Source organism: Lactuca sativa, chromosome 3 (genome assembly GCF_002870075.4).
Source record: "Lactuca sativa cultivar Salinas chromosome 3, Lsat_Salinas_v11, whole genome shotgun sequence".
Taxonomy (NCBI): Eukaryota; Viridiplantae; Streptophyta; class Magnoliopsida; order Asterales; family Asteraceae; genus Lactuca; species Lactuca sativa.
In genome coordinates this window covers 193,549,934-193,622,022 of record NC_056625.2, presented here as the reverse complement: position 1 = coordinate 193,622,022, position 72,089 = coordinate 193,549,934, and the positions used below count along the sequence as shown (strand labels likewise).

Here is a 72,089-nt window from a genome sequence, read left to right as displayed (position 1 = left end):
TCGTGTTTTGAGAAAATGCTAATTCGAAACGTACTCGGCGAGTAGGGTCGATTACTCGGCGAGTTGTATCGAACTTTCACGATTCTGGACGCGCTGACTTGCCGTACACGGGTTTTAAGTGATGTACTCGGCGAGTAGGTCACTGGACTCGCCGAGTAGCCTCTGTTTTGTGAAAATCTATATAAAGGGACTTTCAGATCGATACCCTAGCATGGAGAGAAGCCCTAGGAGGCTGAGAAACGATTGGAAGTGCTGCTAGGTCGTGAGGAACTAAAGAATCAACCCTACATTCAATTGTGAAGAGAATCAAGACAATTTTGGTTTATTCTTAGTAACTTTTTGATTTGAATCATGTTTACATACTTTGATTTTGTTTTTGAGTTTATGTTTACTGCAATCATGAGCTAAAAACTTATTCTTCTGTTAGGGTAGACAATTTTGTGAACATGGATTGATTATTTGAGTAGGATTATTTTTAATTGGTAATTATGTTTTGTTAAGCTTCTTAAAGAACCTTATGTGTTGACAATAACTATTCTTCTGTTAATAAATTAGTATTTAAGTTGTATGAACATCACTTAGTTATTAATTTCATATGATTTATTGTGACCACATAGTTGTATGTCTAGGAATAACGAATGTGAAACTAGAATTAACTAGAAGATAGGTAAGTTAATGTGTGAGATTATTTGATGAACATCAGCAATAGTTTAATTGAAGGGTCAATTTAATTAACCATTACAAGTCTTACTTAACCCGAATCAATAATCTAGGAAACCCGTTAATTTAGACAACTGGCCATTGCTTGAGTTAATTTGTTTTCTAAGACTTAGGAATAGCAAACGTGAACCTAATTATCTTAATCGGTAGCCAATGAAGAATTAATCTGATACATTAAAATCATCCATGGGAACAAATGAGTCGTACCTAAACAGAAGTCCTCTTTACTATTGAATTTAGTTGATAATTAATTGTTTTAGTTGCTAGTTAGTTAATTTGTGTGTTGGTTATTCTAATTACGTTCCTAGTCTTGTAAAACTAGAGAAAACCCCCTTTTTGTTATTTGTTTTATTTAGATAATATTAGCATTTATTTTAATTGTTTACCGTTCCCTGTGTTCGATACCCTACTTGCTTGAACTATATTACTAATCGATAGGTACACTGCCTTTCGTGTGTTTATTTTGTGTCTGAGTTAGTAGGATTAAAACTAGTTGGTTTTACACACATCAAGTTTTTGGCGCCGTTGCCGGGGAACGGTTCAAATAGTTAATTTTATTTGCTAATTGTTATCGGTTTTATTTTATTGATTATTTTTTTATTTAGTTTAATTTTTATCTTTATTTTTTATTATGTATTTTCCAAATCTCGATGCTTTTGATGCTTTTCTTAAGGAAGTAGTGCAGGAAGATGAGGATTATGACTCGGATGAAGATTTGAAGAAATTTGATAGATGGTTAGATATCATCTTGTCTAACGATCAAGAACAATCTGAGTCACAGGAGCTAGATTTACAAGATGATGAATTTAATCCAAAAAGAGACTTGGAGGAGCTGCAAAGGTTGCTAGCAGAGAGGTCAGACGAAGAACAAGAACAAGCTGAATTGCAGGAACCAAGTTGTGGTTTGACCATTACCACGACATGGTCCCATGTTCTTCCGGTTTGTGTTTCGAAGCATGGGGTGAGGACTCCAACTTTGGAGAAAGTTCTGAGGCATGATCCGTTTTTTATTAGTATCCAACCGGTTCCAACCCTTGTCAAGATTGTTGGGTTTCATGAATTCGAGCTTGTTTGGCCAATTTTAGAAGAAACGAGCCAAATTTTACACATTGGTCAAAAGAAAATATTTAATGCAATGGATGGAATGACATTGATTTTATTGGAAGTCTATTAAGTTGGGAGTCCAGCTAAAGACTCGCACAAAAAGAAGCGCTTGCGGGAGGCAACCCGTCATTAGAGTTTTCTTTTCTTTTTCTTTCTAAACTTCTAGTGTTTAAGGATAATTTAGGATTTTTTTTTAATGTTTTTTTTTATTACTTGGTTTTTGTTTTTGATCTTTTCAGTTTGAGTGTAAGGATGCATGTGAGGGTCTAGAGTCAAGGCTGACGAAGCAAGAAATCGAGTATAGGCGAGAGAGGAAACGAAGTTTTGAGTCAAGATATGAGTCCAACTGATAGAAGGGTTAAAGAGTGTTTATTCCCTGAAGAAAAATGAGGGAAATTATTAGTTTATATAACCCCCATACATCAGAAACGGACTTGGGCAGAATAAAATTTTTGTCACATAGCGGTCTACTCGCCGAGTGCATCTTATGGACTCGCCGAGTCCATGTGAAAATTCATGATTCTTCTGCCATTTACACTTCAACTCGGCGAGTCTACATACTTACTCGATGAGTCGCTCATTCTTCTTACTTTTGAGCTGAAGATTTGATGACATTTGATATGGGCATTGGTTCTATTCTTTGAAGATCATTTTCCGAGCATTACCAAGAGTTTTTCCCTTATATTTGGAGCTTTTATAAAGGCTATACCACACGAGACTTTGACACCCAAGACATGGATGAGCTGTTCCCATGTCTAAAGTCAATTGAAGATGGAGCTGAAGAGAAGAAATATCAACCCCGCCACTACTATCCCAGGGGAGTTTGTTCCAATTCTCTTCTTATTTTTATTGTTCTTTATCATGCATAATATGCAATGAGGACATTGCAAAAATTAAGTGTGGGGTAGGGGGTTGGTTAAATTAGTTAAAATTTTAGTTAATATTTGATAAATTTTAAAATTTTGCATAAAATTTGCTAGGATTAATTTAGAAAATTTTGGTAAAGCAATTAGGGATCATGCTAGTATTATATTTGATGATTGCATGAAAACTCAAATGTTTAGTTGAGCCTATATACGTTCTAGTGCATTTGTGGCTTCCTTATTCTAGTGAAATCATGGGACAAAAACACGACCTCGCTCAGCCTGAGGGATGCAATATGTTTAGCAGCCTAAACCTGAAATGTATCCAGGAAAATTTTTATCATTAGCCAATAAAGGTTGAGATTGAGCGCCCTTGCTTAAGCATGTAGGGTTTTGAGTGAAAAAAGAGTGAGGTATACATGTAAAAAAGAGAGAGAGAATTACAAGAAAAGTTATAAGAATTTTGGAGCAAATAAAGTGAAGATCAAAAGATCAAAATTCCAAGAAATCTAAAAAAGTTGAAGATGCCAAAATTCAATACAAGTTGGTGAATTCAAAGATATCAAAGATCAAATTATCAAAGAAGTGTAGAATTCCAAAAGAGCTCCATAGTGGTATCATAAATTGTAATTGTCTAGATTATGTATGCTTGGGTTGCTCAACCAAAAATACCTTGAGGTTAAGAGGTTTTCTGAGGATGGATTCGGAGGGATGCATAAAATGAGCATTGTTCGGAAAAAAGTGGGCGAATGTTTATGAGGATTGTGAGTATTTGGAGTATGGGGGGGTTATTAGGAAAATTATAGACACAAATGCATGCGTTGCGGTCTTGGCATAATGGCTGGGTTCGATTGGGATTGTCTTATGTAATATTAGTGTACTAAAATTCAGTTTTGCTTGGGGGCAAGCAAAAGTCAAGTGTGGGGTATTTTGATATGGGCATATTTAGTTATAAAATTCATGCATTATCTTAATACTTTATGTTGATTTTATCTCATTTAATGAACAAAAGGTACTTAATTAGTTTATAATTTCATTTTTCAGCAACAATTACATGCTCGGATGGAAAAGGAAGCGGAATTGGCGATTGGACGCTTGGATCTTGGATTTTGAAGAAAGAAGGATGTTGCTGGACAGCTTGACCCCTCGTCAGTGTTTTCGCCATATCTCATGAACCGTAACTCCGATTGACGAGATTCAAAATGTTCTGAAAAGTAGACACAATTTCGGACGACTTTCGTGTTTTGAGAAAATGCTGATTCGAAACGTACTCGGCGAGTAGGGTCGATTACTCGGCGAGTTGTATCGAACTTTCACGATTCTGGACGCGCTGACTTGCCGTACACGGGTTTTAAGTGATGTACTCGGCGAGTAGGTCACTGGACTCGCCGAGTAGCCTCTGTTTTGTGAAAATCTATATAAAGGGACTTTCAGATCGATACCCTAGCATGGAGAGAAGCCCTAGGAGGCTGAGAAACGATTGGAAGTGCTGCTAGGTCGTGAGGAACTAAAGAATCAACCCTACATTCAATTGTGAAGAGAATCAAGACAATTTTGGTTTATTCTTAGTAACTTTTTGATTTGAATCATGTTTACATACTTTGATTTTGTTTTTGAGTTTATGTTTACTGCAATCATGAGCTAAAAACTTATTCTTCTGTTAGGGTAGACAATTTTGTGAACATGGATTGATTATTTGAGTAGGATTATTTTTAATTGGTAATTATGTTTTGTTAAGCTTCTTAAAGAACCTTATGTGTTGACAATAACTATTCTTCTGTTAATAAATTAGTATTTAAGTTGTATGAACATCACTTAGTTATTAATTTCATATGATTTATTGTGACCACATAGTTGTATGTCTAGGAATAACGAATGTGAAACTAGAATTAACTAGAAGATAGGTAAGTTAATGTGTGAGATTATTTGATGAACATCAGCAATAGTTTAATTGAAGGGTCAATTTAATTAACCATTACAAGTCTTACTTAACCCGAATCAATAATCTAGGAAACCCGTTAATTTAGACAACTGGCCATTGCTTGAGTTAATTTGTTTTCTAAGAATTAGGAATAGCGAACGTGAACCTAATTATCTTAATCGGTAGCCAATGAAGAATTAATCTGATACATTAAAATCATCCATGGGAACAAATGAGTCGTACCTAAACAGAAGTCCTCTTTACTATTGAATTTAGTTGATAATTAATTGTTTTAGTTGCTAGTTAGTTAATTTGTGTGTTGGTTATTCTAATTACGTTCCTAGTCTTGTAAAACTAGAGAAGACCCCCCTTTTTGTTATTTGTTTTATTTAGATAATATTAGCATTTATTTTAATTGTTTACCGTTCCCTGTGTTCGATACCCTACTTGCTTGAACTATATTACTAATCGATAGGTACACTGCCTTTCGTGTGTTTATTTTGTGTCTGAGTTAGTAGGATTAAAACTAGTTGGTTTTACACACATCAGTATGTCATAAAAGCTGTAAAATGCGTGTAATAAAACTTCGTCATAAATTCACACTATTAATGTCATTTTCATTATTCAGTAATGGGAATCAAAGTTTGCTTAATCCATTAAGGCTCTAGTGAGACACTGTCTTCATCTTACCAATCTAGTGTACATTCTATGTCCTTCATTATAACTAGAGTCTCCTAGAAGGAGAGCGATATGGTTGTGTATAGATCTATATAGGGATTGACATCCCCACACCTGAGCTGTTTTCTATAGCTAGACGAGCCAGTCTAGGGTGACAAACGTCTTACCTATTCCGACGCCTGAAGAACGTCGTACATACATAGCAGTCACATCAAGCATGGTTATAATAACTCACTTAGGGATTAACAATACGATCTTGATTTACAGGAAGCTTATACTTCACCGATTTTATAAAATATAGAACTGCATTATTACTCTCGGTACATGATTGCTTCCACTACTGGACTAGGGTTTAAGACCATTGTTTTCATACAATAGAAAATATTGGATTTTCTAGGAACATACTCTTTACAATTACAAACAAAGTAATACAAAGGACATTGATTACACATATTCACAGTTTTGGAACGAGACTTACAAACCATTTTTATAGAAAATATCAGATTTTCTGGAGTCATACAAACTAATACAAACAAGGATGTTACAAATCTTTTCATGCAAATATGCATATGAACTCACCAACATTTAATGTTGACGGTTTTCAAAATGACTTGTATTCTCAGGGAAATAGTAAGAAGGTACCAATGAAACGAATTTGTTGCATTTTGGAATTTCATACTTTACGTCACTTTTGTGTAATTGATGAATAAATACAATATGTAAATAATGTATGTAGTTTGGTTGACGTCATCCCCCCCAGACCTTTCCATCGTCCTGGTTCGGGGGTGTGACAGATTGGTATCAGAGCATTGTTTATAGTGAATTGGTATATCTAACCACACAAGATATACAACTATAAATACAATGGGACTAAAACACTCAGACTAAAAGAATAATTTAAAATACAAGTATTTTAAAAATGTGTACACACATACATGCATTTTAGAAAATAATAAGAAGAGTTGGACATCGCGACTAAAGATAGGTAGTTATGTCAACATATCTAAGGTAAATATAGTCTGATCAACTATATTTATTCGATATATGACCAACATGTGTTTAAGGGTGGTCAAGATGGGCAACAAATCTAAAACTCATCAACTGTAAAAGCAAAAGGGTTTAAGAACAAAACATGAAGACATAAAATACTATAGGAGTATTTAACATTTTATGAATCTTTCATATGCTCTCTCGTGCTCATATATTCTCGTACAGCCACCATGGAATGCTTCCATCACCCAGAAGACCCTTACTTCCCCAACCAGGGGAATGCGGGGTGGATAGTAGATGGTCCTGAGGAGATTCCGTAGGACGAATAAGAGGAGGAAGTAGACGAGGAGGAGGAGGATGATGATTTGGATGCAGAGTCTGAAGTCATCGACCCTCCCTACATGGCGATGGCACTAGCGCATCTATGGGGCTACAATAGCCCTACGCCCCCTGGGCTTACAATCTGGAGAGGTAGATTTGGCACCAAGGACAACGTCCACCATTCGGGATGGAGCGAGGGTTTTATGACCTTCGCCATGGAGGGCCAGCGTCCCGATCACTTCCAGTTATGGTTTGGAGGGTTTCAGACAACAGAGATTAGGCTCAGACGATATCTCACTGAGTCATGGAGATGAGGGTTGCTATAGTGGTCACGACTACACGCAATCGCGACCTCGAGAAGGACTATTACCCCATGGATTAGCTCGTCGAGGACCATGCTATCGTGCAAGCAGAAGTGAGGGAATATCAGGAGAGGCATGCTGCCTTGGAGGAAAGGGTGCGGGTGGCTGAGCGTCGTTTGCCCGAGTTGCAGGGTGCCTATACATCATCCCAGACACTACAGGGGACGACTCGAAATGAGTAGGATCTATACTACTCACCAGCATTGATAGACTAGATGTTTGGGTATGCGTTAGTGTTGCCGCTTTTATTTTGTTTTGTAGGACCGACCCTACGTCTAAGTGATTACACTATTCAGAGGGTCGTTATGCTGTCAAATTATATTTTGATGTATTGTAGACCTTATGTAGGTCAATCTTCCAAAAAGTTATGTACCAAAACTTAATTATTAATGAAACAAACATGTTTTTTTATTTATGATGTTGTTATCTGCTATGTCTTATCTATTCATTTTATTTGGTAAAAACAATATTTCAGTTATATGTACAAAATCATGCTCGATAATCACTAGACTTGACATATCTGAATACGATGTTCCATTATCTACCACATAGCCTATCAAAAACTTATCAAATTCCACTTGCGGCAGTAGAATGCCGCCCAGGAGATATATCTGACAAAGGAACAACGAGAGAACACTACCACCGTTGCTGCCTCCACCACCAATGGATTCGGCCGCATTCCAGGTGGTAGTTTTAGCTACAATCACTACGGCTCTGACACATATCAACAACAATGATGCCAATGGAGGTAGAAGCGGGAATGATACAGGTAGCTCCAACCAGGGAGATAAACGAGGTCAACCAAAACAATGCACGTACAAAGATTTTGCTAACTGCAAGCCTAAGACTTTCAACATTAGCGGGGGTGTTATCATCCTAACGAGATGGTTTGGGAAAATTGAATAGGTGTTCGAAATATGCGCTTTCCCCGAAGAGAGCAAGGTGAAATTTGTAGCTTGCACCTTTGCGGATAGGTCCCTTACCTTCCCAGTAGCCAATTCAATGAGTTGGGAGGACCTCAAGTTTCTGATGCTCGCCGAGTACTGCCCCAGGGGTGAAGTCCAGAAGTTAGAGAATGAACTTTGGAATCTTACTCTGAAAGGTTCGGACATCGAAGCATACATAGCCAAATTTAGCGACCTAGCGATCTTGTGCCCCAAAATGATCACATCGGAAGGCAAAAACATAGAACGATTAATTTGGGGCCTATCTCCCCTAATTCAAGGGAATGTGATTGCTGCAAACCCCACGACGTTCGACAACGCCAAGCGCCACGCCCAAAAACTTATAGATCATGGGGTACAAAAGAGCACGATGACTCCTGCAACGGAACCGAACAAGGGAAACGAGAAGAAGAGGAAGTTTGGGAAAAAGAAGAGAGGACAACCAACTCATGAATCCTCCAAAAAGCAACAAATAGTGGCGGTTCACGCCGCTACTACTACTGCCACATCAGCTCCCACAAAGAAATACGCTGGTAATCAGCTAAAGTGCGAAAAATGCCCCTTATACCAGTACAAAGCCGATAGGGATATGCAATGCACGACCTGCAAGAAGAAATGGCACACTGCCCGATACTACAAGTCACCGGCGCAACAGAACAACCAACCCAACAACACTGAGGCAAGTCAAGCGTGTTATTGGTGCGGAGAGACTGGCCACTTCAAAAGAAACTTCCCCAAGGCTAACAATCGGAATTCAGGGGGGACATGCAGAGTCCTGGCGATAGGACATGAGGAGGTTGTAAAGGATCCGACGGTAGTTATTGGTAATTTCCCCCTCAACAGCACCTATGCATGCATCTTTTTTGATAGTGGGGCAGAAATACGTTTTGTTAGTCATAAGTTTAACCATTTACTCAAGCAAAATCCTCAAAAGTTAAATGAAACCTTCATGGTGGAAATAGCTAACAGGAAAACAGAAACAACCTATTACATATTCATAGGGTGCACGTTAAATGATCACTCATTTCAAATCAACATACTGTCGGTTACTATTAGGAGTTTTAAAGTGATCATTGGCATAGACTGGTTAAGCCCCCACCATGTCAATATTATGTGTTATGAGAAGGTCGTTCTCCTTCACATACCTAACGATGAAACTCTGATTATCTACGGTGATAAACCTGGTGCAAACCTTCGCCTCATCTCATGCATCAAGGCACAAAAGTTCTTGCACAAAAAGAACCATGCCTTCTTAGCTCATGTGGTTGATAAGAAGAAAGAAGAAAATAACATTTAAGACATCCTGGAGGTACATGATTTTCCCGATGTGTTTCCTGAAGCATTTCCGAGAATACCTTTCGATCAACAAGTCAAATTTCGGATCGACTTGATTCCTGGAGCCACACCAATTGCTAAGTCACCATATAGATTAGCTCTTTTGAAGATGCAAGAAGTTTTCAGTCAATTGAGTGAATTACTGGACAAGGGGTTTATAAGGCCAAGTTTCTCTCCTTGGGGAGCTCAAATCTTGCTTGTCAAAAAGAAGGATGGGTCGTTTTGCATGTGTATCGATTACCGTGAGCTCAACAAGCTCACCGTCAAGAACCGATACCCTCTTCCCCTAATTGAAGATCTATTTGACCAGCTACAAGGAGCAAGTTACTTTTCCAAGATAGATTTGAGGTCCAGATATCACCAGTTATGGGTCCGAGAAGAAGATATTCCCAAGAACGCCTTCCAAATTCGTTACGGGCATTATGAATTTGTGGTAATGCCCTTTGGTCTGACAAATACACTCGCATCTTTTATGGACTTGATGAACCTAGTTTGCCAACCTTTCCTTGAAAACTTCGTGATTGTATTTATCGATGATATACTTGTCTATTCTCGAAGTAAAGAAGAACATAGTCAACAACTGCAGCAAATTCTGGAGACATTGAGGGAAGAAAAGTTGTATGCGTAGTTCTCCAAATGCAAGTTTTGGATTCAAAGGGCGGATTTTCTAGGCCATGTGGTTAGTGAAGAGAGAATTCATCTAGACCCATCTAAGATCAAAGCAATTGAAGGTTAGGAAACACCAAGAACCCCAACGGAGATAAAAAAATTCTTAGGCCTCGTAGGTTACTTTAAGAGGTTCATACATAATTTCTCCAAGATTACTAAGCCACTCACAACCTTAACCCAGAAGGGTGTACCCTTCACCTGGGAGAAGAAAGAAGAGGATGTTTTGCAAATTTTGAAACAAGATTTATGCAACGCCCCTGTCTTGTCTCTTCTAGAAGGGAAAGAAGACATTGTGGTGTATTGTGACGCATCCAATCAAGGATTAGGCTGTGTACATATGCAGTGTGGAAAAGTTGTAGTCTATGCGTCAAGGCAACTAAAGACCCTTGAGGTGACTTATACCTCACATGAATTGGATTTTGGAGCAATCGTGTTTGCGCTGCAGATTTGGAGGCACTACCTCTACAGTACAAAGTGCACCATCTTCACGGATCAAAAAAAAGCCTCCAACATATTCTAAACCAGAAGGAACTAAACATGAGGCAGCGACGATGGGTTGAGCTATTGAATGATAATGAATATGAGATCCGTTACCATCTAGTCAAGCCAACGTGGTGGCTGAGGCCCTAAGCAGGAAAGAATATTCGGTTCGCCGAGCCAGAACACTAACAATGACCATCCATTCCCACTTTTCTTTGCAAATCAAAGAGGCTCAGTTGGAAGCCTTGAAGCCGGAAAACATCACAAATGATGCCTTGCATGGGATGGACAAGAATCTTACAATCAAAGAGGACGAAGCTTACTACCTCACGGACCGGATCTGGACCCCAAAATTTGGTGGGTTCAGAGACGTGTCATGAATGAAGCGCACACGACAAGGTACTCCGTCCATCCGGGTTCTGACAAAATGTATTTGGATCTCAATCAACATCATTGGTGGCCAAATATGAAAGTTGAAATTGTTACCTATATGAGCAAGTGTCTGACTTGCGCCAACGTTCAGGTAGAGTATCAGAAGCCCTCAGGTCTACTATAACAACCAGAGATACCCGAGTAGAAATGAGAGCGAATAACAATGGATTTTATAACTAAATTGCCCAAGATGGCAGATACGCTGGATGCCATCTGGGTGATTGTCGATCGGTTGACCAAATCCGCCCATTTCCTGCCAATAAAGGAAGCGTACAAGATGGAGAAGTTGACCCGCATCTACATAAAGGAGGTCGTGAGACTGCATGGTGTGCTAAAATCTATTATCTCTGATAGAGATAGCAGACTTACATTGTTATTTTGGCAATTACTTCAGAGATCAGCGGGAAACCAGGTCGATATGAGCACTGCCTACCATCCCCAAACAGATGGTCAGAGTAAGAGGACCCTCCAAAAATTGGAAGATATGCTGAGGGCCTATGTGATAGACTTCGGCAAGGCATGGGACGCCCACTTGCCGCTGGTGGATTTCTCATACAACAATAGCTATCACACGATCATTAAGGTCGCCCCTTCTAGGCCCTATATAGATGAGAATGCATATCACCTCTCTGTTGGAAGAAGGTAGGAGACACACAATTGGCAAAGGGAATAGTACCCAACAACACTCTAACCGGTCCTGAAATCATCAGAGAAACAACTGAGAATATTGTCCAGATTAGGGAACGATTAAAAGCATCCAGGGACAAACAAAAGAGATATGCGGATAAAAGACGAAAGCCTTTGGAATTTCAAGTGGGTGATCACATACTGTTAAATGTTTCTCCTTGGAAATGGATGAGACGCCTTGGGAAGCGTGAGAAACTAAACCCAAGATACATCAGACCATTTGAAATCCTTACTAGGATTGGTCCAGTGGATTACAAGCTACAGTTACCACCAGAAATCAACAATGTACACCCAGTCTTTCAAGTGTTAAACCTGAAGAAATGCTTATCTGACGAGACACTCGTTGTCTCGCTCGATGAAATTGAGGTGAATGAAAATCTCCATTTCATTGAGGAACCAGTTGAAGTTATGGATAGAGAAGTGAAACGAACAAATCAAACCCGCATTCCCATTGTAAAGGTCCGATGGAGTGCCAAGCAAGGACCTGAGTTCACCTGGGAACATGAAGACCAAATGATGCAGAAGTACCCCATGTTTTCCCTAGTTCTTGAAGGCTACTTTAGAACGAATTTCAGGACGAAATTCCCTCTAACGGAGGGATGATGTCACAACTAGCAAATTTAGGGTTGAGTTGGTGATTCATGTACAAAAATTTCCTCTATGTAACCTTGCAACATCAAATTAGTGAAATTCAAACTACAGTGCTATTTGCACACTTATAAGCGTACATTGTGAATCAAGTTTAAATAGCCTCGTGCAAGCCCAAACTTAACTCAGTAGCTAAACCCCATCAATTGTGGGCCTTGATCCAAGAACTCTCGGTCCAATATACCCTAAGCCGAAAACCCTTTTCTTTGGGCCTTAAATGGACCGAAAACCCTTTTGTTAGGCTAAATCAAGCTCAAAGGCCCATACACACATCAAAATCGCAAAGCCTTTATGGATTTAGGGTGTTTTCGGCCACCCTAAAACCAAAAACCCCTTGAGGAGCTTTTATGGCCGAAAACCCTATGGTTTTCGGTTCGGATGAGTAAAACAAAAAACAATGCAAAAAAAGCTAGCCACCTTATTTTTCTCCCACAAACACCAAAGCTATTGACCATCAAATTTCTAGGGAAACTTCCCATCAAGAATCACAAAGTCAACCCATTCCCCCCACTTCTTATGTTTGCGGCCGAAGACACACACACACACATACACACACCTCATAAATTCATTTCACTCACTTTGCTCTCAAGAAATTCCTCTCATCCCTTCTCTCAAAATTTCGAGTATCATCACCACAAAATCGGTCCTAGGCATTTTGGTAAGTTCCTTGTGAAACTCAAAGTGTTTTATTACATGCTTGTGTTGAGATCATTCCATTTACACACCCATTTTCATGTGTATGATTCTTAGAACAACACCCATTTTTCGAGAATCGCTTCAAGCTACACATGGCTAATCTTAACAACTTCTTTCTTCTTCTTCCAATCACACGAAAAATACCAAGGTGAGCTTCATACCCCCATCTTTTCATGTTTTTTTTTATAATTTTAGGGGGGAGAATACAAGTCAAGTCTCGGTTACCCTTTGGATAATTGCATGCATAATAGTTATGGCTTTAAAACGGAACAAGTTCTTGAATTAAAAGGCTCTTAACATGTGTTCAAATCACGAAGTAAATGTTGATAACATCTTTGTGATATAATAAATTTTGTAGTCATGATTGTACACTCAAAATGGCGAAAATATGAGTGTTATGCTCAAACATTTTTAACTCTTGGACAAATGCAATTTCAACTCTTATACTTTACACAAATATTTGAAGATATAGATGTCAAAGTTATTATATGTGTTTTGTAAAAATCGTGACTTATTAGATTAAAAAAATACGATATTTTGTGTTACAAAAATTTCAAACCGGTTATGGCTTGTTAAGTAAACTACTAAGCTTGATATTTTGCTAAAATGATTTTATTAGTAAAATAGTCGTAACTATGTTGTCACTATTTTGATGGCTTAAAACTGGAGCTATTATGCTATTTTCACGACCTATGTTACGAATAGACGTGTTCACTAAAGATTATTTATAAAAAGTGTTAAAAATAATTTAACCAAAATGGTATACAAAACAGAATTTGTGAAAGAAAAATTTGCGTAACATAATCTGTCTATCATAACGCTTTTAAAGAATGGGTATAAATTGTATGTCATAAAAGCTGTAAAACACGTGTCATAAAACTTCAGTCATAAATTCAGACTAGAATGTCATTTTCATTATTCAATAATGGGAGTCAAAGTTTGAGTAAATCCGTTAAGGATCTAGTGAGAAACGGTCTTCATCGTACCTATCTAGTGTACATTCTAAGTCCTGCATGATAACCAAAGTCTCCTGGAGGGAGAGCGAGATAGTTGTGTATAGATCTATACGAGGATTGACACCCCCCGCACCTGAGTTGTTCGCTACAGCTAGACGGGCCATTCTAGGGCGATAAACATCTTACCTACTTCGATGACTAAACAACGTCTTACAGGCATAACCGTCAAATCAAGCATAGTTATAATAACTCACTTAGGATTAAGAATATTATCTTGATTTACGGGAAGCTTATACTTCATTGGTTTTATAAAATATAGAACTATATTTTACTCTCAGTATAAGATTTTTTACACTATTGGTCTAGGGTTTAAGACCACAGTTTTCATACAATAGAAAATATTGTTTTTTCTGGGAACATACTCTTTACAATTACAAACAAAGGAATACAAAGGATATGCATTGAACATATTCACAATATTGGAACTAGACATACAAACCATTTTTATAGAAAATATCAGATTTTATGGAGTTATACAAACTATTAAAAACGAGGATGTTAGAATTCTTTTCATACAAATATGCTTATGAACTCACCAAAATTCAATGTTGACGATTTTCAAAATGAATTGTATTCTCAGTGAACCAGTAAGCAGGTACCTAAGAATCGTATTTGCTGCATTTTGGAAATTTCATACTTTATGTCACCTTTTTGTAATTGATGAGCAAATACAATATGTAAACAATGTATGTTGGAATCTCTTAATGTATATTGTTTGGTTGCTATGTTTCATTAATATTCAATTGTTTGGTTGCTATACAATGACGTCATCTGCTCCCGGACATTTCCGGCGTCCTGGTTCGGGGGTGTGACCTTGTTGATAGGTTACAACAACAAGAATTTGATTGAGCTTGTTTAGAAGATGGAAAAATTCTCTTCTTGAGACTGCATCCTTTTTCTTCTTCTTCTATTTTGGTTTGGAGGTTGAGTGCTGAGATCCACTAGATTATTCATCTTCAAAAAACATATCAAAGTCTTCAAATTCAACTTGTTTCTGAACTTCCTCTTCATCCGTGAACGTAAAATTGAATCCTAGTACCTGGCAGATTTGAACTTTGGTTTTGCCATCGTTGGAGTCGCCGATATCGATTGGAGAAGGAATGGGTTTTGATCCTCCGGCTAAGTTTCTTATGTCTTGCTGACCCTTTTGCAAAGATTCTTCCAATCCATCCATTTTTGAGCAGTTTGAAGATCATAGATGGTCTTCAAATTAATGATCCAATCGGACTAGTATGTCGCAACGTATCTGAGCTTTTCTTCCTTCTTCTGCTGAAGCATGGTTTGTCTTTCCTTTCTAGCTCCTAATGCCTTCTTGAAAGCTAAAAATATTTTCTTTATAGATTTTGAATAGGGTTGGTAGTTTTCCTAGCTATCATCAACATGAAAAAATGGTTAAGTCACCACCGGGGTGTCTCCTGGTTTCATGGATCCTTGCACATTTGTGCTCACCATGCCAATGTCGCATGGTAGTAATGTCGAGAATGAAGGATTTCCAAGGCTTCCTCGGTGTCCTTAGTCTATAACCAAGTTTTGCTTCAACCTTGTTCTGGCTAAGGTCTCTGAAGAAAGACCCTGTGGTGCATGATGTGTTTACATTGTATGTGTTAATGAAAGAAATATGGAGTGCAACTCATCGAGTGTAAAAACATGCAAGTGCGTTCTACTGGAGACCATAGGAGTTTTGTCGACATTAGGATTGAGTTGGATTCCTGATTGGGCTATGTCTCCATGATTATGATCTAAATCCATTACACTTTTTGTAGCGGAGTGGATAGATGGGGTTCTAACGGGTGATTCGACGTTAAATCAAATATCTACTAGAGACTTTTGAGAGTCTCCAGTATTTAATGTGGGATGCTTTTGGCTAGGAAGGATATGGAGTTTTAGCTTCTTTTTGCAGATCAAGTCCTCATACACTTCAGCTTCTTCTTTAATGAGCTTCACTGGCTCTTTGGTTTGAATTGGGTCTTCAGTCACTTTGGGTTTTTCAGTGAATATTTTCCTTTTCTTGGAGACACCGACTCCTTTGGATGTAGACTATGTTATAGCTTTTCTTCTGGAAACAATATTGACTCTTTTAAATTTGAGTTCAGGGAGTGGACCTCAGGTCTGCGGTATGGGGCTAGGCGGGGTAGAACAATATGGTGCTATATCATTTGTAGCCTTGATATAATCATTGAACACAAAGTTAAAAAGACCAAGTGAGGTCAATATATGCATTCACAACTGTCTAATAGGATCGAAGATAGATTGGTCTTTAGGAAAAGAATACCTCTTGAGATCTCATCATGAAAAGCTGTTGAGTTCGTCTCCTAGGATAATGTCGGCGTCCTTGAAAAGATTCACTAGGCCAAGTGACCAGAACCTTGCAGAAGTGAGCTTCGTGTATCTATCTTTTGGTGATCCGTTTCTAACATATTGAATGAAATCAACCCAATGGATGGTTCCATAGTCAACAACCTCTCTGGTGAAGATGCTCTGAATGATATCTCATAGTTGCTTCGGCATGTTGTGTGTTCAACTAGTTCTTCTAGATAAGCATCAAATTACGTAATGACAGACATGTTGTCATACAGCTGGAAGTTTTCCTTATTTGTAATTCAGCAATTCCTTTGAGTTTAGCGTGATAACCCATCTTGTAAAGTGATTTAAAGATGTCAGAATTGCTAGGGTTCTTGAAAGTGGTTGAAGGAGGGAATCTGTGATTAATTTCTTAAAAAAAATAGGTTTTGTTAGGACCGCCATGGATTCATTTTCAAGCTTGATATGAACTTAATCAAGTTTCTCTAAGGGTCTGAAAGCAGAAAAAGCAAAAGTGAACAACACGGATTGAGGAAGAACTTCTGTGAATGCATCAAAAGGTCCAAACAATGGGTGTTTGGGCAAGAATCGAATCATCAACTTAATTGCATCATCATAGAGCTCATGATCATTAAAGATTGCTCTATAGTTGTGTCACACCCCCGAACCAGACGGCGGAAACGTCCGAGGGCTATTGTGACTCAATTGAATACCATCACAATGAATATACATAAAACATAACATCATTCATCACCATGCATTGAAATATTACAACCGGTATTGTTTACATTTAGTACATTGTTTCAAAACATTACATTTCCAAAATGTAAATTGTTCGATACTAATTAAACAAACAACATGACATCACTGGGTACATTTTTCCTTCGAATTTACCTGTTACCTGAGAATACAAGTATTTTGGAAAAATGTCAACATATGAAATGTTGGTTAGTTCATAAGTAAGGTTTGAAAAGAAATGATTTGTATAATTTTGAAAACCACAGAAAATCCGATATTTTCTAAAAAGAAATGTTGTATATAGGAAAAAGTGTGAACATCCGTAAGTATGCTTGTTGATTATTATGAATGTGAATAACTGTTAAACTTTGTATATATCACGTAGTTAAGAGCGTTGAATTTCCCAGGAAAACCCGATGTTTTCCCAATACATTAAATTACGTAGCTGAGTTAGTATTATTTCGATACGACGTTGTATTCGATAATTCTAGGTGACATTGGATTAATTACGGGTTGTGAGTCGTTATAATCATGCATTAATGAAAATGACTAGTTTACAACTATACAAACGATCCCTTAGGCGTCGTCCGTACTACTCACTAAATCCAACCACCCTGACTTCTCATAGCCCCACAACCGAGGAGAAAAGAGTGTACGAAGCCCCCGTTATTTCCATGAGTCGTTCAAGGCAATCGTGAATGAGAAAGGCCCTTGGCCCGACTCGCATTTGACTTCTTGACTTTTCTAGCACTACCAAAGGACCCTTGGGGCCCAACAGCACAATAAAGCTATTAAAAGTCCTTTTACACGAAACTAGGTCCTATAAGGCCCAATAACATGTAAGCGCGTTCCCTTCGGGCATAAAGATCATGTCACTGGACTAGCTAGGCCCAACAAGCACGATTTGAAACTTTTGAGCCCAAAGATGGTGTATTGACTTTTCGCAAATTCCCGCGTGTGTATTGAAGTATCATTGTTTATTGATTTTTGATTCGTTATTGATTCGAGACCGAATCAATTCGTTTAGTAACGATATTGGTGTTGAAAGTGTATTTATTATTACGTTTCGCCGGTAGACGTAGTATTAGTATTTTTATCTTAAGGGATTTGTTGTTTTAAGAATTAGAGTTTATCTTTTTAAGCCCTTTCTTGGATAAAATTTACACTTTTAACCCTTTGTGTATAAAAGAATTTCCATTTTAGTCCTTAAACTATTTTTCTTGACACTTTAGTATCAAAACTTGTTGGAAAGACATTTTTAGCACAAATTTACTTGATAAACAGCTTAAGTCCTTCAAAAATGAAATTTTCTCGGTTGAAACCTCCATTTTTGCAACTTTTACAATTTTGGCCCAAAAAGGAAAATTTTTGCATCTTTGGTCCCTTTTTAATTTGAAAAGCATTTTTGACCCTTGAAATGGACTTGGTACACTAGAAATCCCCTGTTTTACAGAAATGTGCAGTTTCAGCCCCTCCAAATCAAAAATTTCGCAATTTGGGGCTTTATTGGGACGAAAAGCCCATTTTGGCCCGTTATGTTTAAAATTCATATTTTTAACCCCTCAAAAGTGTTGATATTCAGAAAATACACATTAGAAACTGTTTAGACTCTTCTCAACCTTCATAATTCATATATTGTCGTTTTGGGCCCTTTAGTTTTGTATTTTTAGCATTTTGAGCCCAAAAATGGGTTTTAAGTCCAAAAATGTTCATATTAACCAAGTTGGTTATTTTTCTAGACTTGATTAGTGTGAAATGGTATAAGTTATACTTATTTCATTCATCATATTGTAGATCTCGATTTTTAGGTTCTTTTTGGCTAGTATAAACATCACAATCACATAAGATCATACATATAAGCATAAAAATCATACAAGGCATACATATACTCATAGATCTACACCTTTGCTTGTATTCTCCCCCACAAAACTTATAAAAACCGAAAAAGAGGGGGTATGAAGCTCACCTTTGGGTGTGGTTTCGGTTTTTGGAAGAAAATGAGAAGAAAATTCGGCCTTAGCAATCTTCCTTTGAGATCTCAAACTTCGAGGGTTTCTAAGAGAGTGATAATGATTTTTACATGGATTAGAAGGAGATTTTTGATAAAACAAAGAACCTAGATAATAGATCCAAACTTGATCTTACCTTAGATGAAGAATTTATGGAGATATCTTCTTGAAAGCTCCTTAGATCTCAAAAATATGGAGGAGATATGAGGGAGTTTTCTTGAGAGAAAAATGAGTAAAATGTGTGTATGTGTGTGTGTGTGCTTGAAATCGGCCGAGAGCAAGAGAGAGAGAGAGAAGGAGAAAAGAGTGGCTAAGCTTGGAAGTATGTCAGTGCATGGATGTTTGAGTTCTCATGCATGGATGTCCCATGAATAATGGTGAGGTGTCACTCACAAAGTCAACTCCTCTTTCTCTTGGGCTTGGGCCGAGAATGGGGAGGGTGAGAGGAGGTTTTTGGGCTTTTTGCCCTTAAGCCCATGTTATCGTTAGGTTGAATGATTTTTGGCCCTATAAAAATAGAAATGTGATTTTTATGCTTTATTAGGTTAGATTAGGTTAATTATGGTCCAATGAGGTCCATTAAGGTGTTTTATTTCATTTTAGGCCCAATATGGCCCAAAATGTTAAAATGAATGAAAGTGGGTCCAATTAGAGCCCATTTAAGAGTTCTAAGCCTAAGGTAGTCGAATTGGAAGCTTACTGGTCCATTGGGCCCAATAAGGAAGTCCTAGTCCATAATGGACTTAAACAAGAACTTCTAGGGTTTCCAATTGCTTAATGACTACATTGAAATGCTTGTATGAGGTGTTTGATTGAAATTCTGTTGTTATAGAGTATGCATCATACATGCTCTCATGTCTTTGATTCATAATCTGGCTTAAGTGTTGTAGTTACAAGGCACAAAATTTTATAGTTGTGACATCATCCCCCTGTTAGAGGGAATTTCGTCCCGAAATTCTGTTTGAAAGCTAGATTGGAGAATGCTAGAATAGATGAGGGTACTTTTGCTTCATTTGGTCTTCGCGTTCCCACGTGAATTCTGGCCCACGCTTCGCGTTCGACCGTACTTTCACGATCGGGATGCGACTTTGCTTAGTACGCTTCACCTCCCTGTCCATGATTTCGACTGGTTCTTCAACGAACAGAAGATTCTCGTTGATTTCAATCTCGTCAAGGGGAATGACGAGTGTTTCATCTGATAGGCACTTCTTTAGATTGGAGACATGGAACACGGGGTGTACACTGTTTAGCTCCGCGGGTAGCTGCAGTTTGTACGCCACTGAACCTATTCGGGCAACGATCTCAAAAGGTCCAATGTATCGTGGGTTCAGTTTTCCCCGTTTTCTGAAACGAATGACTCCTTTCCAAGGTGAGACTTTTAACAACACTTGATCCCCGACCTGAAACTCTAAGGGCTTTCGTCGTTTATCGGCGTAGCTCTTCTGTCGGTCGCGTGATGCTTGTAATCGAGCTCTAATTTGAACTATCTTTTCCGTGGTTTCACGAATGATCTCCGGTCCCGTTAGTGCCTTGTACGATGCTAGTGCCTTTGCTAGCTGGGTGTCGCCCACCTCAGCCCAACACAACGGTGATCTACACTTACGTCCATATAGTGCTTCGAAAGGAGCGACATTGATGCTCGAATGGTAACTGTTGTTATAAGAGAATTCAACTAAGGGTAAGTGGATGTCCCAAGACTTCCCAAAGTCTATCACACATGCGCGAAGCATGTCTTCGAGCGTCTGAATGGTTCGTTCACTTTGACCGTCCGTTTGTGGGTGTAAGCGGTGCTCATGTCGAGATGGGTTCCAAGTGCTTTCTGAAGTGATTGCCAAAAACGTGAAGTGAATCTACTGTCTCTATCTGAGATGATAGACACAGGTATTCCATGAAGTCTCACGATTTCTCGAATGTATAAACGCGTCAGTCTCTCAATCTTGTAGGATTCCTTTATTGGTAGGAAATGAGCGGATTTCGTCAGTCGGTCGACTATTACCCATATGGTGTCTAGTCCATTTGACGTCTTAGGTAGTTTGGTCACAAAATCCATAGAAATCCCTTCCCATTTCCACTCGGGAATTACCGGTTGCTGTAGTAACCCCGAGGGCTTCTGGTACTCCACCTTTACTTTGGCACAAGTAAGGCATTTACTGACATAGGTGGCAATTTCTGCCTTCATGTTAGGCCACCAATAGTGTTGTTTAATATCCAAATACATCTTGTCCGAACCAGGATGGATAGAGTATCGCGTCTTGTGAGCTTCATCCATGACTACCTCCCTAAATCCTCTGAGTTTAGGGACCCAAATACGGTTCATGAAATAGTATACTCCGTTCTCCTTTACCTCTAGATTCTTCTCCATCCCGCGTAATGCTTCGCTTGCTCTTTTTCCCTTTTCATGGCCTCTGACTGTACTACCCCGATCTGAGTGTTTAGGTGAGATTGGATGGTTATTGAGAGGGTTTTTGCACGACGATTAGAGTACTCCTTCCGACTCAATGCATCATCTACCACGTTGGCCTTGCCCGGGTGGTACTTGATTTCACACTCGTAATCGTTTAATAATTCAACCCATCTTCGTTGCCTCATATTCAGCTCTTTCTGATTCAAGATATGCTGGAGACTTTTCTGGTCCGTGAAGATGGTGCACTTCGTACCATAAAGGTAATGCCTCCAAATTTTCACAGCAAAGACCACCGCTCCTAATTCCAGATCATGGGTTCTATAATTCACATTGTGTGTCTTTAGTTGGCGGGATGCGTAAGCTATCACCCTTCCACGCTGCATGAGAACGCAACCTAAAACCTGATTTGACGCGTCACAGTAGACCACGAAATCTTCCGTTCCCTCTGGTAGAGATAGTACCGGGGCGCTGCAGAGCATCTGCTTCAGGGTTCGGAATGCAACTTCTTGTTTGTCCATCCATTTGAATGGACGCCCTTTTGTGTAAGTGAGGTAAGTGGCTTGGCGATCTTAGAGAAGTTTTGAATGAACCTCCTATAGTAGCCCGCCAGGCCTAAGAATTGACGAATTTTTGTGGGTGTTGTCGAAACGGCCCATCCTTCAACGGCTTTGACCTTAGAGGGATCCACATGAATTCCATCTTGGCTAACAACATGACCTAGGAAGTTCACGCTACGGAGCCAGAACTCACACTTGGAGAGTTTTGCGTATAGCTTTTCCGTTCGCAGGGTTTCTAGGATTTGTCAGAGATCTTGGCCATGCTCTTCCTCGCTTCGGGAATAAACGAGAATGTCGTCTATGAAGACGATGACAAAGTTGTTGAGGAATGGTCGACAGATTTGGTTCATCAGATCCATAAATGCGGCAGGGGCATTTGTTAGACCGAAGGACATTACGACAAATTCATAATGTCTGTAACGAGTTCGGAAAGCGGTTTAAGGAATATCCTCTTCCCAGACATTGAGTTGATGGTATCCAGACCATAGATCTATCTTAGAGAAGTAACTAGCTCCTTGGAGCTGGTCAAATAGATCGTCGATTCGTGGGAGTGGATAGCGATTTTTGACAGTGAGTTTATTTAACTCTCTGTAATCGATGCACATTCTAAAAGATCTGTCCTTCTTTTTGACAAAGAGGACCGGAGCTCCCCATGGCGAGTAGCTGGGTCTGATGAATCCCTTGCCCAGGAGTTTGCTGAGTTGATTGGACAATTCCTGCATTTCAGCAGGGGCTAGCCGGTAGGGTGATTTAGCGAGAGGGGTTGCTCCTGGAACGAGGTCGATTCGGAACTCAACTTGTCACTCTGGGGGTACTCCAGGAAGATCTTCAGGAAATATGTCTGGGAATTCACGTGCTACGAGAATGTCTTGAATGTTAACCTCTTCCTTGGTTTTATCCACTATGTGAGCCAGAAACGTCAAATTGTTCTTTCGTAGATGCTTCTGTGCCTGGATGCACGAGATGAGGCGAAGGTTCGTGCTAGGTTTGTCTACGTAAATAACTAGTGTTTTGTGATTGGAGAAGTGAAGGCGAACGGCCTTCTCGTGACACATAATTTCAGCATGGTGGGGGCTTAACCAGTCCATGCCAATAATCACATCGAAACTCCTAATGGAAACAGGCATTAAGTCTATTCGAAAGACGTGTTGATTTAAGGTTAGGGTACATCCGGTGTAGATTTCCCCAGTGGATTCGGTTTTCCCATTGGCCATTTCCACCGTAAAAGTTTATTTGAGCTTTTGGGGTTGTTGTTTTAATAAATGTTTAAACTTATTGCTCACAAAACTTCGCTCGGCTCTGGTGTCAAATAGGATGCATGAATAAGTGTGGTTTAGGGGAAACGTACCGTTAACAACAGCGGGATCCTGAATCGCCTCCCCCTGACCCATAGTCAGCACCCTTCCTGCTCCTCCATTTCCGGGATTGTTGTTGTTAGGGCAATCTCGGCGGAAATGCCCAGTCCTACCACACCCATAGCAGGTGTGGCTAGGCTCTGCATTGTTGTCGCCGGTGTTGATGTTGTTGCTGTTGCGGTTGTTGTTGTTGTTGCTGTTTCCCTGTTGTTGATTCTGACGAGGGTAAGTCCTGCAATACCTTGCGTGTGCCCCTTCCGATTGCAACTTGTGCACTGCAGCTCCTTGCACTCTCCATTATGATGGAAACCGCACTTGTTGCACTTGGGAAGATTACCGGAATAAGGTCTAGGAGCATTCGAAGCAGCTGAGGCTAGAGCATGTGGTGTGGCCGGAATTTGTGCGGTGGTAGCATTAACTGCCACTGTCTGCTGCTTCTTAGATGTCTCGGGGCCTTGACGCCCCTTCCTCTTGATTCCCTTCTGGTTCATCTTCAAGCATTCCATGAGCCACTCGGACTTGATGAAACTGGATACCCTGCTGCTCTCCCTCCATGAAGACTGGGGGAAGGTATAAACTATCGTTACTCCTACAACTCTACAACTATGGTATAGACTAAACAAACCTTCTCTTTTTGGTGATAAAGGGGTATGTTTTTAGGTTCTCTAGCTATCACGATCTCCTCAGGACGTGTGGTAGTGATACCTTGGTAAGAATGTAGTTGATCATGCTACATCTGTTCCTTGATACAATTAAGAACAGTCCTGGATTAACCGAGATACTAGTATTATCTTGTTTGATTCGGTGTTAGGTTCTCATTCCTAATACAAGCAAGGGTGTTTTATTGTTATGTTTCACTTGTTTTGTTCAGAGTTGTGTTAGTCCCTCTTTTGGTTTATAGTTGCATATCAATGTGTGGCTAGATATGCTAGTTCACTATAAACAGAGCTCTGATACCAACCTGTCACACCCCTGAACCAGACGGCGGAAACATCCGAGGGAATTGTGACTCAATTGAATACCATCACAATGAATATACATGAAACATAACATCATTCATCACCATGCATTGAAATATTACAACCGGTATTGTTTACATTTACTACATTGTTTCAAAACATTACATTTCCAAAACGTAAATTGTTCGATACTAATTAAACAAACAACATGACATCACTGGGTACATTTTTCCTTCGAATTTACCTGTTACCTGAGAATACAAGTATTTTGGAAAAATGTCAACATATGAAATGTTGGTGAGTTCATAAGTAAGGTTTGAAAAGAAATGATTTGTATAATTTTGAAAACCACAGAAAATCCGATATTTTCTAAAAAGAAATGTTGTATATAGGAAAAAGTGTGAAGATCCGTAAGTATGCTTGTTGATTATTATGAATGTGAATAACTGTTAAACTTTGTATATATCACGTAGTTAAGAGCGTGGAATTTCCCAAGAAAACCCGATGTTTTCCCAATACATTAAATTACGTAGCTGAGTTAGTATTATTCCGATACGACGTTGTATTCGATAATTCCAGGTGACATTGGATTAATTATGGGTTGTGAGTCGTTATAATCATGCATTAATGAAAATGACTAGTTTACAACTATAAACGATCCCTTAGGCGTCGTCCGTACTACTCACTAAATCCAACCACCCTGACTTCTCATAGCCCCACAACCGACGAGAAAAGAAGGTACGAAGCCCCCGTTATTTCCATGAGTCGTTCAAGGCTATCGTGAATGCGAAAGGCCCTTGGCCCGACTCGCATCTGACTTCTTGACTTTGCTAGCAGTACCAAAGGACCCTTGGGGGCCAACAGCACAATAAAGCTATTGAAAGTCCTTTTACACGAAACTAGGTCATATAAGGCCCAATAACATGTAAGCGCGTTCCCTTCGGGCCTAAAGATCATGTCACTGGGCTAGCTAGGCCCAACAAGCACGATTTGAAACTTTTGAGCCCAAAAATGGTGTATTGACTTCTCGCAAATTCCCGTGTGTGTATTGAAGTATCATTGTTTATTGATTTTTTATTCATTATTGATTCGAGACCGAATCAATTCGTTTAGTAACGATATTGGTGTTGAAAGTGTATTTATTATTACGTTTCGCCAGTAGACGTAGTACTAGTATTTTTTTATCTTAAGGGATTTGTTGTTTTAAGAATTAGAGTTTATCTTTTTAAGCCCTTTCTTGGATAAAATTTACACTTTTAACCCTTTGTGTATAAAAGAATTTCCATTTTAGTCCTTAAACAATTTTTCTTGACACTTTAGTATCAAAACTTGTTGGAAAGACATTTTTAGCAAAAATTTACTTGATAAACAGCTTAAGTCCTTCAAAAATGATATTTTCTCGGTTGAAACCTCTATATTCGCAACTTTTACAATTTTGGCCCAAAAAGGAAATTTTTTGCATCTGTGGTCCCTTTTTAATTTGAAAAGCATTTTTGACCCTTGAAATGGACTTGGTACACTAGAAATCCCCTGTTTTATAGAAATGTGCAGTTTCAGCCCCTCCAAATCAAAAATTTCGCAATTTGGGGCTTTATTGGGCCGAAAAGCCCATTTTGGCCCATTATGTTTAAAATTCATATTTTTAACACCTCAAAAGTGTTGATGTTCAGAAAATACACATTAGAAACTGTTTAGACTCATCTCAACCTTCAGAATTCATATAATGTCGTTTTGGGCCCTTTAGTTTTGTATTTTTAGCATTTTGAGCCCAAAAATGGGTTTTAAGTCCAAAAATGTTCATATTAACCAACTTGGTTATTTTTCTCGACTTGATTAGTGTGAAATGGTATAAGTTATACTTATTTCATTCATTATATTGTAGATCTCTATTTTTAGGTTCTTTTTGGCTAGTATAAACATCACAATCACATAAGATCATACATATAAGCATAAAAATCATACAAGGCATACATATACTCATAGATCTACACCTTTGCTTGTATTCTCCCCCACAAAACTTATAAAAAACGAAAAAGAGGGGGTATGAAGCTCACCTTTGGGTGTGGTTTCGGTTTTTGGAAGAAAATGAGAAGAAAATTCGGCCTTAGCAACCTTCCTTGGAGATCTCGAACTTAGAGGGTTTCTAAGAGAGTGATAATGATTTTTACATGGATTAGAAGGAGATTTTTGATAAAAAAAAAAAAAAGAACCCAGATCATAGATCCAAACTTGATCTTACCTTAGATGAAGAATTTGTGGAGATATCTTCTTGAAAGCTCCTTAGATCTCAAAAATATGGAGGAGATATGAGGGAGTTTTCTTGAGAGAAAATGAGTGAAATGTGTGTGTGTGTTTGCTTGAAATCAGCCGAGAGCAAGAGAGAGAGAGAGAAGGAGAAAAGAGTGGCTAAGCTTGGAAGTATGTGAGTGCATGGATGTTTGAGTTCCCATGCATGGATGTCCCATGAATAATGGTGAGGTGTCACTCACAAAGTCAACTCCTCTTTCTCTTGGGCTTGGGCCGAGAATGGGGAGGGTGAGAGGAGGTTTTTGGGCTTTTTGCCCTTAAGCCCAAGTTATCGTTAGGTTGAATGATTTTTGGGCCTATAAAAATAGAAATGTGATTTTTATGCTTTATTAGGTTAGAGTAGGTTAATTATGGTCCAATGAGGTCCATTAAGGTGTTTTATTTCATTCTAGGCCCAATATGGCCAAAAATGTTAAAATGAATGAAAGTGGGTCCAATTAGAGCCGATTTAAGAGTTCTAAGCCCAGGGTAGTCGAATTGGAAGCTTACTGGTCCATTGGGCCAAATAAGGAAGTCCTAGTCCATAATGGACTTAAACAAGAACTTCTAGGGTTTCCAATTGCTTAATGACTACATTGAAATGCTTGTATGAGGTGTTTGACTGAAATTCTGTTGTTATAGAGTATGCATCATACATGCTCTCATGTCTTTGATTCATAATTTGGCTTAAGTGTTGTAGTTACAAGGCATAAAAATTTCTAGTTGAGACAAGTTGATTGTTGCGATTGAAGGACTTGTGTTTTTACCGGTTGAGGTTGAACCAGTTGGGTTGGATTGTATCTTTGAGACACTGGATTTCACAATGTTTGATTTGTATAAAGGTTTTGAAGAAATTGTAAAAATAGTTTTAACAAGATGAGGAAGAAGAAGATCGTCTAGGGTTCAGAAAGCGTAAAGTTTTCTTGGGGATAAATGAGGGGGGGGGGGGGTTGATAACTCCGGATGTGAAATGGAATCCAAACGAGAAAAATTTTAACAGTTGCAAAAACTAAAGGTTTCTACCGTTTGGTTTATTTTAATCGAAGAGACTTTTTCGAAATTAATGAGCATTAAATGTAGTTAAGGGGAACATTAAAGAAAACGTTGATTACGTGGGTAAACGTGGGGGTGATGATTGAAATAACTGTCAGAAATCATCGGTTAAGTGATCACTTTTCGTCTATTGGTTGATTTTTTTGATCAGTCACCTCTCAATAATTTTTAATAAGAATTTTTATTGGAATACAAATCTTCACTTTATTATTAATAAGAGTAAATTACATGAATAGTCCCTATGGTTTAGGGTAATTTACATGATTGGTCTGTGTCTTACCTAAAAATACTACTTTGCCCTTGATTTGTTAATTTCTTTAAATAAACACAACCTCAACCCCACCTCCCTCACCTTACCTTACCTACCCCACCGTTTTTCTCTATTTAAATAATAGTCTTTTTAAGTAAGGCAGGGACCAAGCGCGTAAGAAAAACAAACAATAGGGACCAAATGCGTAACAAAAACGAATAGTAAAAGCTATCCGAGTTAAAAAAAATTAAGTTAGGTACTAAACGTGCAAATTACCTCAAACTATAGGGACTGTTTGTGTAATTTACTCTATTAATAAAAAAAGGTACATCTTTTGAAAAGATACTCTTTAAAGTTGCAAACAAATTTAATGAAAGGAATAGAAACATTCGAAAGGTTTTCCAATTCATTAAATGGCACACCTTTGAAACACTTTATTTATTTCCAAATAAGAAAACCAGAATTCATGTTCTTCAAGAAAGAACTGCAGTATGACGAATGATTGAGACTGTGGAATCTTGAGGACTACAAAGTGACTTGATCACGAGGTTAGACATAAAAACAATAAATTGACATTGAGTGTACATAAATCATAAATAATCTTCAGTAACAAGAGGATAACAAGGAGACGTTTATGAAATCTATGCTCACCAAGTAAACATAAAAAGAAATAAATTTTACACCATCCATAAATATATGTTCTTCAAAGATCATATGACAAGATGAGTGAAGAATATCTATTTGTTAGATGTGAAGACTTGAAGTCTTCACAATTTATCCTTTCAATAAAAACTCAAGATCAGGATTCATCATTCCTAACATTTCTAAGAATCAATTAAGTTTGGTTGAATCAAGTGCTTTTGTGAAAACATCTGCTATTTCTTCATCGGATGGAATAAAAATAAGTTTGATGTTACCTTTCACGATGTGATCTTTGAGAAAGTTATATTGTAGTTCAATGTGCTTCATTTTTTAGTGCTGAATTGGATTGTGATAAATGGAAATTACACTCTCCGAGTCATAGTAAATAGGTATTTGTAACATTCTATAGCCATAATCCATGAGTTGAGTTTTCATCCAGAGGACTTGAGAACAACAGCTTGTTGCGGCAACGTATTTTGCCTCTATGGTGGAGAGTGAGACACTATATTTTTTCTTGAAGACCAACTCACCAATCTTCCACCAAGGAATTGCCATCCTTTGGAAGTGCTCTTGCAGTTTGATTGATAACATGTATGGTTTGACTATGTAAAGGCTTGCAGACTAAAGTCGTTTCCTTCTGGGTACCAAAGACCTAAAGCTTTAGTACCTTTGATTGGAGGTGGCAATGGGTCGACCTGAGTTGCGTTCGGGTTCAACCCATTTAGTAATTGGGTTGATATTTCAACCCAACCCAACCTTTTAGATAAATTGGTTGTCACTAGGTTGACATGTTTATATAGTTCCCGACCTAACCTATTAAATAAATGGGTTAAACTTGGGTTGAGCCATTTAAAATTAATTAAATACATTATATAATTAAATATTGTACCACTTAAATTATAAAACGTTAAAAAAACTTCATAATTATGACAAAAGCACAATCCTAATTCATAAATACAAATAAATTGTTCAAATAACATTAAAAATGTTTAGTTTCACAGTGATTTTGGAGGTGACCATTATTATCGGCGCTAAAAAAACGATGGAAATTAGGATTGAATTTTATTAAACATAGATAATAATAATGCAAATTTGTAATTTACAAATTAATTGTTTGATTAATACATGATAAATTTCAAATAATTATTAAATTATATATATATATATATATATATATATATATATATATATATATATTAAAGTTAAATGGGTGGACGAGTTAAAAACTAGTTGATAATTTTTACTCAACCCAACCTATTTAATTAAATAAGTTAGACAGATTGACTAATTTAAGTTAAATGGGTAAAAAATCTCAACCCAACGCGCTAATTTTGGGTTGTGTTAGAGGGTTGGGTAAATTTTTACCAGCTCTACCTTTGATGTATTTGAAAATATGTTTGAGTGCATTCAGATGTGTAACCTTGGGATCAGCTTCATATCTAGGACACAAACCCGTTGTGAAGATGATATTCGGTTTAAGTACAATGAAATATAGTAGAGAACCAATCATTCCATGGTACACCTTTTGATCAAGTAACTCTCTAGTAGGATTTGTGGTGATTTTATATCCAATGGCCATTGGAACCTTTGCCGAGGAGCACTTATCCATGGAGTATTTCTTTAACTATTTTGTCGTATACTTTTCTTGATGAAAGAAGATTCCTTGTGGGACTTGCTTGATTTGAAGACCAAGAAAGAAGTTAATTTCTTTGTTTATGCTCATTTGAAACTTACTGGTCATGAGCTTGGCGAATTCGTTTACCATAGTTGATCAACTGAACCAAAAATTATGTCATAAACATAGATTTGTACAAGCATTAGATGCTTTTCATTTGAACGAAGTAATAGGGTATGATAAATGGCCCCATACTTGTATTCAGACTCGATAAGAAACAACGAGAGAGTATACCAAGCTCTTGGTGCCTACTTCAAGCCATACACAAGTTTCTCTAATTTGTAACAGTGATGAGGAAGATAAAGATTCTCAAAACTTTGAGGTTATTGTAAGTATACCACTTCTTTCAATTTTCCATTGAGGAAGTCACTTTTTACATCCATTTGATTTACTTTGACATTCTTGTGCACCGCATACCCTAGGAAGATGTGCATGGCCTCTAACCTTGCAACTGGAACGTATATTTCATTATAGTCAATTCTTTCCAATTGGCTGTAACCTTTAGCTACAACTCGGACTTTGTTTTTGATTGCCACACTAGAGTCATCCAATTTGTTGTGAAATATCCAATGTGTTCCAACTACGGTATGTCCCTTTGGTTTGGGGACTAATTTCTACACTTTGTTTCTTTCAAAGTCGACAACCTCTTCTTACATTGCAATGATACAATCATGATCCAGAAGTTCATCTTTAATAGTTCTAGGCTTCGTAGATGACATGAAAGCTGCATAATGATAATGTTTAGATAAAGCATCAGAAGATCAAGTGTGTATACCTACATAAGGAATTCCTGTAATTTGACCGGCTAGATGATCTCTTGTCCAGATGTGTAGGAGTGATAAATGATGCTCAACAGCTACATTGGATGGAATATTTTGAATTTTGGGAGAAGATACTCTTTCAACATCTTGAACTTGTTCTGCCTCAATCTGAGAACATCTTGTGGATTGATCTTAATTAGATTGCTCTGCTGAAGGTGAAGGTTCCACATGCAAAGTTGATGGTTCCCCTTAGACTAAAGCAATAGGATTTATGGGAACTTCGGGAACTTCATCGGTTTCTACATCTTCAACATCATCATCTGATTCATTAGATACTTCATAGTTCCTTGATTGATTATTGATAATTGGAATTACTTTGTCTTTGACAGGAACCTCTATGGTTATAATTAATTCTCACTACAAGAAAAAAGTGTTTTTGCTACGGAAAGAATCCGTTGCGAAAAGCTAAAATTCCATTGCAAAAGACGAATAGCGATGAAATTTGCAACGACTATTTCCATCCCTAAAAACGTCGTGGCGACGGTTTGCAACATAAAATATAATTTCGTCACAAATGTGACAAGGGAATGAAATCTGTGGTAGGTAGTATTCCGTCGTGTATTTCGTAGTAGGATTCCATCGCACAATCTGTGGTAGTTATTCTATCACAAATTATGTGGTGGTGATTCCCTAGCAAATTTCGTGGTGGTGATTCCGTAGCAAATTCCGTGGTTGTGATTCCATAGAAAATTTTGTGGTGATGAATCCTTAGCAAATTCCGTGGTGGTGATTCCCTAGTAAATTTTGTGGTGGTCATTCCCTAGTAAATTTCATGGTGGTCATTCCCTAGTAAATTTTGTGGTGGTGATTTCGTAACAAATTCTGTCATGCTGAATCCCTAGCAAATTCCGTTTGATGATTTCCTAGCAAATTCTGTGGTCATGATTCCCTAGTAAATTCCGTTTGAAGACTTCCTAGCAAATTCCGTGGTCATGAATCCCTAGCAATTTTAGTGGTGTATATTATATACCAGATTCCATATGGACCGATGGATAATTGATTTATAAATTATATCCAAATTATTTTGTAGTAATAAATGAAAAACAAAAAAAACATAAAAAAAAATTCAAAACCATTATATCATAAAATAATACAATAATTATTTATTACATGGAAAAAAGAAAGTTGCTACTCTAAAATACATAATCTGCAATAAACATATATCAACCTACTACTATTGTTGTTTTGTAAAGACATTAATAAGATCCAATGAAGTTTGAAGTTGTTTTTCAAGATGCCTGACCCTTGCTTTGTTTTCCTCTTGTTGGACGTTCATCATTTCTTTAAGCTCTTCGTTTTGTTGTTTTTGTTTATCAACAAGCTCCCTTATTTCTTCTATTTCATCATTTTTTCCGGAATGTAAGATACATCCGTTTTACGGTATTGGGAACCGCCTTTGCAAAAGAGACTAATCCATAAAGTCTTCTTTTTTTATCATGACCACCAACAACAACATAAAATTGCTTATCCTCCTAAAATTCAACACCTTTAGCTTCCAACTCTTCCTGTTTTTCTGTATAGGCCGCCTACAAAATAAAACTATATAAGTTAAAATATATCAAATTTACGAATGATATTATGGAGTAGGTACAATATAAAAGTTTAACACTGAAGTGAATATTAAATGAATCTGTCTATCTTTTTCATTTGTAAAAGTGACTCCATCGTGATTCTTCGTGTGTGTATACAGGAACAATTCACTATGGGGTGGATCATGTCCTAATTTCCTCTTCTACATAAATACCATATAAAATGCCAAATATACAAATAAATATATATAAACATTGATACGATGTACCATTAAAAAAATTACCAAATCAGAAGATATCTTCAAATGACTTGCGGATCCAGCGTTATGTGTTGGTTTTGCTACTCCATCAGCCACACCATTACACCTATTTTTCTTGTTCTGCTCATATTTTATCTTGTATTATTCTATATTCCATTTTAAATTCCAGGAGTTCCAAACTTCCGGGTGGAATATGAGTAGGTTTAAAGCCATGTTTGCTTCTTTTTGGGCTCCGCATGTTTAAGAGATATTGACCATAACTTTGTGCCATTTTTCTTGCCCAAGCTTGCCTCACCAGCGAGTCGATTGTTTCATCCCAACAACATTTTTTCTACACATTAACAATATGAACATAAGTTTAAGTGTAAATGTTAACCAAACAACAATTTATGACATATAGTTAATTACCTGAAGCTCCTCCCAATATAATTCGCGCATGTCTTTGCTTATTTCCACTAAGTGTACCCTTATGGATCTACTCTTTGAAAAATTGACCGACTAATAAAGTGTGCACAAGGGCCTGGTGGCATTAGCCTGCAAGTAATTAATCATGTGATGTGTTAAGTTATGAATTGATATGCACTTGTAAACCAATAGAAAAAGTTGTCATTAAGATTTGATTGGTAACTCACGTTTTTTTTCCAAACATGAACATTTAAACGTCCATCTAGTCCACAATCTTTCGAGGAATTTTTTTTCACATTCTACACTTTCCACTACAGATCCATTCATGGTTGGTTATGTTGGTAATGTGGTAGATTTTGGGATAGGTGTTGTTGATGGGGTATATTATGGGGTAGGTGTTAGGATAGATGTATATGTTGAGGTTGTGGTAGTTCCTTTACTTAAGGAGGGTGTGGTAGTTACTGTAGTTGTGGAGGATGGTAGTGTAGATGCAGGTTTTGAGGTTGTGGTAGTGGGTGTCGGTGTTGATGGTGGTTTAGATGATGTAGGTGCTGAAGTTTTGGTTATTGATGTAAGTGTTGAGGATTGTATTGTTCGAGTTTCTGAAGTTTTAGATGTATTTTCTAAGGACGGTGTGGATGTTGTAAGTGATGCCGAGGAAGTGGTAGTCATCGATGATGTTAATGATATAGGTTTAGGGGTTATATTGGTAGATGTTATAGGTGCTTTGGATGTGGTTGTTGGTATTGGGATGTCGATTTCTTCATCTTGTAATTGTTTGTTTATGAATTTTGCATTGATATCCTGTTGCGTTTTCATAGCCTACGGTGCAATGAATTTAGTTGGCTTTACACCGGATGCACCTTTTGCTTTCGAGTTCGACATCTTTCTTGCTTAAAAAGTAACAAAAAATTGTAGTCAATACCAATGTATTAAATATGATAAACTATTGACGAGAAAAGAGAAACAAACAATAAAAAGAAATTATATATGAAGGCATTAATACACATGCAAAGTATTGAATACAATCAAAACCAATTTACTTGTAATTTAAGATGATAATATACATGAAGATGATCAACGAAAAATAAACGATCATCACGATAACTGTAAATTAAATAAAAATTAATTTTAGATGAGTGACAACCTATATCGCCAAAGTCAGTGCACAAACATATAATGAACAAATATTTTGATCGATGAGCTGCCGGAGATGATGATTATAGAAAACGTAAACCCTATTTCTAAACAATAAAATTACCCTAATGCAGCCTAAACATGTGTAGGTTGGAGGGAAAGGAATTGCAAAATATTTTGAACCTCCGCTAATAAAAAATTCTAACTGTTCTAATTACCGCTAAATATTTAGTAATTCAAATTTATTAAAGTAGTTCCAGATTGATAGATAGGGTATATACATCTACCTAACATCAAGAAAGAACATACACTAACGAGGTGTTCATAGTATAATTTTAATTTAAAATTATAAACGATGATTAAACATTAATAAACTATTAATCTTTATGCTTTTATGTTTAAACAAAAAATTTATATACAAAAGATGTACGGATCATGTCAATATATATGGTAGTTACCTATGGTGTCATGGTGTCACCCATGGATGACATATGGGTCATTGGTCAACATGGTAGTTGCTTATGGTGTATATGGATGACATATGGGCCATTGGTCAACATGGTAGTGACTTATGGTGTCCATGGATGACATATGGGTCATTGGTCAACATGGTATTGGCTTATGGTGTATATGGATGACATATGGGCCATTGGTCAACATGGTAGTGGCTTATAGTGTCCATGGATGACATATGGATGGCATATGGGTCATTGGTTAACATGGTAGTGGATTATGGTGTATATGGATCACTTATGGGTCACTGGACACTATGGTAGTGGCTTATGGTATCCATGGATGACATATGGGTCATTGGTCAACATGGTAGTGGCTTATGGTGTCCATGGATGACATATGGGCTACAATATTAATGAACATAATATTATGGTTTTTCAATTAGAAGAAATGGAAGTTAATTTAGTTTAGCTCGCAAACGTGTCTTACTTCCTACCCGAAGTCACAAGTTCGAATCCTACTTATTTCAATAATTTTATTTAAGTTTGTCTCTGTAAATTTAATAAATAATTTTATTTAACTTCGTCTTTTTAAGTTTAAAATATCACTTTAGTTACAAAAATACCCGTAGGTATTGAAAAAATACCGTAACCATTTACATAGTAACCTTTATGCGTTAAAGGGCAATTATGTCAATTCATAGTCTAAACACATAGGCGCCATAATTTGTAGTCAGACTTATCCTGTCGTTTTAGTTTATCGGCGAGTGATCATCTACATTCCATTCCCAACAATCAAAATTCTGGCACGTTGATCAATAAAACCTAAATTTGTTGTTGTTATATAATTTGAATTACACTCGACGCAGTTCAACATAATGGCAGTGAGTTGTTCATCAGAAATAATACAAACAAGACAACAAGGAACAAGAATTACCGCTTTTCCGTCGCACTTGATCGAAAAAAATAGTAACTACGGTTGGAGGAAATTCACCAATCGACGCTTTTAAGTGCCAGTTAGTGTAAGTATGATGTGCAATACTTATATTATACTTATATACATATTTAATTTAGTGTTTAATGGATTAATTTTGTTGATTTGTGAATTATAGTTGCAAACTCTTTATGGATTCTATAACATCAGACGCAATATATTAAATCGTAGACACGAATCGATTAAGGTTTCGTCCATTAAGTATTCAATAGTATGAAGTCATAAGCAAATGTAGAACGTTGAACAACCCACACGTACTCTTCAACGATGGAATGGTACTCTTTTTTTAAGCAATTAGATAATTGTGAATTCAATTAGTTCTCTATATTTGTATTTTTAAAATTGTATGATTACTTATTGTATGTCATGTGAAGTATTTTACAATAGGTGAAGAAATAGCAGGGAAACAGTTGCTTCATGATGCAGCCGATCAGGGGCAGCTGGATGCGATCTTCGTTTTGGGAATGATATTGATGGCCGAAGGAATTGAAAGGAAGCATGAAGCTCTGATCATGGTAAATAATGCCTACGTTAATACTAGAAGAAGTTGGAATCTAAGACATACATGTAACAAGGTTCAAAACCACTTGGTAAGGAGATCAAAGCAGATAAAATTCCATGGCTTAGATAGAAGTTGTGCAAAGCATCATTCTGTGAGCAGTTATGCAACAACTTTTATGTACAAATACAGTTCGTTGTTCAATTGTGAAATTTGTTTGTGGGATGCATGTTTTGTTAAGTTTGCTTGGATGTTTGACATAAGTTTGGATATATATATATATATATATATATATATATATATATATATACATATATATATACATATATATATATATGTTAGTTTTGATATGTATGTTATTTTTATCTTTTTCATTTTACTAACCAAAAGTTCATTGTGACCTAGTTTGATAGATTTCAAGGGCACTTTGGTCTATTTGCAATCTCTAAAGTGAAGGCGCCATTTTTGCTATGGAAATAAAAAAAGTGTTTAATCAAGTCATTATTAAGGAAAATACTATATATATATATAGAATTTATATTTTAAGTAGATCTAAGTCTATATTTATTATGAATGTTATTTAAATTTATAATTACTCATATAATACATGTGTTTTAACCTGGTATTGAATAATATCGACCCAATAATATGACCTAGTATCCATCCGACACATTAAAATCAAGGGTTGTCGAAGCTTCCTTAATCGATACACACTTTATTTGAATATGTGTTTTGCATGTGTCGATCTCAATTAAAGGATTCTACTAATATTATAAGCCTTTATCCAATTATAAAAGCTAACCATTCAAATTAGAAAACTTATAGATTTGTTCAGCATTCAGTCATTAGCTTTGTGAAACGAGTCGTTGTTAAGGTACCTTTCCGATGTTTGTATGGTGGGTTGTATTTTAAGTTAAACTTCATGGTTGGACTGATGAAAATCATCCTCAGAAAGATGTTGTTTTCTAAGAAGATGAAGTTGAATAAAATGAAATCATTATACCAAGTGCAGCCGATACAGACAATTATGATGATTACGAAATGTCAAGCAACGGTTCAGATAATGAAAATAATATTGATGAAGAAGGTGAAATTTATGAGGATGATGATGATGGTATTCCTGACAACGAGGGTACTTGTGAGTATATAGTATATCGAGCAATGAAGAGAGAAGAGGATGAAGAAGAATAGGAGGAAGAAGATAATGACTAGTTGTTTTTGTGTTTAATCTTTTTTTGATGAAGTTAATTTGTAATTTGGTTTAATATCAATACATAAATGTAAACTAGGAAAAAAGCTCGGGCTTCGCCCCGGGATGTTTTTTTGTGTTTTTTATGTCAAAATGTAAAACTATTGACTGTAAAGCCCAAGAGTATCAAAGTGGCTAAAGAATTGTGGAAAAAACCTAAATGTTTTTCGAGTATATTGTGCCAAATGTATAATTTTTTACAATAAGGACTAAAAGTGTAAATGTGGCTAAAAAATTGTGGCAAAAATCTACAATTTTTTTTTGTGTTTTTTTTACCAAAATGTAAAAGTATTGTTTCCAAGAGCCAAAAGTGTCATAGTTACCAACCAATATGGCAAAAATCTTAATGCCTAAAAAGTTTGTATTGCTAACTCTTTTGTGCTTATATATATATATATATATATATATATATATATATATATATATATATATATATATATATATATATATATATATATATATATGTTATTTTTTCTTTTCCATTTCCAGAATCAAAATTCCACTATTACCTATAATAGGTTATAATATTTGAATAATGTGTTTTGACACAAATATCCTTAGTATTCACATATTTGGAATGATTTCAATGGCACTTTGGTCTTTTTGCACTCTAAAGCGTTAAGGCGCCATCATACCTCTGACGTCACACTGGCGTTATCAGTTCTTCAGCCATTCAGAACGTCTCAACTTTTCCGGACGATAAATCTCCATACACACACACTATGTCACACCCCGAAACCGATGGCGGAAACATTCCGGGGCGGAGGACGTCATGTAGTATCACAACCAATGTACATAGTAAGCATAGTAAACATAACCATTACATTACATAGAAGTATTTACATTTGTTTGAAAGCAAGTTATACATGATTATAGATATATACATCCAAAATGACAAAAGTAAAGACATGACTTCGACACGCTCCGTCTTTTCCAAAAGATCGCGGGGTACCTGTTGATTGTGGACCTGAGAATACAAGCAGTTTGAAAATCAGCATAAAGCTGGTGAGTTCATAAGCGGTTTGTTTTCTGGAAATGAACGAGTTTTGCTTTAGTTTTCTGAAAACAGTTGTTATCCAAGAAAATCCAATATTTTCTTATAAGAAAAGTCTAGTTATCCAATGTTACACAATTTGGTTAAGAACAATTAAGTTATCCCAGGAAAAACCCTTATTTTGCTAAAAGTTGGTTATCGATCCGGAATGCAGTGTACAAGTATCTAGCATACTTAAAGTGTTTGTGAAAAGTTTCCTGAAAACCTGGTTATCCTTGAAAAGTACATTAGTTTTACCACGTATATAAAACTAATAAGTAAGTAGAAAAGTTTTCGTAATCTAAGTTGCGAGTTCCATAACCATACAATAGACTAGATAAGGCTCAGAACGGGGCCAATATCATTTTATGACTTTTTTCACCCTTGGACCTTTCGGTCCAACTGTAGCTAGCAGCCAGGTGTGGGGTTGTCAATCCCATATAGATCTATACACTCAAGTCACGCTCTCCCTCCAGGAGATTCTCGTTACAGGGGTAGTCCTACACTCTCATATCTAGGGGGAGTGTTACCAAGGACGTGTCTCCAATCTTAAGATTAATGAATTTTTTTATTGGTCCTTCACTCTCGTATCTAGGGGTAGTGTTACCAAGGACGTTAGAAAATCCTGTTTATTAGTCCTTCACTCTCGTATCAAGGGGAGTGTTACCAAGGACGCTAGAAAATCCTGTTTATTAGTCCTTCACTCTCGTATCAAGGGGAGTGTTACCAAGGACGTTAGAAAATCCTGTTTATTAGTCCTTCACTCTCGTATCAAGGGGAGTGTTACCGAGGATGTATCAGAAGTTCTGAGGTTAATGCTTTTAACAGTAATAATGTGGAAATCATTTGTGAAATATAAAATATAGCATTTTATAATGAGTTTCACAATTAGCGTGAAAACTAACTCTGCAAGTTAAACGGTTGGTTAATACGGTTTCTTGTGTTAAAAGCATACAAAATAAGAAACATTTCATACGAAATAATAAGTTTGAGTACAAGATAGTCCTGTACTTTTGCTTGTATCTCCCTGAAAACATTGAAAACACGGAAAAAGGGTAGGGATATGAACTCACCGGACGAGAAATGTGTCGGTTGGATGCTAAGTGTCAGTTCGGGGCTTGAGTACATGCGAGGTTCCTATGTAATATGAAGAGATACATAATTGTATCTAATTAGACTTTGAAATACCAAATAAGTAAGAAAATACACTCCGAGACGCGAAAACACTCTATTTCAAGTGTTAAGAGTGACCCGGGTAGCATCTAAGGATATGTAGGGCCTAGATAAGGAGTTTACTCTTCAAGAGTAAGCCCTTAGGGGTGTTTACGGTCTAAATACCATATCCCCATGAGTTTACGGCTGTAAACTCATGGGTGGTGTGCTTTTGGATGTTTAAAGGTCTTACAATGCACAAAGGAAGGTACTAGGGTTGATTCCATGGCTTAGGAAGTGATCGGGACTTGAATTGACCTTGGAAAAGGAGTTTACGGTTCTTGAAGGACACTTGGGGATTTTACTACCATAAACACATGAGTTTATGGCCGTAAACTCATGCTTGTCCATGAATCATGTGATTTGGTGGTTGTAGGTTAAGCATACAAGGTTCTAGACCCAAATCTAAGTCATACAAGGTGTAAGGGTACTCAAACACCCCATTTAACATGTTTACGATTTTGGGAGACCTTCCCAAACCGTAAACTCAAGTGTGACACATTTGTATATGTTTTGGTGCATCTCATGAAGGAATATAAGGTTCTAGGCACTCATGGAAGCTTTTGGAGGTGTTTAAGGGGCAACTTAACACCTTAAAAGGTGTTTATGGTCTTTGAAGATATGTTTACGGTCCAAAAATGTTCTTGGGCCGTAAACTCATGTTTACTACCCAAATGATGTGATTTTGGTGCTCAAATCCCGTACATGCAAGTCCTTAAGCCATATCTAAACACTAGAAGGGACTTGGATGGGTTTTGGGGCTTCAAAACCCCTTTAAGGGAGTTTACGGTTTTGGGAGGTGTTCCCAAACCGTAAACACAAGTTCTTGATGGTTTTGGGTGATTTAAACATAGATTTGCATGATAAACAAGCTTAGAAACATGCTAGGATAGATTACTTACCACTTTGAAGCTTGAAAGGGGTGTTTTTGGCTCAAATTCGAGTTTTAGAGAGAGAGTAGAGAGAGAAAATTTATGAGGTGGGTAAAAAGTCTTTAAAAGATGACCACTCAACCTTTATATAAGGGTTGGGTTTTAGACCTGGTGGAAATCTACTCGATACTGACGTTAAACGGAGTTTAAAATTTTACCCGATTAATTTGCCGTAATTATGACTTAGTCATAATAAAAAGTCGCAATTTAATTAATTTAAACTAAAGTTAACGGAATAATTCGAATACGAATGGTTTTATTAACGGGAACAGTTTAAAGTGACAGAATAAATTACGGGTTGTCACACACTAAAACCCCTAAATCGTCAAAGGGTAATCGTTCTTAAAATCAATTTTCTCCAATAATAGACACTCCTATACTCCTCGCGACTAGATCATCATAAAGTAAGTTTTTTTTCCATACCCTGTTACACTGTTTTTCATAGTTACGCTTATTTATTAAAAAAGAATTGAAAACAACTACTCCAATGTCGATTTTGTAAGTAGAATGTCGAATACTATAAGTCGCCGTTCGTTAGATGGTCTCCCATTAGATATTTTGAGTCGGATATTTGTAGTTTTAGGGTCAGAATCTACGAAAGACATCGTCTCTGCAAGACATTGGTAATTCTCAAAAACATCAACTAATGAATGTGTATATGATGAAATACAACTTTATTTATTTGTTCTGTCACACCCCCAAACCAGACCGGTGGAATCGTTCGAGGGCGGATCACTACATGTAGTATCATAACAGTTGAATAGATAGTAAAGAAAGCAAACGCAACCATCATAAATATAATATAAAAAGTTACATTGTTGATTGTATTAAATATTTCAAAAGAAATTACATTATGATGATATAATATGTTTGAAATTGACGCATTAGCGTCCCTTCCCAAAAGCAGTTGTTACCTGTATTACTGAATCCTTGAGAAACACAAGTAGTTCTGAAAAAAAATGTCAACAATTAAGTTGGTGAGTTCATAAGCATATTTGTATAAGAAATGTATGCCTTTTTGTATAAAGTGACTGTGTTTGTATCTAGAAAATCCAATATTTTCCATAAATGAATAGTAGTTTTTAAATGATTTGAAAACGAAATGCATAAGTATTTTCCATGCCTAAAATAGTGTAAGTAGCTTTATATATGTAGATATAATCACTAAGGCGTTTGATAGCCTCATAAATCAAATGTTTTAATACTTCATGTGAGTTTTATAACCGTACTATTGACCAGACTGCCTGTTACAACGTTCTTCAGGCATTGGAATGATATGACATTTGTCACCCCAGACCTGTCGGTCCAACGGTAGCTAACAATTTATGTGCGGGATTGTCAATCCCATATAGATCTATACACAACTATCACGTTCTCCCTACAAGAGATTATAGTATATAATACAAGACTTGAAATGCGTAAGTTAAAGTACATGAAGTAAAATGTCTCACAAAGTTTGTATCAAATAAAGTTACGTATGAAAAGTCTATTGTTCTTGTATATGTAAGTATTTCCTTTCTATAGTGTTTATAGAGTGTAAAATATCATGAACATCTCATAAACTATAGCTATTATAGTTTTCCAAAAAAATGTATTTCAATTGCATGATAAACCTTAATGTGTGACTAACTTTGTTTGTAAAGTATAACATTTGTAAAAATGTTATACTATGTATTTAACATTGATACACCAAATATGGATAAAGTATTTGAAACTATATGTAACGATTTGCATTCTAACATAAGATTTTCTTGCATTTCACTTGTATTTCTCCCACTAAAAATATAGTAAAAGCGTGAAAATATGGGGGCATGAACTCAGCTGGAAGGATTGATGATTTAAAGAAAACGAGACTTTTCGCGGGCAGCACTTCGACCGGAAGAAAGTGAGTTTCTCGGGTATTTCGGAGCTTTGAACCTTCATCGGGACTTAGATTCGTAACAGGGGCGTCGGGGTAGTATGAAGGGGCTCGGAAGTGAAAAAGTGGGAGAGAAAGGAGGTAAAATAGCAAAAATGGTCGGCACCCGCACATCCCTTTTATAGGGGTGTGAAAGGCTTCGTATGTTGGGTGTACTCCGGAGTTACGCAGGGAGTAACGCCTCCGCAGCCCGTACGTTGGGCGTACCCTCGTACGCGAGGCGTACGTCATGCTTGACGCCTTCCTCGTCTGTCGGACTTTCGATGGGACAGGCGTAGAGGGGCGTAGGGGAGACGTGGCTGATCCGAGGCCCTGTATGGCTTTGTTGGGCGTACTCCGAAGTTACGCGGGGCGTAACCCTCCTCGGTTTGTGTGCCACAAACTTCTAAAATGCGTAACTTTCGCATACGAGCTCCGTTTTTGATGTTCTTTACATCCACGCGTAGTTGAAAATATACTCTACAACTCTTGTTTAGACTTCGTCGGCTAATTTTGACTTTATTTTTAATTATATATTTTTAATAGTCAGGACACGAAAAGTCCGTTACAAATCAACAACTTCTTCATCCGATGTCCGTTTTCGTCTGTCTGTTGTATTACTATTGTCAAGATCTTCAACTCTCGTTTAGGTTGTGTCGGCTAACTATCGCTCGTTCTCTATTTCGAGCTTTTAGCTGTCTACCGCTACTCCAAAAGTTAGAAAAATCCTAGCTTCCTCATACGAAGTAAGATTTGGACGTTCTTTTTATGTATGTTTCACGGTTTAATGATGACCACGACATTCGTTTAGTAGTGTTTTACGCTTAATAGTGTTTTACCGGTTTTGCTGCGGATTTTCGATTGATCATAACTTCTTTGTTAAAATTTGGATTTTTGTGTTCTTTTTATTTCTGAAAACCTAGTTACAATATCTATTAATTTATGTATCCTAATTGAGACTTTTGAACATTTCATTTCTGATTCTATTTTTATTTATTTATTAATTCAAAATAGATTACAGTACTTGACTTATGTCATTACATTGACTTGAAATATCGGATTGTCACATCATCCCCCTATTAAGGAGAATTTCATCCCGGAATTTATTTTAAGACAAGTATTTATGGACTAGGGAAAAGATATGGGTATTTTTGTTTCATCTGACCTTCTCGCTCTCAGGTGTATTCAGGTCCTCGCTTTGCATTCCAGCGGACCTTCACAATGGGTATGCGACTTTGTTTTGTTCTTTTAACTTCCCTATCCATGATTTCTACTGGTTCTTCTAGAAAGTGGAGACTCTCATTGATTTCGATTTCGTCCATAGGGAAGACGAGGGTCTCATCGAACAAGAATTTCTTTAAGTTTGACACATGAAATGTAGGGTGTATGTTATTGAGTTCTTGTGGTAATCGAAGCCTATATACTACTGGGGTGATCCTGGAAAGGATCTCAAATGGTTAGATATACCTTGGATTTAGTTTCCCACATTTTCCAAAATGTATTAACTCCTTCCATGGTGAGACCTTCAATAGAACCCGGTCTCCAACCTGAAATTCCAAGGGCTTCCGTCTTTTGTCCGCATAACTCTTTTTTCTGTCTCTTGAAGCTTTTAGCCGTTCCCGGATTTGGAGAATCCTCTCGGTCGTCTCTCTGATGATTTTTGGGCCGGTGAGAGTGCTTTCAGGTACTTGTCCTTTAGCTAGTTGCGTGTCACCTACTTCGGCCTAGCACAAAGGTCATATGTACTTGCGATCGTAGAGAGCTTCGAATGGAGCAAGCTTGATGCTAGTGTGATAGCTATTTTTATATGAGAACTCGACTAGTCGTAAATGGGTATCCTAGACCTTACCAATATCGATCACACAAGCTCTTAACATATCTTCCAAAATCTAAATGGTCCTCTCACTCTGACCGTCGGTTTGGGGATGGTAAGAGGTACTTATGTCTAGTATCGTCCCTATAAATTTTTGTAGTGACTGCCAGAATTGTGAGGTGAATCTACTATCTCTGTCGGAGATAATGGATATTGGTACACCATGCAGTCGTACAATCTATCTGTCGGAGATAATGGATATTGGTAGGAAGTGCGCGGATTTGGTTAATCTGTCGACGATCACCCAGATGATGTCAAGTCCACCCGCTGTTTTGCTCTATCAACTCTTGCCATTTTTCTTCTAATAAAAGAGATTTATGATTCAACGTATGACACCACATGCGGATGAGATCTCTAAATACTATGTCAGTGAATTATAGTTTAAGCCCACACTATCATGAGACATTACAATCTTACTAGACTACAAGTTGATGTGCTATTCTGCTCGAAGTTAGCTACTGATGTCAAAAAGAGAATCAAGATTACATTATTATTTATAGGGGGAGCTCAATCCAAAAGCCTTCAACATTCAGCTTATAAATGAGAAGACATTTAGTTTTGACATTATCAGATAGGGAGATTGTAATGTCACGCCTTATGATTTGATGAGTCAAACACATGACACGTAGATCAATTAGTGTCAGTGTCTACAAGTCAATAACACCAGTGTCTCAAGTTCAACAACGTCAGTACTTAGTATAGTTATTCGATTTTAATCTCTTGTATATTAGGCAGTTATTAAATACAAATAGAGAATAGATATCGTATTAGTAATCTTTGTGACAAGGATCTGATCTTTATTATAGATTAGACGCAATCCCTCTAATCAAGGAATATACATGTGTAGATTAGTATATAAATACTACATTAGGGAAAACTCTAATGTGGTGACTATGATTGTGGCTTTGTGTCAATTGTCTATGTGACAAACACATATTCTTTTTAAAGACAAAACCTCTTTTCTAGGTGAAAGGAAAAAACTGGAAAACTCTTGTGTTGTTTACTTTCTATTGATAATTTTGCTTAGATTAGTTTTACGTTTCTTATTCACACTTGAAGTGTTCGATCAAATACAAAACTTCAATGTTTATGATAAATAATTTTAAGTTTGTTGATGAGTTTAATTATGTTTTCATAATCTTTTACTCTTGATTAACATGAATCTTATCATCTTGTGAATTGCAAAATTGTAGGACTAATATTTTAACCAAAACCTAGGGTTAAATAGAAAAGTGGGTAAGTAAATTTAGGAGCTAATATATGAGGACCAATCATATACTGAATGGATTTAATTAACCAAATATGTCAATCCATTATAAGTCTAATGTAACTCAAATCGAACACTGGAAAATTTGTTAGTTTATTCGCTTGATCACTATAGGAAAGAACTTATTTGCTAAAGGATTAGGTTAGTTAACATTAATCTGGTCATCTTACGAATCGGTAACCTATGAAGAATTAATCCATTTCACTTCCATTAAATCAACCATAATAGCAAGTATATCGAATCTAAACGAAAGTCTCTCATTTATCATGATTAAAATCGTCTTTTGTGTTTCTTGCTTTTGGTTTTGCATTTTGTTTAATTAGTTGATAAATAGTTTCTTTCTAAGTTTTAGTTTGATTAATTAGGTTTCTAGTCTTGCAAAACTAGACAAAAACCCATTTTCTATTATTAAATAGTAATTTGGGTAACTTAGTAGATAAAATTAGCTAATAATTATGTTCCCTATGTTCGATACCCGACTATTTGTGCTATTCTAGTTTTGACTAGGTACACTACCTTAGGAGTAACCATGTCGTGTCGTTAATCACCACGTCGTGGTTATCAAGCAGTTAAGTTTTTTATTTTTTGTTTTGTTCTTTTGACATATTTCATTTTTTTTGTTTCATTGATTTATGACCCGAGGATCAAAAACACCAATTATACCACCGTTTGACGATACTGAGTCAGCATAAGAAGAAAACAACCAAACTTGGAGAATCAAGCAAAAGGAATCTAGAAAGCGAATTCGAAAGTTTTGAGAAGACTCCTAACAAAAAGGAATCAGGTTACAAGCTACAAAGCAAACCCGAATCACACAAAGTAAGCAAACCCAAAAGCGAGCGCAAAAACAACATGGCAGACATTGTTGACATGACAATGGAAGCATACAAGAGATGGATTCATGAACACAGCAGACCAGGACTTGTGCAACCCAGGATTCCCAACACAACTAGCTTTGAATTAAAAGGACACATACTTGCTTAATTGAAAAACATACGATTCCATTAGAAAGACCACGACGATGCTTACAAGCACATTGATGTGGTCAATGATATCGCCGACTACTTCAACATACCATGCGAGACGGTTTTACTAAGAATATTCCCCATTATTCTTAAGGGTGCAACAAAGCACTGGCTAAAGGCACTCCCACCTGGCACAACAACAACAAGGGCACAAATACGTGAAGAGTTTATACAACAATTTTTCCCGCTTTCAAAGGTTTCTAAATTGAAAAAGGCCATTGAAAATTTCGAGCAAAACATGGGAGAGTCTTTGTATGAGGCATGGGACCGTTATAAGGGATTTCTTAAAAACTGTTCTAAAACGATCTAAATATCCAACAAGAAGTAACCATCTTTTGTGATAGGGTAGACGTAACAACTAGGCAAACACTTGATTCTTAAGGGTCAGTCACAAAGAAAATATCGGGCGTATTCAAGCAGCTATCTGAGGAATTCTCTGAACATTCAAGAGAATATTATAACCCTCGACAAGATGTAACTATAGGAATCGTGAATTCCAATTTAGATGACATGGCTACAGTCTTGGCAATATTGCATAATATGGATAAAAGGATGACAAAACTGGATCAAACAGTCCATGCAATACAAGTGGGGTGTGAAAACTTTAACAGGCCACATTTAACCAAAGATTGTGATCTCGATGAAAATGGAAACCGAAATGCCCAAGCTTGTTATTTGAGTGCTGACCGTTATGACAAAGACCCAAGAAAGCCCAAAAAGAAGTGGTTACCTTATGATGAGTATAAGAAAGCCAAAGGCTTCTACCAAAAAGAAGAACCAGCCCCTGAGAAGAAACTCGATTTTCAGGCAATGACTGCTCGTTTTGTTGTCGCATCAGAAAAGAGACATGATGATACTGAAGTAGTACTTAGAAATTATTAATTTTCAATCATGAACATTGAGCAAGAAATCGGGCAATTATCGAAGCAATTCAAGGAAAGATTACTAGGCACACTTCCATGCAGCACCGAAAAAACCCAAGAGGGGCTCACATCAAGGCCATTAAAATGAGAAATGGAAAATTTGTTACCCATTTGACTCCTATTACTAATAATAACATCGATGTTGTGCAGGAAGGGCGAGAAGCAGGTCAAGAAAAAAGCACTGAGCAGTCACCACGATGTGGTGAGGACACAATGGCGTGGAGAAGATCTGAAAATAAAAATACTAAACTAGTTAAGCCATAACGTCTACCGCTGCCTTTTCCCAGTAGAGGAAAGCAAGATAAAAATGCTAAAGACTACCAGAAGTTCCTAGAGCACATCAATATCTCGTTCATTGAAGCCTTAGCTCAAATGCCAAAATACGCAAATTTCCTTAAGGCTCTTCTAAAAGAAGATGGAGGAGGTATCTAAAGTGGTACTAAACGAAACCTGATCAGCGGATATGTTGAACATGCTACCAAAGAAGATGGGAAATCCATGTAGTTTAACACTTCCAATCCAATTCAGAAATCTAGCCACAAGTTATGCTCTAGTAGATTCAAGAAGCTTGACCTCCCAGAACCAAGACCAATTCACATGGACATCCACTTAGCAAACAAAATGGTGACCTTGACAAGGGGTATTTGTGAAGATTTATTAGTTAAAATTGACAAGTTTGTTTAGTTTCCTGCAGATTTCATTGTTGTAGATATAGAGGAAGACGATCAAGTGCCAATTGTTCTTGGAAGGCCCTTTTTGAGCACCGCCCACACCTTGGTAGATAAAATAGATTCCAAACTCACTCTTCGAGTTGGGGAAGAAGTTGTAACTTTAAGGGTTAATATGGAAATAAAACATTCAAGAATAAGTGATGACATGGCTTTTTCGGTAGGATGTGTTCGATGAAATTTTTGAAAAAGAGCTTGGAGGATGGAAGGAAATGGAAACTGAGGGTTAAATGGTTCTACAAGAAGGTGACTTTGTTGGCGAACATGATTCTTAAGAACTAGAGAAGCTACTAGAAGAAAGTGATTATAGTGAACTGAAAAAGGCAATTGAAGACCCACCACGACGTTGTAATAAGACCACGTCGTGACATTCTGATTTTACTCGATTTGACGAGAAAAGTAACGACACCACGACGTGGAAAGATGCTCGTGTTGTGGTCTCTAAACAAAAACTAAAAATCGAGTTAACATATTTTCCCAAACAACTCGATTATGCATTCTTGGAAGAAAATGAGCAAAAGCCAGTCAGCATGGCAGCTGATCTCACACAAAAAGAGAAGGAAAGCCTAGTTGGAGTACTCAAGAAATGAAAGAATGCAATCGCATGGAAGATCACCGATATCAGGGTCATTAGCCCCTCATATTAATTACATAAAATTATTTTGGAAGAGGGAGCTAAACCAGTGGTACAATTCCAAAGAAGATTAAACCCGAACATGAAAGTAGTAGTCAAGTAAGAGGTTGTGAAACTTTTAGATGCCAAAATTATTTACTCAATATCGGATAGCCAATGGGTAAGGCTGGTTCACGTGGTACCTAAAAAAGGAGGTATGACGGTGGTGACAAGTGAAGAGAACAAGCTTATTCCTACGAGAACGGTAACCGGATGGCGAGTGTGCATCGATTATCACAAATTAAATGATCCCACTTGCAAAGACCATTTTTCTTTACCCTTTATTGATCAAACACTCGAAAGATTATCCGGTCACCTTTATTACTTTTTTCTAGATGTTTTTCTGTATATTTTCAAATCGCTATTGATCCTCAAGACCAAGAAAAGACCACGTTCACTTGCCCAAGTGGGACCTTTGCTTATCGTCGGATGCGATTCGGGTTATGCAACGCAGCAGCCACGTTCCAAAGATACATGATGGCTATTTAACACAATATGGTTGAAAATTTTATGGAACTTTTCATGGACGATTTTTCTGTTTTTGGGTCTTCTTTTGATGATTTCTTGTCCAACCTCGACTTCATGCTTGCTAGATGTGAAAATACCAACTTGGTATTAAATTGTGAGAAGTGTCATTTCATGGTTGAAGAAGAGATTGTCTTGGGACATAAAGTATCCAAATCGGGGATAAAGGTGGACCATGAAAAGGTTGTCACTATAGCTAAATTTCAACCTCCAACAAATGTGAAAGAGGTAAGAGGTTTTCTAGGCTGTGTGGGATTTTACCGCCAGTTTATAAAAGATTTTTCAAAAATTACTAGGCCATTAACCCAACTTCTTTTAAAAGGTGCCACATTCAAATTTTCAAATGAATGTCTTGAATCCATTCAATTATTAAAAGAAAAGTTAACAAATACCTCGATAATGATCGGGCAACATTTCTTCCTGAAGCGAGATGCCCCAAAATAGCATCCAAGTTTGTGAAGTATTTGACACTTGGGGTATCAGTTTTATGGAACCATTTTCGGCTTCTTAAGGGAATAAATGCCCACTAGTAGCAGTTGATTATGTCTCAAAATGGGCAGAAGCACAAGTCTTACCAATAAACGATACTCGTATGGTAGTAAAGCTCTTAAAAAGATTGTTTTCTCGTTTCGGTGTACCAAAGGCACTAATAAGTGATCGGGGAACTCACTTTGCAAATAAAAATCTAGCTAAAGTGTTACAAATATATGGTGTACACCATATATTTGCAACATCCTACCATCCACAAATAATTGGGCAAACCAAAGTCACAAATCGGGCATTAAAAAGGATTCTTTAATGATCAGCCGGTAGCCACAAGAAGGAGTGGTCGGAAATACTAGATGATGCGTTGTGGGCATTTCAAACCGCCTTTAAAATACCAATTGGCAATACATCTTATAGGTTAGTCTATGGAAAGAATTTTCATTGTCGGTTGAAATTGAACTCAATGTGTATTGGGCTTTGAAGACATGCAATTTTGAGATAGTCGAATTACAAACCAATCATCTAATGTAAATGAATGCCCTAGAGGAGTTAAGAAATGAAACTTTTACAAGATCTTTGATCTACAAATTCAGGTAAAACAAAGAAATGACATGATGTTAGGTTGAGAGGATGTAAGGACTTCCAATTATGGCAAAAGGTTCTCCTTTTCAACTCAAGAATGAAGCTTTTTCCCTGGAAATTGCAAACACAATGGAACGGTCTATTTATTGTGAAGCAAGCATTTCCACACAGAGATATAGGGTTAATCACAAAATATGGAACTACTTTCAAAGTTAATGGTCATCAGGTGAAACATCATGAAGAGAGGATGCCAAATGAGGAAAACAAAGGAGAAATCGTGAAATTGGCGGTCGCCACCACAATGTAGAGCGGGAAGAAGCCCAGCTCACGGCTCCCCAAAAAGAAGCGCTTGCAGGAGGCAACCTGTGATTTGGAATTTGTGTTTTTTTTCTTTCCTTTTCTTTTATTTTCTAATCTTGTTTTGTTTTGTTGAATTTTCACATCTCTTAATTTTTTTTGGATCTTGTTGACAGGACAAGCATGGAATAAGTGTGCGGTGGAAGTGGAAGTTTTCATGAACATTTTCCCACCAACAATTTTTTGAGTATATTACAAGAATAGTCCCTATGGTTTACGGTAATTTGCGCGTTTTGTCCCAAACTTATTTTTTTTTAACTCAGAAGGTCCTTACTGTTTGTTTTTGTTATGCGATTGGTCCCTGTCTTACCTAAAAATACTATTTTGCCCGTGATTTGTTAATTTCTTTAAATAAACACAACCTCAACCCCACCTCCCTCACCTTACCTTACCTACCCCACCATTTTTATCTATTTAAATAATAGTCTTTTTAAGTAAGGCAGGGACCAAGCGCGTAAGAAAAACAAACAATAGGGACCAAACACATAACAAAAACAAATAGTAAGGACCTTCCGAGTTAAAAAATAAGTTAGGTACCAAACGCGCAAATTACCTCAAACCATATGGACTATTTGTGTAATTTACTCTAATTTTTTTTATTTACCACAACGTGGTGGAAGAAACCACGACGTGGTGACTTCACAGTTAACATCTGAATAATTTTCAAACAATGACCACGACAAGATGGTCCTCATCGCGACATGGTGTTTTAAACGGAGTAAATTTTTTTAAGGTTTTTAACCCTAAAAGTAAACTATTTTTCACTTTCGTCTTCCCGACACAACGTTTTTGCGCCTCCATGACCTCTGTCACTGATTTTTCTTCCGATTTCTAGTTTTACAGGAACAAGAGTATGAATTTTTAGTCCTAAACTGTGTATATTTCATAGACTAGTGAGTATATCGCACCAATTTACTGATTCAACTGTTTTTCCGGATTTCAGAAACTTAAAACTCCGAATTTGGTTTGATTGGGGGTGGGTTTTCATCGTTTTCTCCATCAATCATTCACAAAAACATGTATTTTGATGGCCTAAGCAAACCCCTGAACTTGATTTTAGTTGAAATTATCTGAGTTAATTCAATTTTAGTGGTTAATTAATGTTTGACAGTTCTTTGACCGCGACAATGTGTCGTGGACCTCGTCATGGTGACCGTTCCTTCATATTATTTCAACTGAGTTTCCTTCTAATCCCGAACTGGTTGTTAGTATTGTATTGGTTGTTGCATGTGCAGATCATGAGGGGTACAAACCAAAGGAATCAAACCCAAGGAAGTCGTACCAATTTTCCTTGGTATTCTTTTCCAAATATAGTCACAGCAGAAGTCATGGTACAATTTAGTGATAAGTTGGCTTGCTTAAGAGGAAGAAGAGTGCATATCCCAACTGAAATTAATTGGGATTGGATGGAAGAAGTTGGATTATCGGATGCGCTGGAACCCTACCTAACAAAGGCTTTTGACGGGGTGCATGGCGATTTGTTCGCACGGGTTGGAGAAGACTTTTTCGGATACAAGAGCTTGTTTATAAGGAGTTATGCATGGAGTTCCTGGCCAGTATTTGTATCCGCAAGAAGAAGGGAGTTCATGATAGGCAAAATATCACTTTTTGTTTAAGAGGGGAGCAAAGAGAGTTGAGTTTGGCAGATTTTGCATTGAGGACGGAGCTCTACTTACCATCAGAACTGCACACTAAGTCTTACACTGAATTTATTTCTCATTGTCTCAATTCCAGTGAAGAGTTCAAAGAATCCAATTATTGGACCACTATTGCCAATAGGGTCTACCAATCGAAAACTGCTCAAGAAAGTGACATTCGGTCACCAATCTTTCGCCTCTTGCATTGGCTAATCACTAACACTATCAATCAAAGGCAAGAGGGAGATAAAGTCCCGATTTTAGATGTCTTCTATCTTTGGAGCCTTATTTATCTAGGGTATTGGTGGATATTCCTTGTAATGTTGTCGATTTTCTAGGCAACCGAGCAGGTAAGGATCGTTAAGGGACGCCTTTGTATGGTGGCATGTTGATCACTAGATTGTCCAGGTCTTTGGGGTTTTCCAAAAAAGCAAATCCATTATTCTTACTATGGAAAGGGGTAATGCTTTTAGTCCCCTTCTTCTCAAAAGAGCCAATATAGTGGTTGATAAGAGGTTTGGTAACTACTCAATCCGAATGATAAACCAAGAGAGCAACCAGGGCAAAGAGTGAGATAGAGACCCGGCGATGTCGAAGAAGAACCCCATGTTATTTCTACTGAAGATAAGGTACCGATGAATCCCTATAATGTTGCCATGCGTCGATATCTTGATAATTTAGGAAGAGGTGGCAACTACACCAATATGCACCGTGATCTACTGATGCAACATATGAATATTCAACGTTCAAGTGCATATCCGGTTTCATACCCCCTCCATCCCAACTTGGGATGAACTTTGTGCGGAACAACATGGTGGGGCCGGAGGAAGTGGAGGTGGAGCTGAAGAGGAGTGATTTATCCATTTATTTTGATTATTTGAGTGGTTTTTAAGACATTTTTATTTCTATTTGTTTTTGCTTGGTTTGTTTAATTTTTCGTTTTCTAGGATTATGGTATTATTTAGGATTTGAGTATTTTTTTTTTTTGATTTGTTTCCTTTTATTATTGTTTATTGTCTCTAGATTTCGCAAAATATCAAGTTTGATGAGCGGAGCATATTTAGTGAGGCTTTGATGAACTTAAGTGAGGGGTTAGGAACACAGTGAGAGAAACAAATTTAAGCCTAGAGAGCATTTATTTGATCACAAGATTTGAAGAATCACACTCATTAGTGACCAAAATTTAGTGAAGAAATCTGCTTTCCGAACGAAATTTTGCACTTTTAACGCATACCATGACCTGGTCAACATAACCACGACGTGGTGATGGTCTCGAGTTCAATTTTCGAGTACTTTTCCTAAGCCTAATGAAGTACATTATTTTCAACTATAAAATATCTATTCCATAGCAGTCAAATACTTCTATATTTCCACATATTGGCGAGCTATTCAACACACAAGAAACACGAACGAGATCGCAACTTCTATCCCAAGGGAGTTTGTTCCTTTTTCTGGCTATTTACTTTTATGTTTTGCATAGTATGCAATGGGGAAAATGCATAAAATAAGTGTGGGGTGGTGGGTTGATTGCTTTAGAGTACAAGCATTAGATTTTTACAAAAATTCCATTATCATAAAAATTGCTAGTTTTGACAATATGAATTCACATAAACTTGAAATAATAGTTTAATTTAGGAAAATCTAGCCAATCAGAAAATTTTTGCTAGTATTCTGTGGGATGATCCGATGAGAACCCAAATGTTTACCTGAGTCAACACATGTTACAGTGTATTTGTGGCTTCCCATTCTCAGTGAAAAGTCATGAGATATGAAAGATAATCTAGTAGTTTGTACGATGTAATAAGTTTTGTAGCATGTACCTGAAAGTCATTGCACTGAGACTAATACCTCTAACCAACAAAGATTGAAGTTAAGATCCTTTCTTAATGATGTAGGATTTAAGTGAAAAAAAAGAGTGAGATAAAAAAAAGAGAAAAATTGAAAAAGTTGAAAGAATTTTGGAGCTATCAAAGTATGAAAATCAAAAGACCAAAAATTTCGAAGAATCAAAAAATGAAGATACCAAAAATCAAACAAGTTGTTAAATTCAAATAAATCGAAAAGAAAATACCCAAGAAGAGATGAATTCGAAGAGCACCTTTGTGGTATCGAAGTTGTAATTCTTTCTAGATCATATGTATGCTTGGTTAGTTTAACCAAAAATAACTTGAGGTTAAGAAAGATTTCTGAGGATGGGTTCTCAGGGTTGTATAAATGAGTGTCGTATAAACTAAGGGGTGAATGTTCATAAGGATTGTGAGTATTTAGGAATGAGAAGTTTTTAAGAATTATAAATACAAATACGTGCATTGCGGTCTTGGGATAAAGGTTGGGTTTTAAATGGATTGTTTTTATGCAATATTGGTAAGTTAAAAATTAGTTTGCTTAGGGGCAAGCAAAGATTAAGTGTGGGGTATTTTGATATGTGCATATATATATATATATATATATATATATATATATATATATATATATATATATATATATATATATATATATATATTACATCATATCTTTTTATTTTTATCCATTTTTATACTAATTCTAAAACAAAAGACACTTAATCTATTATATGTTGTGATGTAGAAGCAAAAGACAAGTTTAGGTGCAAAAAGCAAGCTAGAAGCTGGAAGCTAGGAATTTGGATCAAGGCTAAAATAAAGAAAAGTCTCCTTACCACGACGTGTTGACATTACCACAATGTGGCGCTTTAAATTCTAACGATGAACCTCGAGGACTTGCCGATTAGGTGATAAACCAAAAGATCACGTCGTAGTGGACTTGGCATGACGTGGTGAACCGACTTCGAGAAAATATATATATATATATATATATATATATATATATATATATATATATAAGGCACATTCCTCCAAAAAACTAACTTTGCTAGAGCTTTAGTTGACTTTTGAAGGCCAAGAACGTTACTTGGAAGCTTGGAGTTGTAGAAGATCGATTAGAAGCTTGACTTTGAGAGGTTTGAGGCAAAACTTATTATATTTACTTATTCTTCTTGTGTTTAAATCATGGATTACAAGTGGAATTCCGTTTTTACGTGTTTGTTTGCTGAAGTTACGGGCTAAATACCCTAACTTCCGTTTAGACTAGATTACTTACTTATTTATGAGTTGATTTATGAATTTGATTATGATAAGTTGGTTATTTGTTATGTTAGATTATCAAAGAACCTCTCTATGTTTATGATAACTACTTTTCTACTTATTGTTGACTTTAATTAAGTTTGCATGACCTTTCAATCTTGATTAACTTGAATCTTATGATCTTGTGAATTGCAAAAATGTAGGACTAGTGTTTTGACCAAAACCTGGGGTTATATAGAAAAGTGGGTATGTAAAGGTAGGAGCTAATATATGAGGACTAATCTTATACTAAATTGATTTAATTAACCAAATAGATCAATCCATTATAAGTCTAACATAACGCAAACCGAACACTAGGAAATTTGTTAGTTTATCTGCTTGAGCACCATATGTAAGAACTTATTTGCTAAAGGATTAGGTTAGCGAACATTAATCTAGTCATCTTAGGAATTGGTAACTATTTAATCCATTAAATCTAACATCCAGAAATCAGGTATAACTATTTAATCCCTCTTCTTTTCCAAGTTGTCAAAACTAGTCCATGGAAGAATATTGTAGCAAATGAGTTCGCTGGGTGTACTGAAGAGTACACTGCGCGTACTCATGAGCGTGATCTTGATGCAGATACTACCCAGTACGCTGGGCGTACTGGGCTCAGACATGAAACCCTAAATGGGACTTGAGCAGTATAAAAGGAATGCTACGGCCTCCATCCCAACCACCATTTCCAGTAAGTGAAACCCTAAGAGAGCTAAACCTTCGTTCTAAGCTTGTGTGTGTGTTTTTTTTAGCTTGGAAGTGTCTATGTGTGCTTGTGAAGAAGAAGAGAGGGCCTTGAAGAGGAAATCTTGGAGTTCAAGCTTCTAGATCTGAGCTAAACTGAGTAGGGAGCTTCTCACAAAGGTAAAAAGCTTCAAGGTTTACCACTCTCTGGTTATGAACTTCATATAAGAGCATTTTTAGGGTTTAAGTCCCAATGGTGGAGACTTTTTGAGCAAAGGAACTCCATGGACCTTGATCTACCCAATTTCAGTGTACTTTGTGTTGATGTGATTGGTGACCTTTACAGCCATGCAAAGGCTTAAAGGTTTCGACTTTATGGCTTAAGAGACGGCAGAGTGCTTGGATCTGAGATTTGAGCTTATGTATTAATCTATTCTGACCAAAAACCACGAAAGTATGAAACTGGAACTTACGATGGGCGTAATCCCAATACGCGTCGCGTAGGGGGTCGAGTACCCTGATTCTGGATGATCGCGGAGTACGCCCCGCGTACAGAGCCAGTACGCGTAGCGTAACTCCCTACAGTTGAATTTTGTTGACTTTTAGGGTTTGGTCAACGTGTGGACTTTTGGACCATTAGAGGGGTAAAATGGTCTTTTAGCATTCTGAGAGAACATAGGAAGGGATTGGTCTTGCCTTGAGAGGCATTATTGATTTGAGATAATTACTTTATGTAATTAGGCGGGAGCTAGGTCATTGTTTCGAGTTCGGGGATATCGAGCACGTGAGTTACTATACATCATATGAGGTGAGTCTTCTCACTATACATTACATTGAATGGTATCTATGTGTAGACCGGAGGATCTTATATGTATGTGTATGTTTAAAATTATGTGCATTGTGTTATATGTATGCTATGTGTTATATAGACCGGACTAGAGGGTCCAACGACTGATGAGGCCTAAGGGTCCTCGATCAGACCGGACCGAAGGGTCCAACGAGTCAGACCGAACCGCAAGGTTCAACGAGCTAGGGGACTGGAGTGTCCCGCTGAGACACAATGACCGGAGGGTCATACCGAGTTATAGCCTCGAGTGGCTTATGTGTTGTATGTGGTATTTTGGGGAACTCACTAAGCATTTATGCTTACCGTGTTATGTGATATGTGTTTTCGGTACTAGCGGGGTTCACGGGAAAGTGCCGACATGATTTGTACACACTGATAGACGATTTTGTATTTGAGATTCTGGGATATGTTTTGTCGTGATAACATTTGATACACTTGAGTTTTGAGATGATTTGTATGAGACATGTTATGTTTGAAAAATGACAAATTGTTTTGAATTTTCACGTTATTACAAGTTGGTATCAGAGCCTTGGTTTGAGGTATTCAGATGCACCTTCGGGCGTATGTGAACTCAAACTGAGGATTTGAGAAAATCTTTCATAAAAGAAACAATTTTTCTGAAAAGAGTAAAAGATTTTGAGTAAAGCAAAAAGGAGCAGCGTGTACGATCAGCCAGCGCCCGAACGGTGATTTCCCAAAATACTCTTATATTATGTGTTATCAGATATTATATGATGTGTTATGCATGCTAGAGTAGGCTACCCACAGAAATCTTACTAGTTTGTATACGCCCGAAGGGTGATTAAAAATCCAATATGTTGCTTTCTCAATATCACCACCCTGTCAGGTAAGAATTACAAAAATCAGATTGACTAACTTTTTTTATATTGTATGAATGAAAATACAAGAATATTGTTTTTATCTTTTTCCAATCAAACCATAAAATTTTATGATAATTTTCACCTTTTCACAATGATTTTGTTACATCATGTCATGGTCCTTTTCCAAATTAATTGTAACTTATAACTAAATTAGTATTTTTTTAATGTGTCAGATATTTACCACCGATGCCTTTAAAGACTTCTTAGATACTTCTTCAAATCCATACAAAACCAACATAGAATCTTTGATGGATCAACATCATTGTTTCCCGCCTCTTTCTGAATTGGGGCATCAATATCTGAAAAATGGCAAAAAGGTAATTATAGAAATACCAAGATGGTGAAATTGTCTAAGAAAAAGTAAGAACCTAGATCATCCATGTGGGAGAGCAACCAGTCCATGGACTCTTCCACCCCAACATTTGAAGTATTAATTGCAGCCTTTTGGCAATGTCTTTATTTGCCATATCTTTTCAGAAAAAAAAAAAGTCGTTGGCTTAACTACTCTCTCCCATGCTTCCTTTTTTCGAGGAATGTATCAGACCTATCAAAGTAGAAGGGATGAATGTGAAAACCTTAATCAATGCACACAGAACGCCATGGGGAAATCATTGGCAGACAAGGGGATTTGGGTTCGTTGCAGCGATGAAGAGGAAGCATGGATGAGTTGACAGGTCGTTGTACAAGAAGGGAAGAGTCGCGCTCTACAATTGATGTCGTTGGTAGGATATTCTTTGTCGGCATCTAAATTTTTAATCGGTGTTTTTGATTGTGAAATTACTCATAAAGCCCCAGGTGGTGTTACAGTCGTTTTTGAAGGTTCTTGAAACAAAAAAAGATCGATCCTCCAACATGTCTTCTTGAATTAAAGCCAAAAGATATGGAAAACTTTTGGGTGTCCCTGAATGAACCCTATTATCAAGATTCTTGAATTCTTCTTCTTCTTTGATCACCACCAAGTAAGAAACTTTTTCAACTGAAATCGCATGTAGGAATATGATTATTATATTACCAAGTTATGAATCATATAGAGATTCTTATTCGCAAAATTGATGTATTGGGAAATAATAAAATCAAATAGGTGAGGAAACACAAACACGAAGCAGTGATTGAACTGCTGTTAATCTACAAATAGCAATAACGAATAACGGAAAGCGTGATAAAAATTGAACCTTTGTAACAAAAGAAGCAACAATAATTTCATATTGGAAATACTCGGATCTCTTAATCTCGACATCAAATAGAATTTAACAAAGTCAATAAATCCAATCGAATGATAGTTTCAAAACCCTAAATCAATCTACTGAAAATTGAAAGCTGAGGCACTTTTTCCCCAATCAAAAAGTTAATTAGATCTGTTTGATTGGAGATTACACTAATTAAATAAAAGGATATTTAACTTACTGAGTGGATACGAAGAATTTACACAGGACTGCCTCCTTTGTTTTGAATTGTGCCGAAAATTACCAATAAAAAATCTTCTTTCTCTATATCACAATTGCTTAAAAAAAACCCAAAGAACGCATCAGGTGCAAGATACACACGCATCACGCAAAGGGACTGCATTAGGGTGCATCTTGGAAATCGCATCACATCACTTACATGATGTGTTTTCTGAAACACCTTAGAGCGCCTCACGCATCACAACAATGCAGATGTTCTTTTTTAAGGCATGCTTTTTTAAACCAAGGATCTTTGAGGAGGTGAACTGAAAGCTATGGGGCTAGGTTTCCTTTACGATTCTTAGGTTTGATGAATTGTGTTAATCGAACGAGATATTGGTTGAAATCGGACCTAGGGATTGTAACTACAACAAAAAATCACGAGAAACCTTCATCGCCGGCGAGGTGGATGATGGAAGAGATATTGTAGATGGAAGAGAAAGTGGAGGTGGAAGTGAACGAGAGATGGAGACGGAACCAACCCTAAATCGCCATCACAGGTTTTCAACTTTTCTAATTTTTTGGGAATTCCTTTTCCCGATGCTACTAAAGATGACGATGTGCGCGTTTCATTAAAATCAAACGACATGATTTCACGTCACAGTTTTTATGATAGGTGCCCTCCGTGGTTTTTTTTTGTAACACTAATTTTAGGGCACGCAAAAATATGCATCCTAAATCCTTCAAATTTTAGGAGAACTGACATTATTTTTTGGGCACACACTTTTACGTATCATAAAACATCGAGTGTCATGGTTCGTGTGTCATTAAAGGGTATTTTTCTATTAGTGAGCCACACCGCTCAAGATGTGTCTACAATATATGTAGTCTTCATTTTACTGTTCAAGATGTGTCATCGACATATGTAGTCATTATTTTGCCAATTTCACATACTCCTTATTGTTTCCAAAACTTCATCTTCAGTAATGTTTGTCTAGTGCGGGGAATTCAAAACATAAACGAATTTTAACGTTGTGAGGAGAAAGTGCATACTCTTCTGCCAACGACGAAAGTCATTTCCTTACAATTTTTCTAGTTATTTGAATTTGGAACTTAGGTACATGATAGATTTTGCAACCAGTGATATTCCTTCAAAATTACAGATTTTGAATGTTAGAACATATGATTCGAATATTAATATGCACTTGGATAATTCCATGTATCTTGCTAAAAAAAACTTTCCAAAATATGTAATTTGAACATATGTTTTCTGCCTATGACAAAAGTTGTTTCCATTAAACTTTTCCAGTTTTCTAAATTTGGAACTCATGTTCATGACCAATTTTGCAGCCATTGATATTCCTTCAAACTTACCAATTTTGAATGTTAGAATATATGATTCGAATATTAATATGCACTTGGATAATTATATGTATATTGTTAAACAAACATTCTGGAATATGTAATTCAACCATATGTCTAGGATTACTTAATTCAGACGTGGGATAATCCAATAAAATCATTTTGGATTACAAGCTTAATCCAAATCACGAATACATAATACCTTGTTGTGGTTTGTATGTTTTTTTCGAGACAATTTTGGCAGAGTAACATGGAATATGTTCATATATCCCTATAAAAATGAATACGATCAAAATATAGAGACAAATTTGCTAGCCAAGTTTCTATTTACATAGCTAAGAATCCCTTTGTTTACAATCCAACTGAACATTCCAGAATTTGATTTTCATTTTGTGTTACTAGTTGCATGAATGAGTGACCTCTCTCGAACATGTTCGATCAAAACATCAGCCAAAATTGGATTATAGTTTCACCAAATCTCTCTCTAGAATTCAACATGAAGATGCTCATTGTAAGTCGGGCGGTTTCTCTCCTCAAACTTGAGTGGGGTGTTGGAAATTATTATATTTGTTTTAGTTTTATAGTATTTTGTTCCATCTAATTTATTGGTTTGTTAGTATCATAGCTCATAGACATGTTCTTTTACCTTTTCCCTTTTTATCCGTTATGAGACATCCCAAAAATATGACCAAAAAATTTCGTTTTGAAAATATTATAAGAAACTATAATCATCCATAATCAATAACAAAACCAAGTATCATGTGTCTCAAAATCTCGTATCAAATACTGTATCAAAAACAATTGAGAAAATATATCAGAGTCTCAATACATCCCAGGCTAAAATTTGTGGTGTGTGTCATGCAATAATCCCGAGCCCTTCCCTTTGCTATCTGAAGTACCGGAAACCAAACTAAAAACCGTAAGCACGAAGCTTAGTGAGCTCCCCCAAAGTACCACATACCATAAAAAGCATATATAAAAAACAACATAACTCTGTTACTACTACCACTGCATTGGGACGAATCTCGGCATCGGCTTACCCGACATTGGACTCCTGTCCGGCATCGGGCTCACCCCGGCATCCGACCACATCGGGCATCGGGCTCACCCCGGCATCGGGCTTGCCCCAGCATCGGGCTTACCCCAACACATACATAACATAATCACATAATCTGCATCGGGCTTGCCCAGGTATCGAACCGTAGTCCGGAACAACAACATATAACACCTAAACTAGGATACATCGGGCTTGCCCCGAAATACATAATACATGGCATAATGACTAACTTACAACGGGCTTGCCCCGACATCGGGCTTACCCCAGAACACATAACATATAACATAATCACATATACTGCATCGGGCTTGCCCGACATCCAACCGAAACACATAACACATAACATAATCACATATACTGCATCGGGCTTACCCGACATCAGACCGAAGCTTGGAACATATAACACATAGCACATAAACATGAATGTATCACAAAGACATCAAGCATACATAACTACCTCTCAAAACCGCCCCAGCATCGGACCGAAGTCCGGAAACATATAGACTACATCGGGCTAACCCCGACATCAGATCGAACTCCGGAACAACTATCATCTAAATGCGCCGACATTATGGTCGTAGACCCGTTCCTACTAGAGGAAAACTCACCTCGTAAGACTAACTGTTGAAAACCCTAGTGAGAATCCCCTGACTGTTGTTCCAGCTGCTCTCCAGCTATCATGACCAAATAAACACTTAGTCAGAAATGAGGATTCTTCTATGGGTAAAATGACTATTTTACCCTTCTGATCCAATTTGGGCCATGACCCAGGCCCAATCCTTTCTAGTCCTTCTAAACTCACTAAGGCACATTAAAGTCCTTTAATGGCCCAATTTTCTAAATTGGGCCCAACTCCTCAAATGGGCTTTCCACCCAAACCCAAACTAGCCCTTGGGACCTTAATTGTTTCCTGGTGGCCCATCATGGCCCAACATCTTCTAACCCAAGGCCTGGCCCCAAACCGAGGCCTAATAACGCAAAGTCCACAGTCTAAGTATACGTTGAGCGTACTATTCTGTACGCTGCACGTACAACTTGCATGGCTTGTACGCTGCGCATACTAGCGTGTACGCCCAACGTACTCCCCTGATAAGCCATATTCTTCAAAACTGCTTAATCCCTTAAGACACAACTTCCAAACTTCAAATCTGAGTCTAATAATCATTCTTAAACCATAAATTTGATCACTAGGTGGCTTGCACCCCACCAAATGAGATCAAACATGGAAAAATAGCAACTATCTTCATGGAAATGGCTAGATCTCTTGCATGGATGCAAATGGGACTTAAAGATTGCAACTTTACTACTCAAGGGACTCAAATAACTTCATGGGTGACAATCCAAAGTCCACAAACGGATTTACACCATACAAATCCTTTCTTAAAACCAAAAAGGGACAATATCCATGAGAACCTAGATCTATGATGTAGAAGCACCAAGATGAGAACTTTATACCTTCAATAGGCTGGAAATGATGTAAAACCTCTGGATCTACAAGCTCTCTTCAACCTCTTGCTTCTTCTCTAAACACCTTCTTCTTCAAAAACACCAAAATACTCCTCTAATGGCCATCCAAGCTCCAAAATCACTCAAATGAGGGCTAAGGGTCGATTTCTGGGGTTTAGAGGGTGGAGGCTGAAGATATTAGGGTTAGGTTATGAGATAATGAGCTTAAATAGGGTCCAAGACCCTAAAATAGGGTTCAGGTGTTATTGGCGTACGCCCAACGTACATATGGTATGCTCAGCGTACTCCGAAGAATATTCGCGACCATCCTGGTCAATACGCCCAACATACTCAAAAGTACGCCCAGCGTACTGCCTTCTTCACTAGTACGCCCAACGTACTCTTTGTGTACGCCCAGCGTACGGCTATGCCTGAACCTACTAAGCTTCCGAAGGCCATAACTTCTTCGTTATAAATCCGTTTTCGACGATCCTTATATCCATAAAAAGGTAACGAGAAGCCCTACACTTTTATCAACTCATATCTTCCTTAAGACCTTCCGAACAAAAGTCCATCTTCCACAAAAGCCCAAACTGACACTTTACCGAAATTCCCCTAGGCTCCAAAACACAAACCGAACATCCGGATCGCTTCTAATACATCACTCGCACCGAAAATACCCTAGATCTTACCCTTTTCAAAAGAGACAATCCTTATGATGACCGACTGTCGAGGCATAACCTCAGACTAGGAGTCAATTCAGAACGGGGCGTTACACGTTATATGTATCTTTTTCTTTCCCTTGTACACACAATTACGTGAAGAAACAAAAATTGCTCGGAGCAACGATTTTCTATTCATCTTCAATCTCTCATTTGATAATTTATCATATTGTATTTATTCGTAAATTAGTTATGAATTTTCTTTCCATTGATAAGGGTTTGGTTTTTGTATAAATATTGACGTTTTTATGCATGAAAGACTCAAGTTACATTCTTTCGGTACTATACAAGGGTAATGACTTAATGTTTGCCTGGTTAAAGATTGTATAATGTAAGACTCTATTGTAGGGACTTTCCTAAAATTTGATATTTAAAAGCAACGAGTATAAGAGGGACTAATTTACATTATTCCTTGAAAATTCAAATTTTGATATTTAAAAGACTGTATAATGGGTTTCTAGATCCTCACAATGAGCATTATGTTGATGATTAGTACACTGCATGGAGCGCACAGCGGGAGGCCGCGTTAATCCGATGTTGACTGCCAAGAACGCCTGTATAACGCGCATAACACCGCCCCCGTTCACGTAAATTATCACCCACCTTTTCTCATTTTAAATATTTACATACCCTCATTTCATTCTTTTTACACAAAAAAATTATATGGATCAAAACCGCAACACTCCTCCAAACACAAGTGCACATGCACCTCTTGGTTTTACAAAATACGATTTATACGCGAACATCCTCAACACTCAAGACAACTTTTTCAATTCTGCCTCACCCCACCATAATTCCCTGCAGCCCTTCCACAAAACATTTTCAACCCATTTGCTACAATGCAACAAAATATCACATAACCAAAGCCCACCCAATAAACGTTACCCGAGACGCAAGCCGAGGGGGGGGGGGGGGAGCGGAAAAAGAAATAGCCCAAAAAGGGAAGCACAAAGGAAATGGAAAGCGGTTGCAGTGGAGTAATCGGAAGACGAAGCTCAAACATTATGGATCGCGGAGGAGGAATACATGTTGACGGTGGCTTGGTGCGAGACATCAAAAGAATCCAACGCAAGGAAACCATATTATAAAAAGTTGCTTTTTGGGAAGCCGTGATCGGGAAAATTCGTGCCATTTTGAAGAAGGATGAAAAGTATCGGATTCACGACATGTTGAGTAGAAAATGAACTCAAATAAGCAAGAAGTGCACCAAGTTCTATTCCATCTACAACAAACTTTCCTCGCACAAGCAAAGTGGTGCGACCGATTTTGACGTTTATAGAGCGGCGAACGACCAATATCATGTCGAGACAGGTCACGTTTTTTAGCACGGAAAAATATGGGAGATTGTCAAGGAAGACCCAAAGTGGAATAAAACGGACACATTTACGGAACAACAATCAAAGAGGTCGCGCGGCTCGGGTTCAGTCGATGTTTTGGACGCACGCACAAACATCGACCTCAATGCGGACACGGATGAGATATCGGACGACTTGAACGACCTTGAAGAGATCTCTCCGCCTCAACGACTGATAGGCCACGACAAAGCGATGCATGCTCAACGACATGCGGAGGAAGGCGAAAGTAGACGTCGAAAGCAGGCCGAAATGAACACAAAAATTTGACGATCACAACGAAATCGCACGTAAAGGATATGAGTTGTAACAGGATCATTTGAAATTCCTTTGTCAATTCTTCAAACTAGCGAGTAGAATTTGTCACCGAGACAGTTGGAGGTGCTCCAAAAAATGAAGACGAAGATCGAGCAGAAATATTTAGACGTAGATTTGTGTTTTTTTTCGTTGGAATATTTTTTTTCGGTCAATGTTTTTTTCGTTGTAATGTCGTTTTTAATTAGTATTTATTTTTATTATGTGTTATTTAATTTGTATGTTTTTTTTTTTAAATTATGATTACATAAATTAAAATATAAAATAAAATAGAAAAATAGAAATTAAAAATATCAAAAAAAATATAATAAATAGAAAATGATAATTGTTATTGCATTTTATTTGGTGTTGCCCATTTCCACCTTAGGTGTTATAACACCAAAAATATGGATAGAATGAATGTTATAACATGTAATAATATATTGTTCACACCCAACAACCTTATTGCAAAATGGGTTGGTCTAAATGAGTAATATTCTAAGACATATCAAGACGGTTCTGGATCGATACAACTAGTTTATGAGATCTGAGCCATATATATGAAGGAGTTAGGTTTGCTTTCTAATTTCTATGCTTTAAAGGTCACGATTAGTTTCTAAGATGTTGCATAGGTCGATTGGCGTAAAAACTCAAAAGATTAAACAAGCAAACTTTTGGCTAGGTCAAAATGGGCTGGGTTGACCTGCCACACATAATAACTTACGAGGTTGTATCCAGTTTAGTATACTTTAGACGATTGTACACCATTTGACCCTTTTTTTAGTTAATTTTTTTTGTTGTACTCATTGGACACATTATCAATAAAAGATAATCCAAATTGACCGACTTTTAGATTAAATGAATTGGATATGGCTTCAGGAAGTTATTGTTGGTATTTGAAGAACTGAAATCACATAATTTGACAAAAAATAGTAATTTCCACCGAACGGGAGTCTAGAATTATTAATCAAATGCTTCTCTATTTTCTCTATTCTATACAAATTCATGATTTTATGGGTAAAATAGTTCCTAATTTTTTTTAAGGTTTGTTCTAAAAATTTTCTATATGAATTTTAGATAAATTAAAAAAATTAGGTGGATCTTAAGACAGCATCGCCTTTATCAGGTTATCTAAACACTTATTGTAAGTTCACGTTGCGATAATCGGTATAAACCGGCATCCAAACACCCCACTAAAGTTGTACTCTAATAGAGGTTATTTCTTTGTTTTCCTTGTAACGTGAATCAAAAGCATTAATATTTTGACTAATACCAAAAAATTATGGGATAGAGAGCTATTTTAGTTCCGTAACATGTAACAACCACAACCCAACAGGCTTAATCTTGTGTTCTGAACTTGTGTATTCTTTGCATTTTTTTTTAATGGAAGTACTATTGGAGAACATATCACACCATTGTGTGCATATACTATAGGGGCCATATCAGCATGTTATCTAGCTTCACTAAAAATAAAAAGGAACATTATCTATATCAACAACCAATTTCCATCCATCACTTTTCGACTCATCACTTGCATAATTAATCTCTTGTTCTTTTGCCTTGCCTCTACTAATGGTGGGGGTCACCTGTGGGTCACATGACAATTGTGTTACCTTCAAGGCCCATCAATTTATTACAAGTGTTTTTTCATGTGTTTGTCGTAATTCTACATAAAATGTGTCGAATATATGTTTTATTTATAATATGTCATTTAAGTAATATTAGCTTAAAAGGAAAACACATCAAAAGTCACCTAAAGTTAAGTCACATGCATACAACTTAAATTCCTTTTACTTCAAAAACAGATCATTACTTAAAAAACAGATCGTTACTTAAATTATATGATTCTTATAATCATATAGAATATATATTTTATTTTATAAAATTTTAATATATATAAGATATGTATTGGCGGGTCAACATCCGCCCGACACGACCCGTTTTGACTAGTGCTAAAAATCACCCACAATGACATCTTAACTTATCCAACTCATATTTTGTGATTTCTGTCTCCTCTAATAGTAATCTTACAATTATGGTGTCATGTAGCTTTTATATTCATGAATATGGGGTCAATTCATGTCAACTATTATGAAATTGATATTTTGGCTTGTATCGAATGACCCATGAAAGGGGTGTCCATTCATTGAAAAGGGCATTCGTAAAAGGTTAATCTTAGTGTTTAAAAGGCAAAATTTGTTCTACTGCTTTATTTTCTTTCAATATGTTAAGAGAGGAGATTAACAGCGTGGCAAGATTTACATGTCATGTGTAAGGGACAGATTAAAGACATGGATTATTAAATGAGATCTTTATAATTATAAGATCCGATTATGTGGGAAATAATAGAGTTTGCTTCTCTGTAATGCAGAGGTTTTATTGCAGCCTCTTGTTTTTGTTGAGCTAAAAGGAAGAGCACAAGGGTGTGTTATTATTTGGTGAGTGTATTAATTATGGTGCACATGGGGGTTCCATGGCAAGGGACCCCGAGGGGAGTTCACATGTTCATGTTGGCCCTTTCATATATAGTTCATAACCAACCAAGGTAGAAAACATTGCTTTGTAAATAATCACATTATTTGTGTTACTTTTTTTTTTTTGAACAATAATGGTATTATTTTAGGAAAAAAGTACACATAAGAAATAGCTTTATTTGGATTGCCAGTTCAATCAATCAAATTAAACTTTAGTAAGTATTTTTTTTTTTTCAATTCGATTGAAAATCCAAAAATACGATTGTGAAATTGTTCTACAAAAAATAGTTGCTTTCGTTGATTTAGTTGTTCTTGAAATTGTTTCGTCTACGTGTTTCTAAATTATCCCAAAAAAGCACGAGGAAAACTGCATCATAAGTCCCACCACCAACCAATAAAGATCCAAATACTAGGAGCAATACGATGCGGATAAACTATACGATCTAAAATTTCAATGTTACTATCACAAAACGGGCAAAAAATAGTGTCAACTTCAAATCCATTTTTGTCCAAATTTAACTTTGTTGGTAATTTGTTCAAACGCATTCTCCAAACTATCATATTCACTGTGATTGGAAGCAAATTGTTTTGTCTAGTAGGTGTGTCTCCCACTCGTAACATAACTTTATCTATCAATTGTCTTATTAACGAAGCTAAATAATTGTCATGTTCATCAAGCTCCCACGTTCACCTATCAAATTCATCATATATCTTTTTAAACCACAACAAATCATTTTTAACCACAACAAATCAAGATCAATTCTTTACTCTTTGATGCTCATGGATGGACATAAGATGTGCATATACTGAAAATATGTGTAACCACAAAGTAAAGAATAGTTTAGAAGACAAACTTCACCATGGATAGCTTTAATAACTCCTACCAGTAAAGCGTTTCGATAAGTAAAAAATTACCACTTCCATATATAAAATAATGGTGTAGACTTCATACACAAAGGCCACTTTCTTCCTTGCTAGCCATGAATGTTTCCATTTTATCCAAGTCAGATATCTTTGACCCACATCACCTCCTATAAAAAAAATCGACTTACTCATATATTTGAGGCATTTTGTGACCATTTCTAGAGCTTTGAAAATGGAAATATACTATATTTCAATACTTCCCGACACCGATTTTAGTTTAGTACCCGAGTCAGCAAACGACAAAGTACTAACTTTCCAATTTGAAAATTTAGCAATGAACTTGACGATTAGATATTTCCAACCTTCTATATGTGACATATTAGCACCAGAAGATAAGAAAAAGGGAATCATAATTGATCACATCCCATAATTCCAATGTACTATTACTTATACAAACATAGAAAGAAGTCATATATATGAGGGACAAATTAAAGTAAATTGCCTTATTTGGCAAGATGCCGAAAAGGAAGTTCTTGATAAGATAAATATTTATTATAAGAAAATTTTATTTAAACCTAAAATGTTATATGAACTGATATAAGTTTTTTGTAGAACAATTGAAGATTATAAAAGAAGTTGTCGAGGAGCTAGAAAATTACAAGAAAATTGCTAGAAACAGGTTTGACAACCAATGAACCCATCTAGCGGAAACTTTAGAATTTCTAAAAGTAAACCAATTAAAATAGAAATCGTTGAATCTCATCAGCAAAAATCAAATCATTACAATGTCTCTAAATAGACCAAATTGCCACAACACTAATAGCCTCCATATCATTATGTTTCTTAGAACCACCAACCATAACATCAATCCAATCAAAGTAAACCACTAAGGTTTATCTAAATCATACCAAGAGATGATTTTCCTCCAAATGTTTGAAGAAAGCTTACAAAAAATATAAATATGATCAAGTGTTTCCACATCAACAGGTGAAACCGGACAAAGAATAGAATGGACTCAACTTCTTTATGACTTAGCTTCCAACGAGTAGGAAAACGATGAAGCAATGCATGCCACAAACATATATTAACTTTTTTTTTGAAGAAAGCGATTCCATCATGTAACACTTGAATCCTGGTATATTTCATTATTGTTCTTGTATTATTTAAAAGTTGCAATTTGGACCTTGGTCAGTACACGAGGCGTACTAAGTGGCATGCTTGGCGTATAAGCAGAATAGCAAGTATGTGGGGCGTACCTATGTGTACACTTAGCATACTGATGCAAGGATTGGTCGTGACTCCGGACACGTGCGCGGGGTGTACATGCATTTACGTGGGGCATACATGTAAGTTAATGAAACCCTAATTCAGGGTGTTCCACTCTATATAAACGCCTTAAGTCATAGGGGCTGGCCTCTTCACCTGTCCCTAAGCCTCCAAAACCCTAGAAATTGTCCCTTAGCCTGCATTGTTGTGTTTTGAGCTCATTGTGTGAATTTTGGTGTGTCTTGGTCCATTATCAAGAAGTAGAAGCTTGGTGCAAGGTGATGGATCAAGGAAGAGCTTATGGCTCTTGATTGTTTGCTTCATTTCCAGCTTCTTAGAGGTAAAAAGCTAAGACCTTGCACATTAGAAGTTTAGATCTAGTTTATATGAGTTTTGGACTCTTTTTTACCCCATGAATGAGATCTAGTGGTTTGATACCACTCCACGAGCTATGAGTGGCTAATCTTGGTGTTTTTGAGGTTCAAGGTTCATAAAGTTGGCACCTTTAGGGTTTAGATTCATCAATGCATGATTTTATGTCCATTTAATGAAAGTTGAGTGTTATATTTTGATGTTGGGTCCTTATGGGGCATGCAATGTCACCAAGTCAATGACTTTATGGTTCTAGACACTTATTAAGACTTAGAATTGTGATTTGGGCTTCTGGTCTTAAGTATTAAGTGCTTAATATGAATTTTGGCTTATTGGGTGACTAGACTGGACATACAAGTTTGTATGCACGGAGTACAAGCCATTTATCAAGTACGATTAGTGTACAACTGAGTACGCCTCATGTACTCAGTTTGTTGGGCTTAGCATTTTGGGCTTCAAGTTTAGACCATTTTATTAGGCTTGGATGCTTAGGTTCTTGTTGGGCCATTTGAGTACAAGTATTTTAGACTAGTAAAAACTATTAGGATTTAGGTTAAGTGTGACATCTCGGTATTCAGGTACTTTCAAATTCATCCATTGGCTTTAATTTAAGTCATTTTGGCCCTTGTATTGGAAGGAAGAAGCCATGAGAAGACCTACTGGCAATTTTGTAATTTTACGGTAGGAGGAGTATGCTAAGCGTACATGAGGGTACGTTGAGCATACTAGGATGCGCCCTAGTACGCTAGACGCACACTTGTGTACATTGGGCGTACTCTTATCTAGAGGAAACACTAAGTTTTAGAGTTTGAGCGGTATTTAAACATCCTTATGGCTCATTTAGCCCTACCTTTTCAGCCTCCAAAGCCTTTGAGTCATTTTTGGCAAACCTTAGCCCCTCAAGTGTGTGTTTGAGTGAAAAGTGTGTTTTTGGTATGCTTAAGGAAGGAGGAGTTGCATCAAGGAGCTTAGAAGTTGAAGCAAGCTTGTAAATTTGGATCATTACCTCCTTAGGGAGCTCCAAAAGGTTAAAAGTCTTCACCTTGATTCTTTTTTTGTTTAGATCTCATTTTGGGATCCTTATGTTGTTCTTCTTGTCCCAAAAGTCCCATTTTTATGCATGAGTGGTTATTTTTATTTTGGGTTGTCCTTTCAGACCCTAGGAAGAGTCCTAATCCATATAAATGAGTTCCCTTTAGCGAGTTTGGATCCATGCTTCTTGTAGAAGGCCTTAATGGATTAAGACCTCATATTAAGGACTTTATGGACGTGTAAAGTCGTAAAGTTGGAAAATTCATGACCTTAGTATGCCTCTGTACTGTGGATCTGAAGTTTAGGCTTAAGTGCTTAATCCA

At 36.9% G+C, this 72,089-nt stretch overlaps 1 long non-coding RNA gene across 2 annotated transcripts; it reads right to left on the bottom strand.

Annotated features, from left to right (window-relative positions):
* Positions 1–38,257: 38,257 nt before the first annotated feature.
* Positions 38,258–60,555, bottom strand: LOC122195730 (uncharacterized). 2 transcript variants are annotated; one of them, XR_006186378.1, is made up of 5 exons: positions 59,548–60,554; positions 58,512–59,119; positions 58,325–58,442; positions 58,040–58,102; positions 38,258–38,408 (listed from the first exon to the last, which is right to left on the bottom strand). It is a non-coding gene; the product is annotated as an uncharacterized LOC122195730 (long non-coding RNA). The 2 variants fall into 2 exon arrangements; XR_006186379.2 differs by lacking the exon at positions 38,258–38,408 and adding an exon at positions 41,391–41,567 and having other exon boundaries at positions 59,548–60,555.
* Positions 60,556–72,089: the final 11,534 nt, after the last annotated feature.